The sequence below is a fragment of the Meles meles genome, chromosome 5 (genome assembly GCF_922984935.1).
Source record: "Meles meles chromosome 5, mMelMel3.1 paternal haplotype, whole genome shotgun sequence".
Taxonomy (NCBI): domain Eukaryota; kingdom Metazoa; phylum Chordata; class Mammalia; order Carnivora; family Mustelidae; genus Meles; species Meles meles.
In genome coordinates this window covers 95,251,920-95,324,008 of record NC_060070.1, presented here as the reverse complement: position 1 = coordinate 95,324,008, position 72,089 = coordinate 95,251,920, and the positions used below count along the sequence as shown (strand labels likewise).

General features: G+C 41.4%; 1 protein-coding gene across 1 annotated transcript; it reads left to right on the top strand.

Moving 5' to 3' along the window:
- Positions 1-42,274: 42,274 nt before the first annotated feature.
- Positions 42,275-69,337, top strand: ADGRF1 (adhesion G protein-coupled receptor F1). Its single transcript, XM_046005793.1, has 14 exons — positions 42,275-42,368; positions 43,672-43,729; positions 45,987-46,136; positions 47,364-47,537; positions 49,239-49,339; positions 50,196-50,254; positions 54,582-54,742; positions 55,882-56,045; positions 57,698-57,886; positions 59,612-60,985; positions 62,681-62,722; positions 63,777-63,836; positions 67,429-67,495; positions 69,156-69,337. Exons 1-14 carry the CDS (start codon positions 42,300-42,302, stop codon positions 69,227-69,229), a joined length of 2,742 nt encoding a protein of 913 aa, XP_045861749.1. The 5' UTR covers positions 42,275-42,299; the 3' UTR covers positions 69,230-69,337.
- Positions 69,338-72,089: the final 2,752 nt, after the last annotated feature.

Sequence of the window (72,089 nt, the reverse complement as noted above, 5' to 3'; positions counted from 1 at the left end):
ATGTGCCTTGGTGTGGACTTCTCTGGACTTACCCTGTTTAAGATTTACTCAACTTCTTTTTTTTTTTTTCTTTAAAGATTTTATTTATTTGACAGAGACACAGCAACAGAGGGAACACAAGCAGGGGGAGTGGGTGAGAAAGAAGCAGGCTTCCCACCTAGCAGGGAGCCAGATGTGGGGCTCAGCTCGATCCCTGGACCCTGGGATCATGACTGAGCTGAAGGCAGACATTTAACCGACTAAGCTACCCAGGTGCCCCTCAACTTTTTTAAATTATAAATTTATGCCATTTGTCAAATTTGGAAAGGTTTCTGTCATTAATTATTTTAAGTACTTTCTCAGTCCTGACTGCTTCCTCCTCTCCTTCTGGGACTTCGATGACTGCAGTGAATATTAAATCTTTTGTTATAGTCCCACAGGTCCCTGAGGCTCTGTTCATTGTTTTTCCAGTGAATTTTCTCTCTGCTGTTCAGATTAGGTAATTTCTATTGTTCTATTTTCAAATTCATTGATTCTTTCCTCTGTGCCTTCTATTTTACTGTTGAACTCATACTTGGAGTTTTTTTTACCCCCCGTCTTATTAAGAAATAATGAACATACATCACTCACTGTATAAGTTTAAGGCATATAGCATGATAGTTCAATTTACATGTATTGTGAAATAATAACCTCAAAAAATTCAGCTAGCATCCATTTTCTTATATAGGTACAATAAAAAGAAAAAAGAGAAAAAGGAAAAAATTTTTTTACTCATGATGAGAACTCTTAGGGTTTATTCTCCTAACAACTTTTCCTGCATTTCATACAGTAGTGTTAGCTGTAGTCCTCATGTAGTACATTACATCCTTAGTAATTATTTATCTTATACATTGGGTTTTTATTTTGGTTATTTGACTTTTCCATTCTAAGATTTCCATTTGCTTCTTCTTTGTATCTTCTAGTATTTTGCTGAGATTTTTTTACTTTTTCATTTATTTTAAGCATGTTTATAATTGCTCACGGAAACATTGTTATTAGAGCTGCTTTAAAATATTTCTCAGATAATTCTAACATCTCTGTCATCTCAATGTTGGCATTTTTGATTGTTTTTTTTTAAATTTACTTTGTGATCTTCCCAGTTCCTGGTATGACAAATAATTTACTACTGAAACCTGGACATTTTGAGCATTACATTAAGAGAAAACAGAACTTATGTAAACCTTTTGTTTTAACTGCCCTTTTCTGACACTGTTCTAGCAGGAAAGAAGAGCTCGTCATTATTGCCCTGGAGGAGTAGAAGTCCAGGTTCCTCACTTGGTTTTTGCTGACACTCAAGTAAGGGGTTCCTGTTATTCTGGATCCACATTAAGCTACCACTGAAACCTCCATTGCCTTGTTCCTGCTTCCAATGTGGCCTTTACTGACACAATGGAGGGGGGTGGTCTCATTACAGTGGGGCACTGGTGAAAGTCCTGACTACATTATACTTCCGATATATATTAGACTCCCCATTCTGCCTTTGCTGACATGGATTTGAGGTAAGACCAGAATTTCTGTTGTATTTGCCTGCAACAGAATGATTATTGTTTAGAGGTTTTTTGCCTGCTTGTTTGCCCTTTTCCTGGGGCTTTCCTTGGGGCTTCTTGTGATTGCATCAGTTAGCATTCCTGGATTGTCAGCTTCATTAGCTCCATGTCTTGGATATATGAAACAAAAAGGAATCACAAGAGACTCACCAACATGTCATTTTTGGGTCCGGAGTTCCCTAGTGTGTCTGCCTTCTTCTCTTCACCTGTCAGGGCCTACTTATGTTTGTGTTATGTATATCATCCAGAATTTTTAGCTGTGTAATGCTATAGACTGAATGTTGTATCCCTCCCCATCCATATGTTAAAACCCTAACCCCCAATGAGATGGTATTTGAAGATGGAGCCTTTAGAGGTAATTAGGTCATGAAGGTAGAGCTCTCATGAGCTCCACTCAAAGAGACACTGGAGATGCTTGCTTCCTCTCTCTCTCTACTTGGTGATGATACAGTGGGGAAAAAAGTGTCCATCTGCAAACCACGAAGTGTGTTCTTACCAAGAACCAGATTGGGCAATACCTTGATCTTGGACTTCCCAGATTATAGATCTCTAAGAAATAAACTTCTCTGTTTAAGCCATCAAGTCTATGGTACTTTTTAAATAGAAGCCCAAGCTGACTAAGACACATGACTTTTGAGGCAAAGTCTGAAAAGGCTGTGAATCTTCTGCCTGTCTATCTTAGGATACTTGCTCCATCTACTCTGAGTCCACCATACTGGGAAGCCACAAGTAGACACTCCAGTCAACATCAGAGCCAGGTTCCCAGCCAACAGCCAGTATTAAATGTGAGCCAGGGAAGTCAGCATTTTTGGCTATCCAGTCCAGACAAACCTTCTGATAGACCTTTCAGCCCTAGATAATAATATCTAATTGCAAGTGACTGAGAAATTACTCAGAATTACTCAGCCGCACTATTTCTGAAATACTTGCTCACAAATGCATGAGTAAAATAATTGATTTTTTTAATGCCTTGAAGTTTTTGGGTAATTGGATGAATAGCAAAATAACCAGAATACTATTTTCTAGAAGGAAAAATTGAAGTAATGGAGATTATTTGACTTTCTCAAAGGTCTTTGGCAGTTTTTTCTATTGCTGCTAAAACAAATTATCACAGATCTAATGATTTAACACTCATTTATTATCTCACAATTCTATAGGTTAAAGTCTGATATGGGTCTTACTGGATTAAATACAAGGTGTTGATAGGGCCATATTCCTTAATGGAGGCTTTGGGTAAGAATTTACTTCCAAACTCATTTAGGTTGTTGGCGACTCGAGTTCCTTGTGGTTGTAGGACTGAGGTTTATACTTCCTTGCTGGCTGTCAGCCAGGGGATGATCTTTGTTCCTAATGGCTGCCCAATCCCTTCTCATGCTTTCCACTATCTCCTAGAGGCCCCCTATAGTCCTTGCATTTGAGTCCCCACATCTCAGATTTAGCAGTGTTGTTTCCTCTTGCCCTTCAAATCTCTCCCTCTTGCCATTCTGCTGCATCTGTCTTGCTTTCTCTTCTGTTACATATCTCTTCTGCTTCTAGCTGGAGAAAATTCTCTGCTTTTAAGGGTTTATGTGATTTGATTGGACTCATCTTCATAAATCCAGGATGCTTTCCTTATTTTAAGGTCAACTGCAAAGTTCTGTTTGCAGAGTTTCTTCGGTCACTTAAGGTAGTATATTCACAGATTCTGGGGATTAGGGCATGGATATGTCCAGAGTGAAATGGGGACATTATTCTGCTTACCATAGCACAACGAGAAAGGAAAATAGAACTCAGGTATATTAGCTCTCACCATTTGTGTCTGCCAGTTTCTGTAGGGCAGAGCTAAATAACCTCCTTAAGTTCCTTCTGGTCAACTTTCTTAAATCTAACCTCCTGATATTTTTTGCCATCTCCCAGAACAATCTGTGATTAAGCCCAAGGCTATAAATTAAAAAGAAACAAGGTTGTGTTCTGAATACAAAGACTTTCATTCCTGTGGCTCTGTTTCGGTCATACCTGTCCCCCTCCTTCCAGAGTGCTTCTGAGTATTTAGAAAGGATCTGGTCATTCAGTATGTGACAATAGATTGGTAACAAGGAGGAGGAGAACTGGAGAGAGTAAAAAGGAAGGGATGGGGAAGATGAAAAGGAAAATGACTGGAGAAGATGGAGGGAATGGAGGAAGAAGAAGAGGAGGAAGAAGAAGGGGGAGGAGGAGAAAGAGGAGAAGAAGGAGGAGGAGGAGGAGGAGGAAGAAAAGGAAGAAGAAAAGGAAGGAGGAGGAGGAGGAGAGAGTGGGATAGGGAGGAGGAGAAGGAAGGGGAGAAGAAAGTCATAGTACAGGGAGGTAGGGAGGTGAGAGAACAGCCAGCTGATAAGATGCTATGGATCTTCTATCTGCACATCTACCCAGCCTGGCTGATAAGAGGCACAGACACACTGAGTGGACATAGGACCAAATGCTAGCCTTTACAGAGTCTGTATAACAATCAGAAAAGGCAGCCTGTCTAGGCAGATGTAGCACATGATTTGGCAAGTGAAGACCAGGCTGACTTTCAGTCCTGACTGTGCCAGGTGCCCTTGGGAAGACCAATCTACATAGTTGTATGCAGTGTTCTGATAATGGCCTCCAAGAAAGCTGTCTGCCCACTGTGTGTGTGAGGTACAGCATTAGCATTGGGCTCCTGGCCACTCTCACCAGGGACCTTCTCTTGCAATGTCTAAGGAAGATCTAAAGGCAGACAGGCCTTGCCTGGTTACAGATTGGATCAGAACTCTTCAATCATAAATCACCTCCTTCTCCAGCCAAAAGAAGTCCCCAGTCCCCTCTTCTGTTTGTCATTCTTCCTTGAGATTAGTCACCAGATCAGTATTAAAGAAAGTAGAGAATTAGAGAAGCTGGTTGCCTCTCCAGAGTCCTCCCCATTTATAAGAGGTCGAAATGGCAGGGACTGTCCGGTCCTTGCTGGTTATTTCCTTTGAGACAGCAGCCAGAAGGATGGGTGGCCGTTGAGGCAGGAAGGAAGAATAATGTTGTTGTTTAATACTGCCCAGCTCAGCAGATGAAAGCCTGCAGGCCTTTGGCTGAAGATAGCACAGAAAAGGACAAGCAGAGCCAAACTTCAATCATTTCTCATCAGTGTTTACATCAGTGAGCCCTGGGCACTGCCCTGTTGGCAGCCTGGGTTCTAGTAGCTGTTGGCTCATGACCTGACTGAAGAGAGATTCCAGATTTTGGAGGGAGTGGAGGGAAGTAAGAACAACATGTCCTGTTCACTCGGAGGGTATGGAGGCCTCTAGAGAGGCCAGAGGTACAGGTCACCTGGCTTTGGGTTGATGTACCCTCCCAGATCCAGTGCACATGTGCCAGGACAATCTCAGATCAGAGGTGTAAGAAGCCTTACAATTAGGATATGGTTCAGCTTTCTGATTTCAGCTAGGGGGAATGGGATCCTGTCCATTTTATAGGTAAGCAACCAAACCTGGCCTTACCTTGGGATATATGGCTAACAAGTAGATTGAAGGGAAAGGAGGGTAAGGTAGAAATGCAGTCTTTTGTCCCCACTGCTCCCCTCTTGGGAACGCTCTGGCAACCTGGTCAACCTGAACCATCATGAGCAGCACTCTGGAAATGATGCTTGTCTGTTTGCCCCTTATGCATCCCAACTCCTTTGTGGGAATTGCCAGAATCTAATAAGCCTATTATCCAAGGCTTAAGTGTGTGGTGTTGATTATTTAAGGGAAGTCATTCCCATTAAGAGCCAGAATAACCAGGGAGAAAGTAGCCATGGAAAAGAGATTTAATTCTCTGTAGGATTTGATGAGATGGAGAAGGAGGAAATGGACATTCACTTGAGGAAGCCACATTTTTAAAAAGCATTTATTCTATGCTAGTTGTTAGCAAAGCACTCTACATACATTGTCCCATTTAATCCGCACAGCAGCCCTCAGGGAGGCATGAATTGAGGTAGCTTTGTGATGAGTTTAGGGCGTAAGCCTTATTTAGCATTGTTAGTCAATGAAGTGGAATTGGCTTCAAAACCAGCAGTTGTCCCCCTGAGCCCCTATTCTTAACCCCTGCACTATCTGCTTCTCATGGTGGAATAGGAGAGAGAAGAGAGAGTTCTGGGAAGAAATGAGGAGAGGATTTGATTGGCAGAATGGGTGAAATCTACATATATTTTCTGTGCTCAGACATGGGTTGGGAGCCCAGTACTTCTTTGGGCACCTTCTGATCTGACACTTAGATATTATACTTATGTTATAGAAAACCTGGCTGTAACAACATAAATGAGTTCCCCCAAATTCAGTTTTGTATGATCTAGGGTGAGCTCATTGTGAGGTTAATGAAATGACCTGGATGAGTCTGTTCATCACACATAAGCCCCATTACACCCAAATTCTTATTATGATGGGTGTGGTGGTCACACTATTATTGTTTATTTGTCCATGTCCTTTATTAATTTGTATGTCCCCTGAGGGTAGGAATTGCTAGTATGTAGCTCCATAAAGTTCCTCAGTAATTAAAGAAACTCTCTCCAGTTCCTTCAGTCCTCTCAAAAAGTTCTCAAGTTGAGTTAGTTAAATCAAATTATTTTGTGGTGATCATTTCACAATATACATATATATCAAGTCATCACACTGTACACTTTAATCTCACACAATGATATTTGTCAATAAAGCTGGAGAAAAATACAAAGAAAAAAAACTTCATCCAAAAGCGTTTTTTTTTTTTTTTCATTATTTTTAGTAACATATGATGTATTATTTGCCCCAGGGGTACAGGTCTGTGAATCATCAGGTTTACACACTTCACAGCTCTCACCATATCACATACCCTCTCCAATGTCCATAACCCAACCACACCATCCCTTTCCTCAGAAATCCTGTTTGTTTTGTGAGATTGAGAGTCTCTTATGGTTTGTCTCCCTCCCAGTCCCATCTTGTTTCATTTTTTCCTTCCCTACTTCCCAAACCCCCTGCTCTGCCTCTCAAATTCCTCATATCAGGGAGATCATATGACGATTGTCTTTCTCTAATTGACTTATTTTGTTCAGCATTTGTTCCATCCACATTGTTGCAAATGGCAAGATTTCATTTCTTTTGATGGCTGCATAGTATTCTATTGTGTATATATACACCACATCTTCTTTATCCATTTATCAGTTCATGGACATCTAGGTTCTTTCCATAGTTTGGCTATTGTGGACATTGCTGTTATAAACATTTGGGTGCACGTGCCCCTTCGGATCACTACATTTGTATGTATAGGGTAAATATCCAGTAGTGCGACTGCTGGGTCATAGAGCATAGAGTAGCTCTATCTTCAACTTTTTGAGGGGAAACTCCATGCTGTTTTCCAGAGTGGCTGCACCCAGCTTTTATTCCCACCAGCAGTGTAGGATGGTTCCCCTTTCTCTGCATCATCTCTAACATCTGTCATTTCCTGACTTGTTAATTTTAGGCATTCTGACTGGTGTGAGGCGGTATCTCATTGTGGTTTTGATTTGTATTTCCCTGATGCCGAGTGATGTTGAGTACTTTTTCATGTCTGTTGGCCATCTGGATGTCTTCTTTGTAGAAGCATCTGTTTGTGTCCTCTGCCCGTTTCTTGATTGGCTTATTTGTTCTTTGGGTGTTGAGTTTGATATGTTCTTTATAGATTTTGGATGCTAGCCCTTTATCGGATATGTCATTTGTGAATATCTTCTCCCATTCTGTCAGTTGTCTTTTGGTTTTGTTGACTGTTTCCTTTGCTGTGCAAAAGTTTTGATCTTGGTGAAGTCCCAAGAGTTCATTTTTGCCCTTGTTTCCCTTGCCTTTGGTGATGTTTCTAGGAAGAAGTTGCTGCAGCTGAGGTTGAAGAGGTTGCTGCCCATGTTCTCCTCAAGGATTTTGATGGATTCCTGTCTTACATTGAGGTCTTTAATCCATACATTGAGTCTATTTTTGTGTGTGGTTTAAGGAAATGGTCCAGCTGCATTCTTCTGCATGTGGCTGTCCAATTTTCCCAACACCATGTGTTGAAGAGACCATTCCCCCCCCCACCCCCCACTGGACATTCTTTCCTGCTTTGTCAAAGATTAGTTGACCATAGAGTTGAGGGTCTATTTCTGGGCTCTCGATTCTGTTCCATCAATCTATGTGTCTGTTTCTGTGCCAATACCATAATGTCTTAATGATGACAGCTTTGTAATAGAGCTTGAAGTCCGGAATTGTGATGCCACAACTTTGGCTTTCTTTTTCAACATTCCTCTGGCTATATGGGGTCTTTTCTTGTTCCATATAAATTTTAGGATTATTTGTTCATTTCTTTGAAAAAAAATTGATGATAGTTTGATAGGAATTGCATTAAATGTGTAGATTGCTTTAGATAGCATAGACATTTTCACAATATTTGTTCTTCCAATCCATGAGCATGGAACATTTTTCCATTTCTGTGTGTCTTCCTCAATTTCTTTCATGAGTACTTTATAGTTTTCTGAGTATATATTCTTTGCCCCTTTGGTTAGGTTTATTCCTAGGTATCTTATGGTTTTGGGTGCAATTGTAAATGGGATCGACTCCTTAATTTCTCTTTCTTCTTTCTTGCTGTTGATGTATAGAAATGCAACTGATTTCTGTGCATTGATTTTATATCCTGATACTTTACTGAATTCCTGTACAAGTTCTAGCAGTTTTGGAGTGGAGTCTTTTGCGTTTTCCACATTAAGTATCATATCTTCTGCGAAGAGGGAGAATTCGACTTCTTCTTTGCTGATTTGGATGCCTTTTATTTCTTTTCGTTGTCTGATTGTGCTGAGGCTAGGACTTCTAGTACTATGTTGAATAGCAGTGGTGAATGGACATCCCTGCAGTGTTCCTGATCATAGTAGAAAAGTTCTCAGTTTTTCCTCCATCAAGAATGGTATTCGCTGTGGGTTTTTCATAGATGGCTTTAATGATATTGAGGTATGTACCCTCTATCCCTATACTTTGAAGAGTTTTGATCAGGAAGGGAGGCTGTACTTTGTCAAATGCTTTTTCAGCATCTATTGAGAATATCATCTGGTTCTTGTTCTTTCTTTTACTATTGTATTATATCACATTGATTGATTTGTGGATGTTGAGCCAAACTTGCAGCCCAGGAATAAATCCCACTTTGTCGTGGTGAATAATCCTTTTAATGTACTATTGGATCCTATTGGCTAGTATTTTGGTGAGAATTTTCACATCTGTGTTCATCAAGGATATTGGTCTGTAATTCTCCTTTTTGGTGGGGTCTTTGTCTGGTTTTGGCATCAAGGTAATGCTGGCTTCATCAGCCAAAAGAGTTTGAGTAAAGTTACAGAACATCTAGGCTCAAGGTTCCTACTGTCCCCTCAAGTGGTCAAACTCATTTTAAGAGTTTAAAGTGGTAATTTGAATTCATGTTCTGGGACCCAGAGAAAATCTCTGAAGTGGCATTTCTTTTAACCAGTAGGTCCAGAAACGTTTATGCATTGCAAAGATGGTAAAACTTCATCCTTTGAAATATCCCAAGACTGGTAAAGTTTGCTCTAAACCATATACTTAAAGTCTCATGATTTCTAAATTTGGCCAGAGAAGCATTAAGGCATGATTTAAAGATAAATAAGGAAAAGCTCAGAAACCTAAGGTGGACAGACCTACTTTGCAGGGTCAGCTTTTACACTGATTCTGTGACTTTGAATGAGCTGACTAACCTTTCAAAGTCTTAGTTTCATCATTATAAAATAGAAGAAAAAAGTAGAACACATCACAGGTGGCTGTTGTGAAATTTAATTGAGAAAATACATGCAAAGTATTTCCTGGAACTAATGTATCTCATAAACGTGAAATTAGGAGGTAATATAAGCAGGATTGCTTTGTTGGTTTTTTTTTTTTTTTTTCCCCATTCGAAGGCTATTTGTGTCTCCTAGGAAGAAGTAGGTGGCACAGTGGGTGGGTGGGTGGAGGAAGCACTGTGGTCTGTTTGCTGTGGGACAACCATAGGGAGAAGCTGTTTCAACAGGTTGCATGAGTCAGTGGGGGGAATTGCATAGGTATTACTGTGCCTGAATGAAATTCACTGCTCCCCCTCCCACGCCATTAAGGTGGAGCCTCACATTTTCTCTGATTAGCAGTTTTCCTTGTTTCTTAATATAGAAACCTGTTTTGTGAATCATTATACCACTTTATGAAAGACCTGAAAAAGTCTACTCTCAGGAAAAAAGCTTCTTTTCTTCCCCTTAGATTTTGTTTCTTGTATCTAGTAGGCAAGCCAATACTTTAAAGTGCTTTAATGTAGGGAAAGACTGACATTAATAATTCTCAGTGTATTCCCCCTTCCCAAGTATTCACTCTGAAAAGATGTTGCCCTTGGAGACCTCTTGAAGTATTGGGTCATGGTAAACAGAGGTTTGATGCTTGTTGAATGAACCTGAAGACTCCAGATGTTGTTCTAGCTAGTCAGTTGTTGCGGACATTTGGATTTAATATAGGGCTCTTCATGTATAGTGTATCCAATTACCTGACATTTATCAAGGTCAAAGGAGTTATCTGTGGGATCAGGGTGGCTAAGGTGATCTTGATGAAGTGCCCAAACTTTCCATACCCTTAACAAAGGATGATAGCTCTTGATGTACTGATGGCTTTTGCATAATGCTCAATATCTCTTTGATTTTTATCTATTTGTGGTTGGTTAAGTAGATGAGTCTCAACAAAAAGTTACAATATTATAACTTTCAAAGAATGTGGTGGAAATCATGTAGAGGCCAATAAGAGTAGCATGAGAAATCCAGAACATGGGTTGGACCACCTATGTCTATGGGTAGTTAGCTTGTAGCGAGGATGAGGGTGTTTTGGGATGAGATTAACATTTAAACTGATAGACTGAATAGAGCAAATTGCCTTCCATCATGAGAGTAGCCCTTATCCAATCAGTTGAAGGCCTGACTAAAACAAAAATACTGGCTTCCCTGTGTAGAGAAAGAACGTTGCCACTTGATTGATTGAGTAGGGATATTGGTTTTTCCCAGCCCACAGACTTAGATTCTTCCTGGACCCGAATCTTGAATTTGTTAGCTTTCACACTTGAACCCACACCATTGGCTCTCCTGGTTCTTAGGGCTCTGGTTTTGGACTGAACCTGCACATCAGCTTGCTTGAGTCTCCAACCTGCCCATGGCAGTCCTTGGACTTCTCAGCCTCCATAATTGTGAGCCAATCCCTTACAGTAAATCTCTTTTGATCTATGTAGGTATATACAGATAGCCTATTGGTCCTATTTCTGTGGAGAGCCCTGACTAATAATACACTAGGTAAATTAAACATGATTTTGTTTTTGTTTATTCTGTTCAGGCATTTGATGAGCCATTTAAATTTGCTTTCCCACTTTAAGTAACTGCATCCCAAACTTTGGCCTGCTGCCTAACTGTCAGCTGCTATTACAATAGGGAACTAGGAAAAAGAATATAGGTTTATAAAGATAAATTTAAACTACCCCCTAAAATCCTCTATTTGAGGATTTATATGGATTTTTCTTTAAAAGTTTTTGTTAAAAAGTTTTGTATATGACAAATTATAAATTAGGTCTCCAGCTTGCAAAGCGTGAGTGTGAGAATGTGTTTGATCAAGTTTATGAATAAAGGCTTACAGAGTACGTGAAAGAAGCATTAAATTTGAGAATTCGCCACATAAGAGTCGGCTTTGAGGTCTGAAAATTAGAGTGAAGTCAAGTTAAAAGAAGTCTTTTAAGAGAGATTGTCACTAATCAGTACCAATGCTTGCCTGGGCACCAAACACGTATCTCAAAAGAAAGGTTTGGATTTCTTCTTCATCATCTGTAGTACCCTCCCCCACCATGCCTTGAGAGGCAGAGGAACTGCCAACATGAGGAAGAGATGGAAGGGAGAGGAGCAAAACAGGGGGGTTACAAAGAGAGACTGATAGTTAAGCATGCTTTGACCATGCTTACATTTCATCTCTGTACAGAAAAATAGAAGCTTCCTGCAAATGCACATCACATCCCAAGGGCATAAAGGAGGAGCTGCAACAACCATAAATACCCAGAGCAGCAAAAGGGAGTGTATTTTTTTGGTCACCCTGTCCTCAGCCACCCTTTCTTTATGAAAGAAATTTCGTTCTAAAGGTCTATTTTTTTTTTTTCACCCGTTTCTCCCAGTAGCTCCTCTGTGCAATTTCATAGTAAACTGGCAATGGAACATCATCCTGAGTGAAACTATTTCTCAAACCAGGTTAATTTTGTTTTGTATTTTAATGATACATGTGAGCATATGCACGTACCTCACAAGCTTTGGATGTAGGTAAAAAATGTTCTCTTGTGTTCTTTAGTAAATTTAGAAGGTTTCTTCATATTGATCTTGTATATTTGTTGGAATCATTCCTTACTATTTTATTTAAACAAGTAGAAAATCAAGCAATATTCTTAATTATGGGAGCTCGACATTCAAAAGATATTAATTACACTCAAATTTACCTATACATTTAACATGATCTCAATAAATATATTAATAGATTTTGGGGGCACCTGTGTATCTCAGTCAGTTAAGCGTCTGCCTTTGGCTCAGGTCAGGATCTCAAGGTCCTGGAATAGAGCGCTGCATCAGGCTCCCGCAGAGAGGGGAGTCTGCATCTTCCTCTCCCTCTGCCCCTCCCCCTGCTCATGTTCAATCTCTCTCAAATAAATAAATATGCAAAATCTTTAAAATAAATAGATTTTGAAGGAGGTAGTATCTGTTGAAGGGAGGGACCCACAAGCTGATTTTAAAGCCTAAATGGAAAATGATTCCAAAATTTCTATAAAAATTATTAAACAATAAAAAGAAAAAATTTTGAAAAGGAAGACTGACAAGGGAGAACTATTATATTGGATACAAAAATGTATCATGAAGCTAAGGAAACACAGATGAATGAAAAGGACAACAAAGTCCATAAAAAGACCCGAGACACATAAGGATTTCATATTTAATGAAACTGACATCTCAAAACAATGAGGAAAAGATGGATTTTTCAAAGCAGCGGTGTTGGAACAAGTAGCTAGATAACCGAGAGAAACAGTTATTAGCATGATTTAGCTGCTACTGGCCCGCTTAGACTACATAGTCCAAGAAAACAATGACGGGTTCTCCAGCAGGAGTAAAATGGAGGAAAAAGAAGAACAAAAATTCCAGACAGAAGATGCAACGAATTCCCACCTCTAACTAGTAAAATATACAACTGAGATGGACTTTTAGTGATTAGGACCAATTACAGCTAAACCTCCTGACAAGGAGCAAGTCTGGATATGGCCATCAAACCTGGTTGCTTAAACAACTAATTATGGTTTTAAGTAAGTCCTCTCAGTTACAAAAATTGCTCAGGGAAAAGAGACCAATGAATGGTGTGGCTGTCCCCATGGAGCCCGAGTCCCTCAAGGTATCTGTCTGGAGAAGAAAGCGGGGCATAGCTATTGGCACTAAGAGTTCTGTATCCAGTTCCAATGCGTGTGGTGGGGGATGGGTTCCCTCCACATGTCCAAGCAGTTTTTGGATACCAGCTAGGTGACCTACAGTTTAACTCAATTCTGACCTTATCTATCTGGAGACAGCATCAGATTCCATAGGTTAAGGGCCAGTCCCACAAGACTGCCTCCCACACCCCTCACTTCAGATGCCAGTTGGAGCTCCAGGTTGTTACGTGTACTTATAACAGACTGGTTATAAATCAGAGGTTCCCATCACGACCTTCTTGGGGTTGTGCAATTTGCTAGCTAGAGTGGCTCATAGAACTCAGAGAAACATTTTACCAATTTGTCATAAAAGGATATTACTCAGGAACTGCTAGCTGGAAGCAATGCATCAAGCAAGGTTGGGGAGAGAGCTGGACCCTCTCCTGGTGTGCCACTGTCCCCAAATCGCCACATGTTTGCCAACCTGGAAGCTCTCTGAAACCTGTCTTTCTGGATTCTTATGTAAGTTTCATGACATAGGCATGATTGCTAAAATCATTGCCATTGGCCACTGATTCAACTTCCTGCACCTTATCCCTTCCAAGGAGGGGTGGGGTAAAACCTTCTAATCTTTTAATTACTCAGTTGGTTCTCCTGGCACACAGTGCTCCCATCCTTGGGTGCTAAACAAAAATTATCTCCTTAACCTAAGACAGTTTTACTGCATTCATTACTTAGGAAATTCAAAGGGTTTTAGGAGCTCTGTGCCAGAAACAGGGACAAAGAGCAAATACATGTTTCTTATTAGTCACAGTATCAGAGGCACAGAGACCTAATTGGAATAAAACAGATTAAAAGCCAACTATGTTTTTAAGAGAGCTGTACTGTCAGGAGAGCCTCTGTTATACTAAAAGGGATTCTAGCTTCTTTGCCTAAAGACACTGGTTACCACCTTATCTGCCATCCAACTTCACACAAATGTTTCACTGTATCCCATCTACCACCTCTGTTCTTTTCCAATAAGTTTCCTTGCTTCCCATCTGCCAGACAGGAAGTAAATGCTGCAGACTTTCCGATTTCTCTTCCGATTTGTCTCACTCGGTACCTCTTTCTGTATTAACTTAAGCTAATTTACACTGTAGTAACAACTTCAGGATTTCAATTGCTTAAAACAAAGAAAAAGGTTTATATTTTGGACATATAGCATATTTTAAGCAAATATGATTCACCACATCTATCGATGGACTTTTTTAAAAAGAATTTATTTATTTATTTTATTTATTTGAAAGAGAGAGAGGGGTCACAAGGAGGCAGAGAGGCAGGCAGAGAGAGAGAGGGGGAAGCAGGCTCCCCGCCGAGGAGAGAGCCCGCATGGGGCTCTATCCCAGGGCCCTGAGACCAGGACCTGAGCGGAAGAGAGAGGCTTAACCCACTGAGCCATCCAGGCGCCCCTATTGATGGACTTTTATACAATTTTCACAAATTGCAAATAATTCTTCCCTGGATATATTTGTATAGATATTGTACTTGAAAAATATATTTGTATCACTTGGTACACCAGCAAGCATATTTGTAGGTTATATTTCTAGAAAGACAGGCATATGTTGGAGACACTGACAGTTTGGTTCCTTCCCACCACAGTAAGGTGAATAGAGCAATAAAGCAAGTCAAATGAAATGAAATGAAATTTTTGGTTTCCCAGTGCATGTAAATTTATGTTTACACTACAGTCTACTAAGCATGCAATAACATTGTGTCTAAAAATACAAGGTACATACCTTAAGTAAACGTACTTTATTGCTAAAAATTCCTAATCATCATCTGAGTTTTCAGCCAGTTGTAATCACTGATCACACATCACCATAACAAATACAATGAAAAAGTCTGAAATACTGTGAGAATTACCAAAATGTGACACAGAGACAAGAAATGAGCAAATATTGCTGGAAAAATTGGACCTGATAGATTTCTTTGATTCCTTGATTCAGAGTTGCCCCAAACCTTCAACTTGTAAAACGTGCATGATCTGTGGAGCACAACAAAGGGAAGTGCAATAGAAGGATGGATACCTATAGAATGGCTTGGCCAAAGGTTATGTACATTTTAAAATTTGACACAGAATTACTAGATTATACGGGCACCTGGGTGGCTCAGTGGGTTAAAGCCTCTGCCTTCGGCTCAGATCATGATTCCAGGGTACAGGGATCGAGCCCTGCATGGGGTTCTCTGCTCAGCTGGAAGCCTGCTTCCCTTCCTCTCTCTCTGTCTGCCTCTCTGTTCTCTGCCTACTTGTGATCTCTGCCTGTCAAATAAATAAATAAAATCTTTAAAAAAAATAATTACTAGATTATACACCCACTAGCTGTATAGGAGACTCTCTGTTTCTTCCTACCTACAAAAATATTATCAATTCTTTTGATTGTTTTTCTCACATGAGGGGTAAAAACGAACTTTTCATGATTTTTATATATCTTAGAACTATTCGTACCCTTTTTTGGTTTATTCCTGTTTGTCCATTTGATGCTCTGGTTGCATTCTCTTTCTTACAGATTTATAAGAACTAATTATAATACTCAAGAAAAGAGTCATTTATGATATAAATCAAAAATATTTTTTCCTGTTACTTACTTATATTTGGATACTGTTCATCGTATGTTTTGCCATGAAGAATTTCCCCTCCTTTTTAGGTAGTCAAAAAGCAACCTGTGTGTGATATCTGAGTGATGGTCTTTCTTTACAAAAGGTCTTTTTCATAAATGAACATATTATTTAAAGTATACAGTGGAAACAAGTTTTTTCTTCTAGTATTTGTAGCTTCATATTTTGTTTTAAAATTTGTAATACAGATAAAATTAATTTTGGCATAAGGGGTAAGGGAGGGATACATTCAATCTCTAACTGGTAATAATAGTGAGGGTCTTTGTAGGTGATGATTTGGTGGTGGTGCAGCAAGGCATAGTGGAAACCAATTTTCCAATGAATATATTCTTGTAATTCTGACTTTTGCACCCCGTTTATTTGAAATCTACTAAAATTTCACTAAAATAAGTAAATTCTTTGTTGTTGTGAAAAAAGGAAGAGGGGAGTAAAGAGCCCCTACTCCAGCTTCAACAGCTCCAGTTAAATATCACCCTTGAGGGATATGGAAACAATGTTGTCAGAACTTCTAATTTTTCGAAAGAAGCTGAAATCTGGATTTTCATGTGAAATCCCCTGATGTTTAAATGTTAGCAACCAATTCAGAGTTTTAAAAACACTGCATGGGCCAAGCAAAACACATCTGCAGGCCAGATGGGACCCACAGGGTGCCAGTTTGAGACCTGTGGTTTAGAGATTCTCACCCTGGGGGATACATTTAAGTGGCTTTTCTATGGGCCACTACAACGTAGAGTGGTCGGCTCTTATCACATGTATTTTAACTGATTTTTGCTAGCCTAGTCTTTCTAGTCAGCTACAAGATCCTTGAAGGCACTATATACAGATTTTGAGGTCCCCATGGCCTAGGAGGGCCATGTCTTGTACCTAGTTGATATTTAACACGGGTTGTTTGTTAAATGAATAAATGGAGGAATGTATGAACTCCACTGCACGCGGACTCCCTGCCAAGCATCTAAACAAAGTGGCTCAGGGTCTCAGAGGTTGCCTGATTCAGACCATTCCTTCTTTTTCCTCCCTTCTCACCTAGTTCACCCTCATGGCGACTAAACCTGTTACCCCACAGGGATTTTGTAAACAGGTGGCCTCGTCCATGGATGCGAGTCTTGGCCACTAGGTGTCTCCCTTTGCCTAAAGCACGTTCTGAAGCCCTGGGGTCAATTGGCGGTTTGCTAAACAGAAACACTCACGCAAAAAAGAATGTCTTAATCTCAGGCCACATCTTCGGATGTTTGTCCTCAGGAGGAAGTTGAGCACAGCCACAATGTCAAAGCAAAAATGCCAAGGCATAGGATTAGATTTACTTTGTTCTGGGGGACCTTCTCACGCACAGGAATTCTCCCCTGGAAGACTGAGTGAAAATCGGTTGGGTTTCAGCCTCCAATCCCGCAGACCCTACACTGGTCTTCTGGAGCCTCCTTTGGATTCCTTTTTTCTGCTGTTATCAGCCAACGGAGAAGTGCGTCTTACTGTTAAAGGTCTGGGGTTCTAGAACTTGCATTGTAAAAGCAGGATTCTTCTAAACTGTATCAGATCCAGCGTCACCGAGGCTGCCCTGACGCGCATGCGCATTTTCCCACATCACCTGGCTGCAGGGGCACGTGTTCCCTTGCCTGCAGCGGTGCCTTCCTTGCCGCCCCAGGAAAGTACCCCCAGCTTAGACAGGAGGATGCTTGATGCTGTGTAATTCTCGTTTTAAAGACAGGTAGAGGGAAGGAAAAAAAAAAAAAAAAAAAAAAAGGCAAGATTCATTGCTTTCATAGTCCATAGCTTTCTCGGTGTTAGCTCTGGCATTTAGATACCCTACGCTCTGAACTGATGAAAAGGCAACGCTGGAATTTTGCCTAGTGCTGCTAAATTTGCCAGGCCTTGGATTTTAGTGACACTGGAAGCTTCCTTGTTGGACGAAATGGTGAGGTGGAATCTCTAGGCTTCGGTGGCTCTGCAGTTTACTATGCAAGGTTCAGATAAGAATGCTTGTCTCGTTAGCAACTAAGACATAATGTCACTTTTGCCTTTTCTTTGGTTATTTTGCATGGGTTGGATACTCCTGTTTGCATTTCTCATCTGTATTTGAGAAATAGCAGAGTACAGGTTAATATATCACAGACTTTGAAGGTGGGCTGACTTGATACCCTGGCCCATCATTTGCTTAGCCTCTCTTATACCTCCATTTTCTCACCTGTGAAATGGGATGATTGTTGTAATGCCTCACAGGTTGCTGGGAGTATAAAAGCACATGGACACTGCTCAGAACAGTTCTTGGAACATAGTAAGTGCTTAGTAAATGAGAGCTGTTACTATGGGCTTGATCATTGATCTCTTCTCTGGTTTTCCGTCCAGGCCAGAGTTCATGTCTATAGATTGTTACACTTGTCTCTGATACCAGTTGGAAAAGTTCCCCTACAGTTTTGTGAATTTTCCCTGTTTATTTGAATGTACTTTATTTTAAGGCTAAGTAGCATTACAATTATTATTAAATACCACCTCCCCCAAACAGTTTCTCATAAGTCCCTTCGACTAAGTTTTATCATCAAATAGCTTAATAATTCCATGCCCACCTCTTTTTATTTTAGTCCTAGTTCTGAGTGTTAAAAGACTATATCTTGGGGTGCCTGGGTGGCTCAGTCGTTAAGCGTCTGCCTTCAGCTCAGGTCATGATCCCAGGGTCCTGGGTTCAAGCCCGGCATTGGGCTCCCTTCTCCACAGGGGACCTGCTTCTTCCTCTCCCACTCCTTCTGGTGTGTTTCTTCTCTGGCTATGTCTCTGTCAAATAAATAAATAAAATCTTAAAAAAATAAAAAACCCTAAATCTATTACGATAAAATCTTACCATATTAGTTAAGAAAACTTTCTTGCTATAATTTACATTTTATACTCAGCCCTTCTTCTTTCTACTGTTCCTTTCAGGGTTTAAAAAAATATATACCTGAAATATTTTCCTTCCCTTTCCTTTCTTTTTCTTTCTTTCTCTCTCTTTCTCTCTCTCTCTCTCTCAGAGAGAGAGAGAGCAAGAATGAGTGGGGGAAGGGGCAGAGGGAGAGGGAGTGAGACTCTTATTAAGCAGGCTCTGTACCCAGTGTGGAGACCAATGCAGGACTTGACTTCCCAACACTGAGATCATGACCTGAGCCAAAATCAGGAGCTGGATACTTAACAGACTGAGCCACCTGGGCACCCCATACCTGAAATATATTTTTTAGGATTTTATTTATTTATTTGAGAGTGAGCACCAGAGCGAGCGAGCACAGGTGAAGGGAGGAGCACAGGGAGAGGGAGGAGCAGGCTCTCTGAGGAACAGGAAGCCTAATGCAGGGCTCAATCCCAGGGACCCCTGAGCTAAGACAGATACTTAACCTGTAAGGACCTATTATATTTTTATATTTTAGCCAGGGGCTTTCATTAAAGTTAAACAAAAACCTTGTTTGACTCTTAAACTGTCCCTGCTCCCCTTCCCCTCCAGGGATTTACTTAAACACAAATCCCAGAAACAAGCTCCAGGTAACAAAGCCCAGATACAAGGGTGGGTCAGGCCAGGCGGAGAAATCCTATCAGTGGGGGGGTTGCATACTGTCTCTTTAGCTACCAAGGAGTAGGGACCCCCTCCCTCTGGGAGCCATTTTGGTGCCAATCCAAATCAAGATGTAATAGGCTGGTTCTAATATCTACTAGGGTAAACTGTAACTCAATTGGTCACCTAGCATCACTGTGGAGTTTCCTGTGTGTTACAATCTCATTGGTCACCTGTGCATGGCCAGGCCCAACCGCATGGCCTTTGCCCTTAAAAGCTAGTCTGTAAAACAGGGAAGGGTCGCCCTCTCTTGTAAGAGGTGCGGCCCCGAACATTCGGTTAGATTCTTGATGCTTGGCACGAAATAAAGCTTTGCTTGAACTTCACTTTGTATCGGTCTCGCTCCTTTAATCACAGACCCATTATTTAGTCATAACAAACTGAGCCACTCAGGGGTCCCTAAATTTTTTTTAAAGATTTTTATCTATTTAATTACATATTTGAGACAGAGAGAGTGAATGTGAGCAGGAGCGGGAGGGGGGGAAGAGCAGAAGGAGAGGGACAAGCAGACTTGGCACTGAGCACAGAGCCTGATGTGGGGCTCCATCTCCTGACCCTGAGATCTTGACCTGAGCCGAAATCAAGAATCGGATGCTCAACCAGCTGAGCCACCAAGGCACCCCTCAGATACTTCTTACTGCACTGAATCATTTCATAATATGGAATGAAACCACCTGAAACAGCTCAGGGCCTGTCTCACTCTTTAGTCACCATATCATTCAAGGTGACCAATTGTGTCTGCAGCCCCGGATTAGATTGAGGTGGATAGAGGGATAGAGAGTGCTGGCTCCAGCCCCTTTCAGTCCTTTGCTCCCCTCTTTGCTCCAGCTAAGGCCAAGAAAAGACCAAATAGCTGCTGTCCCATTTGGTTAGGATAAGATAACAAGTCATTGCTCCTGCCGAGACAGAATAAAAAGACCAGAAGCCTGTCCTGTTTGAATAAGAAAAGAAAAAGAAACAGTCCACTGGGGTGATTTAGCATTCTCCTGAGACACCTCCATATAGACTATACCGCCACAGGAAGGGGCCATTTGGCCTGGAGAGACCATGAAAACGCCCAGTTACCATCCCCCATCACCCGTAACTATAAAAACTCACTCCTAACCCTGTTGGGTGCTCAGCCTTTGGGAAGGGATCCCGCTGAGCCCACTGGCAATAATAAAGCTAAGTTTTCCCTGCTTTCCTGGGTGGCACTTGAATTTCCTCGGTCGCTTCAGATTTTCCACAACAAGATCTTCTCTGAGACCAAGGGCAAAGAATGCCCAGCATCTCCGATGGATATACACTGTCGTCCAGAATCCTCTCCAAGTTCACCGGCTGACCTCGTTCAGAGAGCACCTCCACCCAGTGATAAGATGAGATGACATTTAGGAAATGAGTTCTAATACCATGATTCTGTTTGCCAGTTCCTTTCTTCAGGGTCTCGGGTTTGTTGCTGTTTATTACTGTAACTCTTCTCTTTTGCTGGGAAACCAAGCCATTGGACTGTTCAGGAAACCAACAGAAACAAACAGATGACATGGCAGGTCTTAACATGCTCCCGCAGCCACTGGTTTTCCTCCTTGTTCTCTTGGGCATCTATGGGATGCCAGGCCCTGCCTAGTCAAGGAAGCTCTGTGGTCACGATTACCAGGGAAGAGATGTAAAGTAGACCAGATGGACCCAAACACATTTATTTAGCTGCCTTTGTATGCTCAGGTAAGTACCTTGTTCCTACCTCACAGGTGAGCGTGTGTGAGATTTCTTAGCAGAATTACACCAGAGGAGCAAGCCTTCCTCAACTCTCCCTTCACAAAGGTCAGCTCTTCTTGGGCGCAGAGCAATGATATGTCACAGTGCCGCCACAGTGCTCAAAATCCATGCTGCTTTCTTTTGATTTCTGTCTTCTGCAGGGGTGGGAGAGCCCCATAACCTGACCAGGAAGTATTGAGGAATTCAGCATCTCAAATGTTAGTAGATCAGTAGGAGGAAACTAGAAGGGGTAAGTGGCTTACTGGTGAGTCATCAGTAATTCAAAAGCACACCCTATTTGTAAAACAACTTAAACATTGGGCATACACTATGATCTTCTTCCATTAAATAAGGAATCAACAAGTAATTAAATATATTCATTTGTTTGGATTCAGATTTTTCCCCCAAACCAATGTGCTCAAGAAATTATTAATGTCTGTTGGTTGCCTAGTTTTCTATCTGCTAACATGTTTTTTGGTCTAATAAGACACTGTAGGGATCCCTTTGTTTCCTCAGGCCATAGACCAGCCCTTAGGAAGTTACTGGGCTTTAGAATGCAATGAACTGGAGGTCAGTAACAGACCTTCTACATGAGGTTCAAGGTTTCCCCACTTGAAACACAATGGCCACAGTGACTGGCCATTTTGTCTGCCTTACTCCCCACCCCCTTTTTTTTTTGAAGATTTTATTTATTTATTTGACAGAGAGAGATCACAAGTAGGCAGAGAGGCAGGCAGAGTGGGGGGGGGGGGGGAGCAGGTTCCCTGCTAAGCAGAGAGCCCGAGGTGGGGCTTGATCCCAGGACCCTGGGATCATGGCCTGAGCTGAAGGGAGAGGCTTTAACTCACTGAGCCACCCAGGTGCCCCCTTACTCCTTCCCTTTATCCCTGTCCAGTTCCACAGCCACTTTCCTCCCTAAGTCATTGGTAGATTATTAGTCCCATTTTATAAACACATTCCCACTAAGGTATCAGTGACGTCTGTGCTCCTACAGGCACTTACGCTTTAATATAGAGAACAGAAAAAGGCCAGCACCGAACGGAAAAGATAGCGTCTAATCCTAGTGTTGGGTGGGTGGTTGGGGGAATGCAGGAGGAACAATAGAAATGACCATCTTCCAACCCTCTCCCCACCTCCTTCCTTAACCCTAGACTCTCCAGCCAAAAGGGTGTATGCCCAGGTCACATCTCCACAGGTAGCCTGATACCTATGCAGGAAACAGGAGTATCAGGAACCCTCACCCCATACCTTCCGATCACCAAATATAGATGTGAGCCCATGCCCTGCCTTGGCCCGATAGAAGACCCCCGCCACCTCCTTCTCAGTGCGACTTCCTCGACTCCCCCTTTGTGAGTCACGGAACCTCGCCCGAGAGTGCCCACCTCCTCCCGGGGAGACTTTCCTGGCTCCCCTTCTCCAGAGCCCTGAAAACTTCACCAGAGAGTGCCTTTAATAAATCTTGCCTTGTGCCTACCTTGCCTGGTGTGTGTACCTCACCTGCAAAACTTTACACCTAGGACTTGAGACATTGGGTCAACTGAGTGAAGTTCTTCGGGAAGCTCTCCATTCTCTGTGTTTGGTCTCCACTTAACAACTGGTGGATCAGGAAAGAGGCAAAATCCTGCAGAAAGAGCACAGAGGAGAAAGGAATTAACTTGATTAGATTATGCGAATAGCTCCATTCTGCTCAGGTTGGTGGGAGACAAAGGCTGGTTGATGCCTTTGAACAGTTAGGGATGGCCATGTAGGCCTTGTTCTCTTGATAGCTTTTCCCTGGACCAGATTCTGACGTGAGCATGAAAAACTGTGCTAAAAACCAAGTGGCTCAGTTTGTGCTGGAAACAAGAGGGTCACGTTGTGTTTGGGCCCTCTTAGCACAAAAGGTCTTCAACATGAAATTATGGGCTCCAATCTTATTTGGAGTATTGTTCATTCTATGAAAGATTTCTATTTGAATTTAGTGCTCTGAAGATCATTTTCTCCTTCCTAAGAAGATGAATGTTTCCTCTTTTGTGATAAGAACAATATACCTGATTAGCTTCCCCTTTTCTTTGAATGCTAGGAAGCTCTGCCTGAAGGGAAGTTTCACATTTATAAAATAGTGTAGATACCTCTTAGGTTTTTATTTGCGTTCTTTTTCTTAATTGACGCTCTACTTTTATAGACTCCTTTTAATAGTTTGTGTCGTTTATATAGAAATTTTGTAGTTTGTGTTTCCTTATTTCTATTCTTTTTTTCTTTAAGGATTTTATTTATTTATTTGACAGATAGAGAGGAGAGAGCGAGCGAGCAAAGTGGGAGGAGGGACAGAGACAAAGGGAGAAGCAGGCTCTCGAATGAGCAGGGGGTGGGGGGGACTAGATCCCAGTATTCTGGGATCTTGACCTGAGCCCCCCAAGTGCCCTCCCTATTTCTATTCTAATATAGTTTTTTTTTTAGTGCACTGGCATTGCGGACCATCCCAAGTCATTTGTGATGAAGTTCTAGAAGCTTGGTGAAGTTCGGTGGGGTGAGGTCCGGAGCCGATGACCAAGAAAGAATTCTTGAGACATCTTTGGTGCAAAATGGTGGTTTATTAAGGCACGGAGACAGGACCTGTGGGCAGAAAGAGCTGCTGCCCGGGGTTGTGAGGGGTGGCAGGTTATGTACCTTGTGGTTGGGGGAAGGTGAGGGGAAGGGAGGTTTCAACTGAGCTTTCATATGCTAAAGAGGGCCTACTAGGTGCAGGGATACCGGAGGCCTTGCAGCGTGGTCCTGTTGTCTTTTGGCAAGCCATTAGCATGAAGATAGTTGGGAGATTCCTGGTGGGATGTCACAATCCTGCTATCAAGGGTCTTTGTTAGTGAGATTTAGGTTCAAAAGAGATTTAACTGTATTTTATATTTTATATTATATATTTCCTTCTATCTCAGCCTCCTTCAGTTTTGTTTATGAAGGGGAGGGTGACTTTAGGGCTCGAGGCACTGAGTTACTTGCCTCTGGAAATTATCAATAGCACAAGGTAACTTCTTTGTTTGTAGATCTCTAGGACATTTGTAAACCAAGGGAGACTTCGGTCTTGCAGGATTGTGATCTCTGCAAGTTAACTATTTGTTTCTCGTTTATGGCAGTCAGGAGTACCTAAACAATGTCACACGTATTACCAAGGGGAGCTGGTGGAGAGAGGGAGCAAGGTGCCAGCATTTGCTTTGTCTTCAGCCAGCCTCCTGCTCCCTCATCAATTTGCAAAACAGGGAGTGGCTTAAGGCCACTTCAAGTCATTTGTAACACAGTGTTAGTTTTCAGACCAGATGGGTACTTAGGTAGGAAAGAAATATTTATTGAAAAGTTAAAAAGGTTTAGTTCTAAGTTTTCTAAGGACAAAGAATATACAGAAAGCATTCACCTTCAGCATCCACACGGTTACTCTGTTTCGACAGTCCCCATTCCATGTTATCCCACCAGCGGGTCTGAGCTTCCTTTGTCTGGACCAAGAACCAAGTTGGGGTTCTTCAGCTTTGAGTGAGAAAGTCAGAAAAGGAAAAATAATATGGACCTCTCCTTTCACTCACTGGTATTGCCCACCTCCCCTAACTGGAAATGATACACGAAGGTCACATTCCTTCTGCTTTATGCAGGTGGCCGGGGGATGTCCTGAGGCTGGACCCGAAAGCTTGACAGAGCAGCATTTTGCAGCAGACAGATTTAGGACAGAAGTGTTCCGCATTCCCCTAGAGCATTTTTCTCCCATTTTCCTTTTGTGGTTTCTGAAATCTGTTTGTGTCAGCGGCAAGAATCATTGGTCTTGGGCTCAGAGCTCCTTCCTCTTACTTGCCTGGTATTGACTCCACGTGGGAGGGAGAGTCAGCAGAAAGGTATTTCTCTTTTCCTTCTGGAAGGGGGTGTGTCCTAGGCTTGTCTGCCTTCAAGGGCAGCCACAGGAACCGAGAGTGGCTTAGGTGTCAGTGGATCTGCGGAGAGCCCAGGAGCAGCTGTTCAGATGTTAATTAGCGATGTCTTTCCAAACAGCATTAAGAAGTGATTGAACCCCAAGTACAGTGGAGGAAGGGCTTCCAGAAGCTGTGAAGAGAGGAATCACCAGGTAAGCCCTACAGCTGTGATTTGATTCCTTAGAATGTGTATGACTATCACCAGTATTATCTGTTAATTTGAGATAGCCCGCCCCCAACCAGGTAAAACTGATTTCAAGATGCCATTTCCTGAAGAAGGTTAAATAAAGGAATAGGGAACGGTAAAAGCAATGAGAAGAGAGACAAAAGAGTTCATCCTCTTGGTGACTGTATTAACTGAGGTGATTTGCTGGTTCTCAGACTGCAGGTTTTCTGACTCAAAGCACACAGTTTCCTCTATGCATTAGAACCCAGAACCTCCTGTTCCTCAGGCGTGTGGGGTAGATCGACTGGAATAAAGAAGGAACCACCAAGGATACTTGTTAAAAACATCAAAATTTCACGACTTCTGCTGGTCAGTAATACATTAGCTTTAGCAAACTCTTAAAATAAAAATATGCTGGAGCAGATTCAGTTTATTTTCACTTTAGATGGATTCATAAAGCTTTGCCTGAACCAGTATAAATTTGAGAAGTACTTCCCAACTTAGCTCCTACCCTGGACTCAGAAAAATCCCCAAATTAGCCCTTATAATCATTTCTCCGTTCCTTCCCCATAACAAATACAAAGTGATACACTGTATTTTCTGACAGGCCTTGAAAATTGGCAACTTTTCCTTTTCTTTTTCTTTCCTTTTTTGAAGAAAAATCCATTTGTGCAAGCCCAATATCCTAGATGTTGGGAAATTACTGAAGAAAGTACAGAAAGAAGTGGAAGAGATGTGGAGAGATGATGCCTGTGGCTTTTCCACGATGATTTCCATTAAATGAATCCTGATAATAACACACATAGGTGGGAAATTACAGGTAGAAAAGAAATAATAAAAATAGACAAACATATATTTTATAATTTATTCAAATAATAGCACAGCCTTTTATGTTTTTTCCCCCGTAATTGAACCACTACTAATTATCCAATCATAACCAAAATTCAAAACAGTCTTACAAAAATGGCTACAGAAGTAACACTTTATTCAGCTATTAGCAAGTATTACAACTTTGAGCACATTTTTTAGCTTTTTGTGCCCTGCTTACTTCATTTGTAGAATGGTGGCGATAAGCATTGAGATTTAAAGTAAGATCTAAATTAAGATTTGAAATGCGTGTATGCATATTGAGGCTTCTCTGGTTGACTTGCAGACCCTTCTATTTTGTGCACAGCCACGCATTGATGGGAATTGTTGTTGACATGCCTCATAGGTGTGCATGTCCTACTTCTCTAAAAAGAGAGTAAATTTCTTTAATTTCTTTCTCAAGTAGGGATCGGGTTCCCATTATAGGATTTATCTCTTGTTGTGCTGAAAGCAAGGGGAACACCCCACTTGCATCCATACACCCTCTGATGTCATTCATGCCACACAATTAGAGGAATGTAACTGTTCTAGAAAAAAATAAATAAGCGCATTCATTTAAACTAGGGTGTAAGTGACTAATTTTAGTACTTCGGTTGGGAGTGAGGGCAAGCTGGAAGCAGCAAGAGGGTCCAGGTTATTGAAGGGTGTCACCAGTGGTAGGGGTGTGTCACAAGGGTGAAGAGCTCAGAAGATGGACAAGTGGCATCCTTGGGACAGGTTCGCTGAATTCTCAGTTTTGCTGAATGCCACTCCTTATGAAACCATGTTCCACCCAATCTAAACATGTATTTGCAACTTTAACAATATTCTACCTTGTTCTCTTTCTAAAGTTCTTTGGCAGGAAATACCCATAGCTCCAGAAAAGGGGAAACCCTGTTCCCAAACATCACGGAGTTTGAGTTGTGTGTGAGCAGGGAAGTGCTCACAGGATGTCAAGGTCTCCATGTCCAGTCTGAGACAAGCTAGAAACCTGGTCTTAATAGTTGTGAAAATAATCTAGAAACTTGGGAGGATAGTGCAAAAGGTCTATAGCATCATGGACTGACACATCATCTCTCACATGCCCCACTGGTTCCAGCCTTGCTGAAATCTACAACCACAGTGTCCAAACCCATGGGGAAGGGAAGGTTTCCTCCCACACCCCTCCACAGCAAGCCACAGAGAGTCTCAGAGGCTCCTGTTCTGATGGCACATGGAAACCTGGAATTCTGTGATGTTGAGAATGAAAATCCATAAGAATAAGTGGGAAAGTGCCACTATTAATTCCATAAGAATTAATAAGTGGGAAAGTTGTAGTAAGTTCCCCGTGCACAGTTGGTTGGATAAATGGTATGTAAAGAGGAGAACAGTGGTGAGGTATGTAGCCCTCAAACTGTGCACACTGGAATGAAATCTTGTTGATGGGGCTTCTCAGGCCCCTGTGGGGTCTCCAGATCCTCAGTGCTAATGTCCATTTTTGATCTCTGAGGCCCAAAAATCTTGGAAACTCTAGTTTTTCATTTTGTTTTAAATAAAGCCCTTTAAATGAAGACTTTAAAGTCCAAGATAATTTCCTTGGTTGCTTTTTTATCATAAGATAAAATTTAGAAAAGCTGATTGTTGAAGTTCCTTTATTGTTTAGGGATAAGCAGGCATTTACTATAAATTAGCGGTATTAGGTAACTTGTCACAATGGAACAGATCCACACCTGCAAAATTTTGGGTAAAGAGACTTTGTATTAAGCAGATTATATTTTCCATGAAAACCCTGCATACTTGTGTTTGTAGTTTTGCTCAATTTTGCTTGAGACTCCCCTGTGCTTAATGTCTTAGAGAATCAGGCTAATAATTTCTCATAAGAAACTTCATGATATATTTCTTAAGCATATAACACTGTACGATGTTGTTGGCCAAGGTACTGATTAAGTAAATAGGAGAAGAAAAGACACAGCAGTAGAATTTATACATATTGAAGTCAGAACTTTATTATACGGCGAAGGTGGCCTTTAAACCTAATAAAGAATGATCAAGTTGTCTTGTTAAAGAATGGTTTAGTCAAGAAACGTAGTGGGGATAATTGGTTGTTCATTGGGAGGAAAATCAAAGTAAACACTTATTTCATACCAAAACCTAAAGTAACTCCAGGAGGATTAAAAGTTTAAATGTACTTTAAAATTAAAGAAGGTTTAGAAGAAAATATATGTATATTTTTACAGTCCTTTTATAAAAGAGATTTTTGAGCATGATCCCTAGTTTAAATACATAATGGAAAGGGGTGACGGATATGATTTCATGAGCTCTTGTGCAGAACACAGGAAGTTAAAAAAATTTTAACAGAATTTATAATGGAAATGACAAAGAGCTAATATCCATGTTATATAGAAGTTCCAAAGAAGCAGTTCTTAAGAAAAAATAAACATTCCAATAGAAAAACTTAGAACAGTGACTTAAAAAGTCAAGCCAGAAAAAAAAAAATACAAATGACTACTAAACAACTGAAAAAAAAGAAGGCATACTCTTCGGGATAATCAGAGACACGGAAATTAAAACAATTAGACAAAAAGTTTGCCTTTTTGTCGACAAACATTTAAAAAGGTACTGGGGACAGTTTATGACACTGACATTTGTACGCCTCCTGGAGTGCGAAGATGGGTGCAAATGGGGAGGGCATTTTGGCCATGCTGATCAAAATTTAAAAATGTGTAGACCCTTTGAAGCAGCACTTTACTCAAACCTAGAAAAATCCCAGGTTGCCCAGAATTAAGGACCAACAAGAAGCTTAACAGGAGGAACATTTGAGGACAGATTGTAGGAGTCCAAATAACGAATTTGCCACCATAATGTGTGTGCTCCTTATCTGAACATAGTGCGGGGCCTGGGAGGCTTTGGAGGATGGGCTGACATAATATTTGCAGGATAGGTGGAATGCTAGGAAACCGGTTCTTTGTCTAGGTTTGGGAAACTTGCTTTTATTCATTTGGAAGCTATGATGAAAATACTGTTAATAGGCATAGGGAAACAAAGAATGAATATCTTTTAGTATACTTGAAATCATTGAGATTTATCGGTCTAAGCTTTGAATGAAAGTTGGATATAAGTTTTGCTCTTGTTTAGAAAGGTACCCAAGAAGATCCTGTAGCATCTTCAATCTGACAATAAACGTAGAAGATACCACAAACCCTGTTCTCTGGTTCTTTCCAATAGGCCTGATAAAGTGTGTTTTCATCCTTAGACACTGACAACACTCACATTTGCTAGGAGGATAGTTTTGAAATGTATTTTCTTTTTCCTGAACAAAGAAGGTTTGTAAGGAACTCAGATGGACATTAGATGAACAATCAGGACCTTATTAAAATCATATCCCAAGCAACAAAAGGCACTGGCTCAGAGTCCAAGAGAAATATTAGATTCTTTGGGGGAGAGAAATGTAGAGAAATAGTTGATAAATTCTTTTTATTTAGAATTTAAAGTCTACCCTTCTCATTTTGGAAATAATCCCCACTTTATTTACAAGATTGCCAAAAGAACCAAATGGATACATATGCGAACATTTAGTGAATTACAGAGAATTTTTCTTGTTTCTTATTATGTAACCATCACCTCCCTCAAGTGCTGTTCAAGTACTTTTTCAAGGGAACAATCTAAGAGGAAGTTCAAATTCCATGGGTTTTTACCTGTTCTAAGTAAGCAGAGTCATGTGAGGAAGATGGGAAAGAAACCTGACCTGGGGATTCCCGGAAGGCTGGGTCCCCAGTGTTGAGCAGAAGGCTTGGCTGGAAGAAACAACTGGCACCTTCTCTGGAATGCCATTAGTCGTCCTTTAAGAGCTTGGTACTAATGTTGGCTCTACTGAACCATGAATGGCAGGAGAAGATCTTCAGTTACAAGGGGTTGGAAAAGAGCCAACTCCCGAGGCTGGCAGTCAGGCTCTTAAAACGGGACTGAGCTGGACTTGTCTGTGGGAAACGAACTCTACCAGCGCGTGGGAAGAAGTGTTGGGTCATGAGCTAAGAACAGTAGATCATCCTGTATCTTTGCTGAGATATAAAGTACAGAACCTTTGTTAATGGGGAGCACACAGCCATGCCAGGCTGACAGCACCAGCAATACGAGAAAGTTCTGCAGCCAAAGTTCCCCCGAGTGGGAAAGGACACACAGACTTGTAAAAAATGTTTCTCAATTTGGGGATCGAAGGGGATCTGGTGAAGAGGTAGGGTCACACAATGACTCTGAAGAGATATCCATTCAAGGAAATACTGCAGGGTTTAAAAATAGGGAACAGGGGTGCCTGGGTGGCTCAGTGGGTTAAGCCTCTGCCTTCGGCTCAGGTCATGATCTCGGAGTCCTGGGATCGAGCCCCACATCGCATCGGGCTCTCTGCTCAGCGGGGAGCCTGCTTCCTCCTCTCTCTCTGCCTGCCTACTTGTGATCTCTCTCTCACTCTTTATGAAATAAATAAAATCTTTTAAAAATAAAATAGGGAACAAAGAGACCCCAGCCACCCAGCGGTTGTCTTCAGAAGTGGGTCTGGAGAGCAGCTTTTGGAGTTTCCCTTAATGGACGGAGTAGCGTGTGTGAACTGTCGGGCCTGTGAACTCCCCCATGTTTGGCACAGTGCCTGCGAAATTGGAGGCTCTCAATATCCAGTGGTTGAACAAATTAGAGTTTAGCAGATTGGTAAAATTAGAATTTAGCATCCTGGGGAAGGAATGACAAGCTAGGTTATTCCTTTTGTCTCTTCTAGCCTTATGATTCCAAGATTTTTAAAAATCACACCTCTCTTCTCAAGGACTTTATTCTTAGTAGGTGCTCAGCCCATTTCAACAGATATTGCAGAGTTATAATCAGTTTGAGGAGGAAACAGGTAGAAACCCGAGGAAAACATGTTACTCTTTCCCAGCTTAGATTTGATGTCTGACAGACACTAAAGAAAAGAATAATTAAATAAATAATACCGGAAGAGAAACTGGGAAATGGTCATATAACTATAGAATCTGAATGTGAGTGGATCTGAGCTCAGCTTATGCTATTGCTTATTTTATAGAAGAGGAAACTGAGTCCAACATTTTTTTTCCCTTTAACTTTAATAAGTTCTGATAGATGGGAGACAAACCTGGGGTTAGGTTCTAATTCATCTAACTCTTTGCTGTTACGTTGCTACAACAGAAGAACACTAAAAATATGCTAAAACATAAAATACGTGCTTAAAATTATACTATACACACATATTTATATAGATACTCACAGATTTTAGGTAACTAAATTGTAGTTCTTCCAGAAGAAGGGTGTCTAGCTGAAGATTCACCAAACCTCCCAATATTTTTCCAGATGTGAGTTGGTTGTCTTTTCTGTCCCACCTGCCTTTTCACCTGACTTCCACTAGATCTGTCCACTTAAAGGAGCATAAAGAAATTTGTCTCAAAGGCAAAAGGCCCAAGGATTCCTCCACAAAGACAGAACCCAATGAAAGTGTTACCAAAACATTATAAAATAAAAGGTGAAATAAAACCAAGCTTTTACAGATCCTCTGCTGGTAAAAACGATCGGTTCTATTTGAATCATGATGTCCTTCAGATCCTAATTGGAGATCTGCTGTTTCCATTACTATGTACATGCAGACGCCCGCACATGTGTGTGTGTTATGCCCCTGTCAGTCCAAGACAGAGAGGAGGGAGACAACTCTACTGGGAATTCTATTTATAGAGGAAGAAACAGCCCCATAAATATTAGTGCCAGGAAAGCGGCCCAAGTGTGCAACAGGGTCTAAGATTAGATTGTTGTTACAAATGCTGGGAAGTGTAGGTGTGAGCAGTTCTAACTCAGCACCACAGTTGATAAGGTGACAACTGTTGACATGAATAAATAATATTTGGAGCCCATAAATACGTAACTGGAAGAGTGGAGAGACAATGGATAGCCTTCTCTTGAGGCGTAGTAGCAAAGCCTAATGATTGTTCTCTGCAAACTGAAGGACAGGGATTATCAAGAATGAATTCACTTGAATGAATTCAAGGAAGTGAGGGGGGTTCTACTGTGGCCAAGCCTTCCTGCTGCAGCTGGTGCCAACACAGCTGTGGGTCAGGCATCATCGGCCCCCAGCTGCCGCAGGGCAAGTGATATAAACACAGGTACTCTGATGTCAACAACAGCTCCTTGTCTGAGGCAGGGGCACACAGATTCTGAGAAGGTTTTTAATAATCAGGACACTTTGAGCTTGGAAGGAAGTGCTGAAAATACCATGAGGATTGCCTCTAGTAAAGTCAAAGTTAGGTGGGATTTAAGATTACTGTAGACACACACACACACACACACACACACACACACGTATTTCTTGACATCCACACTGTCCAGGACTCTCTTTTGAGTCAGATAATTCAGTTACTGTCACAATGTATTTTTATTACCTTGAAGCTGGGGTCCATCCTTCCATTTATATCGTGCTGGCCATTGACCTGGAAGCACCTTTTATTTGGTGAGTTAATTTGACTCACAACTGAAGTCAAATTCTGCACAATTGAGTAATTATAAATAATGGTGATGAATTTAAAATTTAATAATGCTAGTATGAATCGCTAACCATAATTGAGGCTTACCACCTGCCGGACATTGTTTTAGGTATTTTACATGCAATAATGCATTCAAATCTCAGAATTAATACCATTTCCTCCATAAGACAGATTAGTAAACTGAGGTATGGGAAGCCTGAGAAAATGTCAGGGGACACCCACTTGATCAATGTCAAAGCTGGTACCTGAGTCCTGGGCAATCCAGCCACAGTGCTTGGGTCCTATTCTTCTTGAAATACTGTTTTCCCACTTTTGACTAGTTGTCAAATAGAGGATGCCCGTTTACAAGTTAAATTTGAACTTCAGAAATACAACAAATAATTCTCAACAATGACTTTTGTCTCAAATATTGTGTGGCACATACTGAACACTAAAAAAAATTAGTCATTTATCTGAAATTGAGTCTTCCCACCTTACCCCAGAAGGAGGTGTATGTACCAAGGAAGCAAAGAAAACATTTTGATTAGTTTGAGCTTTGGTTCCAAACGCCAGAGTAGAATCCAAATCACGGGCTTGGCCTCAGAGCTGAACTCCTGTTTCCCATCCCAGGACCAGTCTAGAATAACAATTCTTGAACTTGCCTAGAGGTCAGCATCCCTCGGTCACTTTAATTATGCACATGGCTGGGCCTGGCCTGTCTAAGGTTTAGTAGGGTTTAGGGTGGAATGGGGGCACCTGTATTTTCTAATGAGCTTCCAAATATTTTCTTTTCTCTCCCTCCTCTTTCTTCCCCACACTCTGCCCACCCCACCCCCATCCTCCTCCTCCTCTTTTATAGTCCAGCTATTCATGATTGGCCTATAGAGCAGTGACTGGGAATCACTGGTCTAAAACCCTGACCGTAAGTAACAATTTGTCATTTCTAGCAAGTCCAAGGAGACAGCCCAGAATGCACCCTCCACATGGGAGGCAGAGGGGATAAACAAACCAAGAGTATGAGAGAGAGTTTCCTCACAATGCCCAGGCTGTCATCCAGGCCTCCTTGAGTTGGGTTTACTGTCTCAAGCCTAGACAACATGAGGGAGAAAGAAGATTTTTCAGAGAGAGAGAGAGAGAGATTGAGAGAAATGATTGAGAGAAAGAACCATAAAAGGGCGGCCAGGCCTCCCATTTGGAAGCAGGCCCTGGCATGAGGAGAAGATAGGTCACACCCACATGCATGGGTGGTCTCCAGCACTAAAGACCATGGTCTAAACAGTGCTCAGTGTTAGGAACTGACATTAAAACATTTTCCCTGGAAAAAGAGAAAAAGTGGGCGCCTGGGTGGCTCAGTGGGTTAAGCCGCTGCCTTCAGCTCAGGTCATGATCTCAGGGTCCTGGGATCGAGTCCCGCATCGGGCTCTCTGCTCAGCAGCGAGCCTGCTTCCCTCTCTCTCTCTCTGCCTGCCTCTCTGTCTACTTGTGATCTCTCTCTGTCAAATAAATAAATAAAATCTTTAAAAAAAAAAGAGAAAAAGTGAGAATGATATTTTTAAATTATTTAATTAATTTTAAAAGATTTTATTTAGTTAGTTATTTATTTGACAGAGGGAGAGAGATCACAAGTAGGCAGAGCAGCAGGCAGAGAGAGGAAGGGAAGCAGGCTTCCCAGTGAGCAGAGAGCCTGATGCGGGGCTGGATCCCAGGACCCTGAAATCATGACTCGAGCTGAAGGCAGAGGCTTAACCCACTGAGCCACACAGGCACCCCTAAATTTATTTATTTTTATTATCTGTGTTAGTCACTGTATAGTACATCATTAATTTTTGATGTAGCATTCCATGATTCATTGTTTGCATATAACACCCAGTGCTCCATACAATCTATGCCCTCCTTAATACACATCATCAGGCTAATCCATGCCCCCACTCCTCTCCGTCTAAAACCCTCAGGTTGTTTCTCAGAGTCTGTAATTTCTCATGGTTCCTCTCCCCCTCTGATTATCCCCCCTTCGTTTTTCCCTTCCTTCTCCTAGTGTCTTCCGTGCTATCCTTACACAAATAAGTGAAACCATATGATAATTGATTTTCTCTGCTTGACTTATTTCACTCAGCATAATCTCTCCAGTCCCATCCATGTTGATGCAAAAGCTGGGTATTCATCCTTTCTGATGGCTGAGTAATACTCCATTGTATATATGGGCCATATATTATGCATTCTTCTTATGGATAAGAAGGGAACATTCTTCAATTTCATAAAATCTATTAATAAATTTCATAAAATTCATTTGCTGAAGGGCATCTTGGCTCCTACCACAGTTTGGCTATTGTGGACATTGATGCTATGAACACTGGGGTACATATGACCCTTTTCCTCACTACATCTGTATCTTTGTAGTAAATATCTAGTAGTACAACTGCTGGGTTATAGGGTAGCTCTATTTTTAATTTCTTGAGGCACCCTCACACTGTTTTCTAAAGTGGCTGCACCAACTTGCATTGCCACCAACAGTGCAAGAGGGTTCCCCTTTCTCCACATCCTCTCCAACATTTGTTGTTTCTTGCCTTGTCAATTTTTGCCATTCTAACTGGTGTAAGGTGGTATCTCAATGTGGTTTTGATTTGAATTTCCCTGATGGCTAATGATGATGAACATTTTCTCATGTGTCTGTTAGCCATTTGTATGTCTTCTTTGGAGAAGTGTCTGTTCATGTCTTTTGCCCATTTTTTGACTTGATTATATGTTTTTTGGGTGTTGAGTTTGAGAAGTTCTTTATAGATCTTGAATATCAGCCCTTTGTCTATAGTGTCATTTATAAATATCTTCTCCCATTCCGTGGGTTGCCTCTTTGTTTTGTTGACTGTTTCCTTTGCTGTGCAGAAGCTTTTAAACTTTAAGTTCATTTAAGTTCATTTTAAATAAACTTTAAGTTCATTTTCACTTTTGTTTCCCTTGCCTTTGGAGACATGTCTTGAAAGAAGTTGCTGTGTCCGATGTTGAAGAGGTTATTGCCTCTGTTCTCCTCTAGGTTTTTGATGGATTCCTGTCTCTCGTTGAGGTCTTTCATCCATTTTGAGTTTATCTTTGTGTATGGTCCAGTTTCATTCTTCTGTGTATAGCTGTCCAATTTTCCCAGCACCATTTATTAAAGAGATTATCTTTTTTCCACTGGATATTTTTTCCTGCTTTATCGAAGATTATCTGACCATAGAGTTGAGGGTCCATATCTGGGTTCTATGTTCTTTTCCATTGGTCTGTGTGTCTGCTTTTGTGCCTGTACCATGCTGTCTTGGTGATCACAGCTTTGTAATATAGCTTGAAATCAGGTAAAATGATACCGCCAGCTTTGTTTTCTTTTTCAACATTTCCTTGGTGATTTGGGATCTTTTCTGGTTCCATACAAATTTTAGGATTGTTTATTCCAAAACTTTGAAAAATGCTGATGGTATTTTGATTGGGATGGCATTGAAAGTATAGATTGCTCTGGGCAGCATAGACATTTTAACAATATTTATTCTTCCAGTCCAAGAGCATTGAAGGTTTTTCCATCTTTCTGTGTCTTCTTTGATTTCTTTCATGAGTGTTCTGTAGTTTCTAGAGTTTAGATCCTTTGCCTCTTTGGTTAGGTTTATTTTAAGATATCTTATGGCTTTTGGTGTTATTGTAAGTGGAATCGATTCTCTGATTTTTCTTTCTATAGCTACATTGTTAGTATATAAGAAAGCAACTGATTTCTGTATATTGATTTTGTATCTTGCCACATTACTGAATTGCTGTATGAGTTCTAGTACTTTGGGGGTAGAGGCTTTTGGGTTTTCCACATAAAGGAACATGTCATCTGTGAAGAGAGAGTTTGACTTCTTTGCCAATTTGAATACATTTTATTTCTTTTTGTTGACTGATTGCTGTTGCTGGGACTTCTAGTACTATGTTGAACAATAGTGGTGAGGGTGGGCATCCTTGTCGTGTTCCTGATCTTAAGGGAAAGGCTCTCAGCTTTTCCCCATGGAGAATGATATTTGCTATGGGTTTTCCATGGATGGATTTTATGAAATTGAAGAATGTTCCCTCTATCCCTATACTCTGAAGAGTTTTAAGAAGTAAAAGAGCTGTATTTTGTCAAATGCTTTTTCTGCATCAATTGAGAGAACCATGCGGTGCTTGTCTCTTCTCTTACTTGTGTGTTCTATCACATTGATTGATTTGCAAATGTTGAACCACCATTGTTGCATCCCAGGGATAAATCCCACCTGGTTGTGGTGGATAATCCTTTTAGTGTACTGTTGGATCCTATTAGCTAGGATCTTGTTGGGAATTTTGGCATCCATGTTCATCAGGGATATTGTTCTGAAATTCTCATTTTTGATGGGGTCTTTGCCTAGTTTTGGGATCAAGGTAATGCTAGCTAGCCTCATAGTCTGGAAGTTTTCCTTCTGTTTCCATTTTTTGAAACAGCTTGAGGAGAATAGCTATTATTTCTCTTTTGAATGTTTGGTAGAATTACCCAGGAAATCCATTAGGTCCTGGATTCTGTTTTTGAGAGGTTTTTGATCACTGTTTCTATCTCATTACTGGTTATTGGTCTATTCAGGTTGTCAATGCCTTTGTCTTGGTAGTTTATAGGTTTTCAAGAATGCATCCATTTCTTCTAGGTTGCTTAACTTATTAGCAATAGCTGTTGATAATAATTTCTGGTAATTGGTATTAGTCATGATCTCTCCCTTTTCATTCATAATTTTATTAATTTGGGCCCTTTCTCTTTTCTTTTGGGTAAGTCTTACAATGGTTTATTGATCTTATTAATTCTTTCAAAGAAGCACTTTCTAGTTTTGTTGACTTGTTCTACTGTATGTTTGGTTTCTAATTCATTGATCACTGCTCTAATCTTAATTATTTCCCTGCTTGTGCATGAGTTGGGCTTAATTTGTTGTTGATTCTCTAGTTCTTAAAGGTGTAAAAATAGTTTGTGTATTTGAGATTTTTCTGTTTTTTTGAATGAGGCTTGAATGACCATGTCTTTCTCCCTTAGGACTGTCTTTGTCATATCCAATAGGTTTTGGACTGATGTGTTTTCATTCTCATTGGTTTCCATGAATTAAGTTCTTCTTTGATTTCCTAGTTAACCCAAACATTCTTGAGCAGGATGGTCTTTAGCTTCCAAGTGTTTGAATTTCTTTGAACCTTTCTCTTGTTTCAAAAAACAAAACAAAATAAAACAAAAACAAAAACTCTTCTTGAGTTCCAGTTTCAAAACATTGTGGTCTGAGGATATGTAGGGAATAATCTCAGTATTTTGGTATGGGTTGAGACTGATTTGTGACCCAGATGTGGTCTATTAAGGAGAAAGTCCCATGTGTGTTCAAGAAAAATGAGTATTCTGTTGTTTTAGGGTGGAATGCTCTGTATATATATATATGAGGTCCATCTGGTCCAGTGTGTCATTCAAAGTTCTTGTTTCTTTGTTGATTTTCTGCTTAGATGATCTGTCTATTACTGAGAATAGAGTGTTAAGGTCTCCTACAATCAATGTATTATTATCAATATGTTTCTTTATTTTGGTTAACAGTTGACTTATGTGGTTGGCTGCTCCCATGCTGGGGGCATAGATATTTACAGTTGTTGGATCTAGTTGTTGGATAGACCTTTAAGAATGATATAGTGTCCTTCTGTATCTCTAACTACAGTCTTTAGCTTAAAATCTAATTAATCTGATATGCAAATTGCTACCGCAGCTTTCTTTTGAGGTCCGTTGGCATGAAAGATAGTTCTCCATCCCTTCAATTTCAATCTGGGTGTATCTTTAGGTTCAAAATGAGTCTCTTGTAGACAGAATATGGATGGGTCCTTTCTTTTTATCTGATCTGCAACCCTGTGACGTTTTATGGGAGCACTTAGGCTATTCATGCTGAGAGTGATTATTGAAAGGTATGATTTTATGGTCATCATGGACCTGTGAGGTCCTTGTTTCTATAGATTGTCTCTGTAAATTTCTGTTCTATATCACTCTTGGGGTCTTTCTCCTTTTATAGAACCTCCCTTAATATTTCTTGTGGTGCTGACTTAGTGGTCATATATTCTTTAAGTTTTTGCCAGTCTTGGAAGCTTTTTATCTCTTCATCCATTCTAAATGACAGCCTTGTTGGACAAAGTATTCTTGGCTGCATGTTCTTCTCATTTAATACCCTGAATATGTCTTGCCAGTCCTTTCTGGCTTGCCAGGTCTCTATGGACAAGTCTGACATTATTCTGAGATTCCTCCCTCTGTATGTAGGAATCTCTTCCCCCAACTGCCCTTAAGATGGTTTCCTTGGTTTTAAGATTTGTGGGTTTTACTGTTATATGTTGGGGCTTTGGTTTATTCTCATTGACCTTGGGAGGGGTTCTCTCTGCCTCTAGGACATGAATGCTTGTTTCATTCCCCAGATTAGGGAAGTTTTCAGCTCAGATTTACTCAAATATATCTTCTAGTCCTCTCTCTCTCTCTCTCTTTTTCCACCCCTTCAGGGATCCCAATAATTATGACACTGGAACATTTCATAGCATCATTTATTTCTCTAATTCCATTTTCATGAATTTTAAGCTGTTTGTTGGAGGCTTCCTCCTGTTTCTTTTCTTTCCTTTCCTTTCCTTTCTGTTTGTTTTGTTCCTTCTTTTCTATCAGTTTGTCTTCTATATCACTAATTCATTCTTCTGCTTCATTTACCCCAGCTTTTAGAATACCTAGGTTAGATTGGATCTCATTGATAGCATTTTTAAAAAAGATTTTTTATTTATTTACTTGACAGAGATCACAAGTAGGCAGAGAGGCAGGCAGAGAGAGAGGGAGAAGTAGGCTTCCCGCTGAGCAGAGAGCCTTGTGGGGCTCGATCCCAGGACCCTGGGATCATGACCTGAGCTGAAGGCAGAGGCTTTAACCCACTGAGCCACCCAGGTGCCCCTCATTGATAGCATTTTTAAGTTCTGCCAGTTAAGCTCTCATTTCTGCCATTAGAGAATCTATTTTGCCATTAGTGGTTTTCTCCAACCTAGCCATTATCTGCATAACTGTTACCCCGAAGTCTATTTCCACCATCTTGCTTATATCCATATCCATTAGTTCTGTGATAGAAGTCAGAGTCTCTGAATTTTTCCTGTGTTGAGGGTTCCTCTTCTTAGTCATTCTGTTGAGGGGTGGTTGAGGGAATGTATAGAGTCCAAATTATTGGCCACAAACCAAGCAAGATGTACCTGTTTTAAAGGGACCTGAGGGTTGTTCTTCTTGTTCTTCTAGCTTGTCTTCTGGGAGAGGGGCCTGCCACACTATTACTCAGGCAATGCTATTTGGGCAGAGTTGACCTGCCCCATTTTGGGGTGAGGGGATGGCTCAGTGAAAACTGGTTTGCGGGGCTTTTGTTCTCTGGTGGCTTTCTTTGGTGGCTTTCTGACTGTCTTCCAAGAGTCAGAGCAGAAGTTACTGAGAGATCACAGCCTGTTCTTCAGTAAGCACCGTAGGCCACACTGACTTCATTTTTGTCTGTACTGCTAAAAACCACAGCATCCTGGGTTGTGTGGCCTACAGCCACACTCCCAGCCTTCATTTCCAGGTTCAGGCACGTCTCTGCCCTTTGTGCTTCTAAAACTGCCAGCCACCCCCAGTTCACATGTGTGCCCCCACAGCTCTAGGTTTCAGTCTGGGGGGCTGCCCTAAAATCAAGCAGTCCCCAGTGTGAGAAGATTTTGCGCTCTGGTGCTAGATCCCAGAGGATCCCTCCCCCTTCCATTCATCTTCCGATATCTGCCCACAGAATCATCCCTCAGTAGGATGATTTTCAAGGTAACAGTTATGCAGACAATGGCTAGGTTGGAGAAAACCACTAATGGCAAAATAGATTCTCTAAGGGCAGAAAAGAGAACTTATCTGGCAGAACTTAAAAATACTATCAGTGAGATCCAATCCAATCTAGATACTCTAACAGCTAGGGTAAACGAAGCAGAAGAATGAATTAGTGATCTAGAAGTTACTGTACCCAAACCTCTGTCTCAGAACAGAGAGCAGTGTTTACCTAAGGGGAGATGGGAAACACAAAAGTTGTGTGTGTTTCATTGCTTACTTTTCATGCTTCCCTAGAAAGCCCTGGAAAGGGTCACTGCTGACATGTATGCCTTGTCTGTGGTACTCTTTATCCTGTCTCTATCTGTCTTTTTTTTTTTTTCTTGTTGATCAGAGAGTAAAGTGTGGGACAGTGCTGTCAGGCATGGCAGGGTTTTATGAGGGTTAAGGTATATCTGAGAAACAAGGGAAAGGCTGGAATGGAGGGTCCACCTTTGCATTTTCTGTGCTGCTAATCAAGGACACTTATTCTAGTGGTGGGTTAGTGAGTTTGGGAATTAGAGGTTTTCATTGTTTCCCATGGAGATGTAAAAGAACGTGGAGAGGCCATAAGGATGCATCCCTTCATTTCTGTCAGCTTGTCCAGTACAACTTTTCAAAAATGGTATTAAAATGCCACATAACACAAATGTACCATCTTAACCATTTTTAAGTGTGCAGTGTCAGTAGTGTGAAGTATATTCATGTTGGGCATCATATCTCTGGAACTTTTTCACCTGATAACATTAAATAACAAGTCCCTGTTTTCCCCTCCTCCAAGCCCTTGGCAACAACCATTCTACTTTCTATTTCTATGAGCTTGACTTCTTTAGATACTTCATAGAAGTGGAATCATACAGGATTTGTCTTTTTCCGATTGGTTTCTTTTTAAAATCTAATGCCCTTGAGGTTTACCCATGTTGTATCATGTGACAGGATTTCCTTCTATTTTAAGGCTAAATACTGTTCCATGACTAATACAACTTTTGGCAATACTGGAAGTGTTCTGGGGTGCCTGGGTGGTTCAGTCAGCTGACCTCTTGATTTCAGCTCAAGTCATGATCTCAGGGTCGTGGGATCAATCTCTGTGTCCAGGTCTCCACTCAGTATGGAGTCTGTTTAAGATTCTCTCCTCTCCCTCTGCCCCTCCCCCTGTGCATATCTTTCTGTCTAAATAGTCTCTAAATAATCAATCAGTCTTAAAAATAATAAAAATATAAAATATTTAAAAATTTGAAAATAAAAACATCTTAAAAAAATAGTGGAAGTGTTGTGTCTACACTGCCTGACATCGGTAGCCACTAGCTACATGTGGCTATTGAGCATTTGAAATGTGGACAGTGTGACTGAGAAATTTCATTTCATTTTGTTGTAATTAAAATTAAAATTTAGATTGCCATATGTAACTATAGGCTAGCATATTAGACAGAACAGTTCTAACTTACCATGATTTTTATTTTTTGTTGACACCAAATAACTTGGGTATATGCAGCTAATTTTGTGACCATAACTATGTGTTGAATTTTGTCCAAATTATTCTGATAGAAGCATAAACAAGGATAATTTGTTGATAATTACAGCAACTATAAAGAAAAATTTTCTGGATTTGTTCATTATTATTTTTATGCTCAAGCACTCTGATTTTATCCTTATATTCATGGTTCTAAGGATCTTCGGTTATTTTAATGCTTGTTTTTCCTGGGATGAAAAGAAAACCTTGAAATATAAAAAGGCTGGATGTCAAATGCATTTGGTTGCAAAGTTAAGCAAGTCATGATTTTAAAATAGCTTGTGTTTAGTCAAATGTGATCTTCAAGAAGAGAGCTCTTGAGTAATTTTCTAGGCAATTTGTAAAGATGGAAATTTACTACTGGAGTGGAAGTAATGGTCTCTCAGGCTATATACTTGAAGTAGAAAATCATCAACCACTCAGGGCTTCTGATACACTCAGGCCCTACCACTGTACGTTTTTAAATTTTGGCTTGAATTACTTGTTTTTGTGCCTCAGCCTTGCATGGTACATCCATTGACTAGCCACAGACTGTGGCCCCAGTTGTTCATGTTGAGTCCAGGAGAAGGAGGGAGGCCAACTGAAGATGCAAGTCCACGCGCTCTGGTTCATCTCTTTCTTCACCCTCTTTGAAGGCCAAGGTGGCTTCCTGGGGGTGAGTTGTCATATGCCCTGTTTTCCCTCTCTACCACCTCTCTTCTTCCCCTCTGTACTTTGAAAACCCAACACACTCTAGGCCACTGGAACTACATAATTTAAAAGACTTGGCATCAGAAGTCTGGGTTCTTGTCTCAACATGATCCACATTAGCTGTGTGTAACCTTGGATAAGCAGTTTCATCTCTCAGAATTTGGAGGACCTAACTGCAAAATAAGGCACTCAGACTGAGCCATCTTGGAGAGCTCTACTAGCTCAGCACATTTCTTCCTATCGTTTATTTGACTGAGAAAAGACATACAGATTGGCACAGCCAATCCTTGGACTCTCTTTCCTAACTACACTCACTTTCTTGACACTTTCATCTAGGATCATGGTTTTAATGTTCTCTATACCCTGATGGCTCCCAAATTTACATCTGCATCTCGGCCTTCTCCCCTGAACTCTACACCCATGTATCTACTATCTCTGTGGTGTCTCTAATTGGGTGTCCAATAGGCCCCTTAACTGAAGATGTCCAAAATTAAATTCTTGATTTTTTTTTCTCTCCATGAAACCTGCTTCTCCTTTCCCATCTCAGCAAGTGGTATCATTGTCCTTCTGGATGGTTGGGCAAAAAACCCGATTTTCATGTTTGACTCTTTCCATAATCCATATCTAAACCATTGGCTCTTGTTTGGTTTTGCTTTGCTTTATCTTTAAAATACACCCATAATTCAAACAATTCTCACTCCCTCTATGGCTACCACCTGGATCCACACTTTCAGTATCTCTCACCTGTGTTTTTCAATAACTCCTGAGATGCTCTCATTGCTTCTGTGCTTGTCTGTTCTTAACATGGCTTCAGGATTGAGCCTTTTAAACAGTAAAGTAGAGCACTCTCACCTGTGTTCAGAACTTTCTGGTGGGTTTCTGTCTCATTCAAATAAAAGCTAAACTATTGCCCTATAAAGATCTACCTAGCCTACCTCTTTGGAGATACTCTCTGACCTCACTTCCTGCCCCTTTCCAATTATCCACTCCACTGAGCTACACTGACCTCCTCACTCAGTCTTCACATGCCAGGCATATTCTTACCCCAGGGCCATTGCTGTTGCCTCTTCCAGTAAAGTTCATTTTCTAGGGATCCTCAGTTCCCTACCTCCTTGAGCATTGTGCTCAAAAGTTGCCTTGGGGAGGCCTTTTCTAGTCACCTCTTCATCATCCCTACCTTGGATTTTAGATCTATAATTTCAATTCATCCGGGAGATCCAACAAGGCCTTAGGAAGCCCTACCATAATTACTCTTTTCTTTTAAACAGAGGAATGAAGGCATCAACACAAGAAGAGGACTCATGGTTAATAAGAAAAAGCATCCAGGTGAGCCTCCCTTAGAGAGTGTGGTACAGTAGACCCTGGTGCCAAGGGACCAGGGTTTCAACCTCAGTGGTGTTTCTGACTGGTTGTATGATTTTTTAAAAAATTTTATTTAATTATTTGACAGAAGGAGAGAGAGATCACAAGTAGGCAGAGAGGCAGACAGAGAGAGGGGGGGAAGCAGGCTCCCTGCTGAGCAGAGAGCCCAGTGTGGGGCTCAATCCCAGGACCCTGAGATAATGACCTGAGCCGAAAGCAGAGGCTTAACCAACTAAGCCACCCAGGTGCCCTGGTCGTATGATCTTTAACACACTATGAAACACCTCAAATCTGGGAAAGGAGAATAACAGCAATCCCTACTAGCAAAATATTTGTGAAGATTAAATAATACATAAAGGCATGGTATCCTGCTCCATACCTGGCAAGTGGCTATTCCATACCCTTCCTTTCCTTCCTTAACTTAATCCTAACCATGTAATTAGTGGGTACAACCCTCAGTGTACTAATAGGTTGTGTTCCTAATTTAATTTGTTGTTCTGATGTTTCAAGCACTGAATGTAAGTCTTCATGGAAAGAATGATGCAGACAGATGGTTGTTAGATTCCTGGGTCAGTCCACAAAAGCCTTTCTCCAGGGCAGGGATCTGTCATACAACAGTGTGCTAATAGTGTCATTGAACTTACCACCACACAAGGCTGCAGTTTTCCAGAAAATGAAATAAAAATTCAACTTGGAAAATGAAAACATTTTCCCTGACAGTAAAAATATATTTGGCATTTAGTGAGCTCTTCCTAGGTGCCAGGCACTATTTTAAGTGCATTAGGTGGATTAAGTCCTTACAATGACCCTCTGATTTAGGCACAATGGTCATGTTTATTTTACAGATGGTGAAATTAAGACACAGAGCTAGGGAATTGGAGGAATGATTCAATTCTAGTCAGTCTGGCTCCCAGGACCAGGGCCATGTGTCTCTGACACTGACCGTTCCCCCACCTCTTATCTGCTTGGGCAGTGGGAGCAGGAGTCCCATTAGCTTTCTCTACTTGGTGTGGCTCCCAAGATCTGGGACAGGTTCCAGCCTACAAGGAGAGAGGAGAGTAAGAGGGGGGCTGAGACTCCATAAAGTGAGATGGTGGAAGTTGTGGCAGACAGGAAGCTCTTGTCCATGTTATGAGACATGTCAGATTCAACCAACTTCCTGAGGCCTTCTTGACTGCCTTCTAAGAAGTCTAGGGATTGATTTACTGATTTCCTTCTCTATAAATTTCCCTTCTGCCTGGTTCCCTGGGTCCCTAAGAAAAGGCATGGTCTCTGAGAAGCTCCCCATCTCATTTGTCCCTGCAGAAAGCTTGGATGTCTTGAGAAGTCTGAGACTTCTAAGAGATTTCACCACCAGTGACAGTCAAAGGAGACCCAGGATAAAAGGATGTTTGTTCACCTTTTCCCTCTTTTTCTCTGAAGTCAGCACATTCCTAATCTGGAATGCATAGATGTGTTTGGGATGATCTGGAAATGCCATGAAATCTCACATTGTGTTTCATGCAAATATGCCTAAATGAGTTCTGGGAGGGAGAATACTACTAGAATTCATAGTCTCCTGAGCCTAGAACACATAACAGCCTCTCCTTAGGGAAATAAAAGGTGCTGTTCAGGAGTGATAAGACTGAGATGAGGGTGCATAAAGTCTCAAGTAAGGTTTGGTTTGGTTTTGCTTTTGCATTTCATGAAAGGTACTCAAAGTTGGCTAATTACAGAAACTTCTTTACAGTAGAAAAAAGTGGCTCTTTGGAGAGGAAATTGTGAGACTGGAGGTGTTTTTTTGTTTGTTTGTTTGTTTGTTTGTTTTTAACATCCTTCAAGGAGGCTGGAGCTGGGAGAGCAAGAGGGAAGAGTGACTAGGATTTTCTCACCTCTTCTCCCTTGGGTCTTGATGCCTGAATCTTGACCTTCGATACATCCTGAGGAGCTGTGTAAGGACAGGAGGGTGATTGTTGCCAGGATGGGTCAGGGAAAGTGGGAGCCCCCGGCCTGGCAAATTGGGAGAATAAACATAGATCAGACACATATGGGACTATCTGCAAGTGTTCATCCGGATGCTCATTTTTACTTAAAGAGTGGAGGAGCAGAAGTCAGTAACAAGCACCATGGCAAAGCCCATGACCCCCAGATGACATGTGATGAACACTTACTGGTGGCTTCCTTGGCAATATTTCTCTTCCACACTGAAAAAGGAGGCTCCTGACTATCTTCCTGTCTTTAGGCCCTGTCCAGGAGTATGAGCTGCTGCTTCAGGTGGTCTATAGAGATTCCAAGGAGAAGAGAGACATCAAGAATTTTCTGAAGCTTCTGAAGCCTCCATCATTGTGGTTACAGAAACCAATGAAGATTATTAGAGCAAAGGCCACTACATGTAAATCTGCCCTCTGGGGACTGGGAGTGGAACGGGGAGGGTGGGTAGTAGTCAGGATAGGTTAGGTTATGCTACCGAGACAAACATCCCCAGAATATCTGTGATTTGAAAGAACACATGTTTTATTTCTTCTTCACGCTATATCTCTATTAAACTTTGGCAGTGGGGTTGTGTTGGTGTGGTCACTTGGGAATTCAGGCTAATGAATCACACGCTATCTCAAATATACCCAGTTGGATCCAAGAAGGAATAGCACACTCAAGGGTTTCACACTAGCAGTTGAATTCTCTAACTCAGAAGTGACACGTGTTAATTCTGCTCACAACTTATTGACCCATGTTGGTTTCATGGCCCCCTTCAACATCAGGGGGCTAGGATTTGTAATCCTACTGTGTGCCCAGAAAAGAGCAAGAAGTAATTGACAAACAGCACTAATAATCAGAACGCTGGGTTTCAGAGACGTTAAAAGATTTGTCTAAAGCAGTAGTTCTCAATGTGTGGTACCCCGATTAACAGCAGCAGTATCAGGAATCTTAATGGAAATGTAAATCCTTAGCCCCATCCCAGACTTACTGAATTAGAAACTTTGGGATGAGATCCTCCAGGTGATTCTAACACATGACAAAGCTTGAGAATCATTCACTATATATCATAATGCATATTTTTGCAAAGATGTCTGATGGCTTTGTCCCAATGTTTTTGTCTGTTATAAAAGAATGCCTTTTGATGGGTGTTTTAGGTCATTCAGTAGAGAATGAGCATACAGATTTGACTGATGGAATTTTTCATCATCTCCTCAGTTTTGCCATTTTGCTTATGGGATCTACCTGAGATGGTGATAGGTGGGTAGGAGGAGCCTCCAATAAAATAGTGGAAAAATATTTTCTAGAACTCTCTTAAATAACTTTCAGGTTAGCACACCCTCTTTTGCTTCTCTTTCCCATTCCAAGGACTATCTACTGGTCATCCATCCTTCTTTTGGACACTAGACCCAGCCACTTGATTTTACGTTTGCTAGGTGTCTGGTATCAGGCTCAGAATCTATTGGGTTGGACATATCCTTACCTTACACATACTGCCATCCTGGTTTTATCCTTCTAGCTCTTGGTGAGACACACTTGGTTCAGATTCTAAGTCAGAGCCAAGGATGAGAACTCAGTGTGGGTCAGTTTATAAACAAGATCCTGTGAGACCAAGCTCCGTTTTTGTGTGTGTGTGTGTGTGCAGACTGTGGCAACCAGAATGGAGTTTTGCAGTGTGCCTGTGAGGATGGCTACACCTGGTTTCCTCCCTCATGCCTTGATCCCTGGAAATGCTACCTTCACACGGCTGGAGGGCTCCAGAGCTGTCACTGCCATCTCAACAACCTCACCCACAGCATCAATTTCTGTGAGAGAACAAGTAAGGATGGAAGGGTTCCAGGAGGAGAGCTCTGGTGTGTGGGAGGGTTGGAGGGGGGGCGTTCTGGAGCCCAACATGCCACAGGGAGGGAACTCTAGCTTCTCACCAATGTGTTAACTCTTTGTCTCCCTGAGCAGAGCTAGTGTTTGCAGGGTCATCAAAGGGCAATAACAATATACCCCACTAGGCTTAGCTGAACACAGCAAGAAGTTCACAAGTATAGAAAATTCAGAAATGCAAATTGACGTTTGGGCATCACTTCAACCTTCATCCAGCTCAGCTCTGCAGTTCTATGATTTTATTGAGATGGAGGGGGATTCACAGAAATCTCAAGTAGGGGAACTGCTCGAATAAATACAGTTTTTTTCCCTGCCTTCCTTCCATTGCTTTTGCCAATATCGATTTCTAGAAAAGAGAAGTCTAGAGGTTTGAGAGCAGAGAGGAGCACATAGTTAATATACTGAAATATATGTTCTAGATGACCAAAAACTATGTGTACTGAATGCATTACCAAAACAAAGCAGAAGGTAAAGGTCTCGCGTAGGAAACCAGAGGAAGCTGAGGGAGCTAAGTCTCCTTCGGTTTATGTTCAGTGGATGAAGAAGTGAGCCAAATGACATGGGCTCCAGGGCTTGAAGGACTTCAGGAAGTTTCCTCAAAGACTACATCAGTTCTCTTGAAGCTCTGAATTTTGGTAGAGCTGTGCAAAGAGAGGGAGAATGTGAAATAACTCAGCTTTCCTGGGCATTCCTAGTTCCCCTTCCCAGGACCATGCCAATTCATGAAGGCCACACATATTTATTAAACACCATTTTTACACCCAGATCTGAGGCAAATTATGGGAGGACCCAATGAAGCATTTATCTCTCTCTCTCTCTGAATTAGCAGCCCAGTTGGGGAGGATAGGCTATAATACAAGAAAAAATACAGTGTAATTTCTTCAATAAATTTGAATGAAAGCCTACCCTTTGAAAGGTGATCTGTGTCTGATGCACCTTGAACAGATAAAAAGATGGATCAGACAGGGATTACACTCACAAGTGTCTCCCCAAAGTGGGATGGGTTCTTATAAAGATGAGAAATGCTCATAAATAGATATGTTGGTACAAGGGGTTGTAAAGAGGATATGGAAAGAGTACTGTAGCAATTTAGAGGTGGGAAAGAATCTTTGCATTTGGGGAGCTGGAGAAGTCTTGCCGAGGAGATCCATTTGCCTAGATCCTGAATGCAGGATAAACAGGGTTTGTCCATATGAAAATGAGCTATAATCTGTCCCAGCACAGAAAAACACCAGCAATGGGAAAGCAAGGGGTATATTAGAGTTAGCAAGTAGTGTTTTATTGTTTTTTTCTTTTATTTTTAAATTTTTCACAGGGACAGTGTGTGAGCTCAATGCCTAGATTGGCTCACATTTCAGTGTTAAGTAACTGCCTTTCTTAACCACATGTGGTTAGCCACACATTTACCTACTTAAAAGGTTGCCTCAATCACCAGCATCTTCTTATTATATTCCAAATCCACAACTTAAAAGTCTAGTTTTGTGTATACTTCCTATACTATTTTAGGTGAACATTTGTTATAAGAAGCAATTGAAATACTGCTGTTGAATAGATGGGCTTCAAATGTACTTCTGTAATTTTTTGCTGTAATAAAGTCAAGTGACTAATTTTTATATCTGTAAACCTTTTATATTTCCCGTAGAGGTTTGGGGCACTTTCAAAATTAATGAAAGATTTGCCAAAGACCTTTTGAATTCATCTTCTCCTTCATACTCCAAATATGCCACTGGAATTGAAATTCAAGTAAGCGCTTTCTCCTTTCTACATAGGCAATTGTTGACTAAACACGAGTTGAGATGTTTTCAACTCAGCATGTTTATTTAATACATATTCTTAATTATTCACGTTCAGTGAGTTATTACAGAGCAGTTAATCACATTGCCCACAACTGACGTATGTTGAACATTTTCCTTCTGGGAGAGTTTTAGCTGTTGACTTCTTTCCATTTCTCTTGTGTTCACTTTTGCTCATTTATGTGAGTCATATTCTAGCAAGACTTCTTGGTTATTTTCTGTTTTTTATTTTTCAAAAGGAAATTTTTCATGCTCTAGGCTCAATTGTCAGCCTTTTGGATTTGTTCCATAAAGCAGCCTCGCTTGTTAGGGGCTAAAGAGAGTTATTGAGCAAAATTCTGGACTACGTAATGAAGTGACAGAAAAACTAAATTAGTGTCCGTCTGTCTAGAATGCTGACTCAGGTGTCATTTTCACTGAACATATACGCAAATACTTTCCAGATATTCAGTTTAAATTCATATGGAAATGTAGGGCTTATTTTTTTGAAGGAGAAAACAGATTTTGGATAAATTTATATTACCTGGCACCCAATCCCTTATTCTGAGCAATTGGTTCTTCCCTCTTTATTAGCCAACTCAAAAATAAATGACGTGTGTGTGTGTGTGTGTGTGTGTGTATGTATACAATTGTACACTGTCATTTGAACTGTATTTGTATAATATGCCTTCACCTCCTGTGGTATCTCTTTCCTTTCTTCAATGGTTCTGTTGGTTTATTTATTGTCTGCATCAATTTTTTTTGCTAAAATGTCTTCCTTGTATGGGGACAAAAATCAACATATTGCCCCTTTTTCTCTTTATAAGCTTAAAGAAACATTCAAAAGAATTCAAGATTTTGAGTCAGTTCGTGTCACCCAATTTCGGTAAGTAACACAAGGGCCTTAGAAGGACATCCCCAGGGGTGCCTGGGTGGCTCAGTGGGTTAAAGGCTCTGCCTTTGGCTCAGTCATGATCCCAGGGTTCTGGGATCGAGCCCCACATTGGGCTCTCTGCTCAGCGGCAAGCCTGCTTCCCTCTCTCTCTGCCTGCCTCCCTGCCTACTTACGATCTCTGTCTGTCAAATAAATAAATAAAATCTTAAAAAAAAAAAAAAAAAAGAAGGACATCCCCAGAGGGGTGCCCAAGTGGCTTAGTCGGTTGAACACCTGCTTCTTGATTTCAGCTCAGGTCATGATCTCAGGGTCCTGAAATGGAGCCCTGTGTTAGGCTCTGCGCTCACCAGGGAGTCGGCTTGATATTCTCTCTCCCTCTCCTTCTGCCCTTCTCCTTGTGCACTCTCTCTGTCTCTCAAATAAACAAACGAATCTTAAAAAAAGAGAAAGGCATCTCCAGAATTGAGCAGCCACCCTACAGAGTGCCAGTGCTGTTCCCAAATGACCCTGACAAACAAAAAACAAAAAACCAAAAAAACAGGGAAGAACAGGTCTTTCTAGTAGGATTCTTACTAAAATTGGACAAAGTCTGTGATGCTTCTTAAAGTCAGAAGAGGAAATTTAAATACTGAATGGCATTCTCCAAAGTATATATCAGAGACTGGAACTGCAGCCCTATAGTTGCAGAACTTGGGATGAAGCAGATCATGGTATGCATATATAGGAATGGATGAGGGCTGGAGGTGAGGGCTGTGGGTGCAGAGGGGTGGTTCTTCTCTGTCCACAAGCACAGAGGGGTATGATACAAAGATACAGAGTTTTATAATTGGGAGCCATGAGGGAAGCCGGGGGTAAACTATCAAATTTTTGTATAGATATCGTGTATGCACCATAACATAAAACCCAGTAGGCATTGTCTACAGCAAATAAAGAGATATTTAGTAAATTATCCTTTTGTTTATGCTTTCATTCCAAAAGTTATTTGGTTAGTTAGCCATGTGTGCATTGAGTGCTATGAATAGTCTGCTTGATAGAGGAAGTGGCTTAGAGGTCAGAGAACTTGACTTCTTGTCTATATATATTTTTTCACAGTTAACTTACGGAACAGCTATAGGAAATTTTCAGCAGCATTGCTATAAATATACTGTCCTGGATATTATCCGTCCAGTTATCTCATGTTCTTATATAAAGGCCCATGTGTATAATTTTCTTTACATTTCAATGCTAGGAAAGACACTGCTGCTTTTTTCTTATACCAAGTTCTATATCATGAATTATATTTTCCTTTCTGACCTTGCAGTCACTGAATGCATAGACAAACTTGAAACTCAGTCACAGTAATTTTTTATTCAATATTCATATTTTTCTTTACATTGGCCCTGGCTTTCTACTTATATTTCTAACACATATTTCATTCCCTATATCTTATGAGCTGGCTCCAATATTTGTAAATAAAATTTACAAAGTAGGCATAAGTCTATGAAATGCAATTATTTAGGTTTTACTCTTTATGTTTATGATTTAAAGTAAATCTTAGTCTCTTCTCTTCTAGTTTGCTTCTCTGACCCAAATATTTCCACCGGATTTTATCTAACATCTAACATCTTCACCGGATTTTCTAGTAGGCATGCTAACATAATGTATCCAAAACAGAGGTCATCCCACTTTTCTCCTCAAAACCTATTTTTTCCCCCCTTAAAACCATCAAGCTACTTCTCCCACTTCTTTGTCCATCCTAGTTACAGCGACACGAGTCTTCCAGTTGCACACACCAAACCTGGAGTCATCCTCTGTAATCATTTTGTATTGAGGTATAATTGACATACGGTGATAGCTCAGGCCTTATGCATACAGTTTCATAAGCTTTGACAAATGCTTTTACTAGCCACCTTTTAAGGATACAGAACATTTTCATCACCCCCAAAGTTCTCTTGTGCTCCTCTCCAGCCAATTCTATGCCCACACCTACCTCCCACCAGAAATCATCACTGCTCTTATTTGTATCATCATAGGTTAGTTTTGTCTATCTAGAACTTCATATAAATGGAATCGCCCAGTGTGTAGTTTTTGTGTGTGTCTGGTTTCTTTCCCTCAGCATGTCTCTGCGAGTCATCCTTGTTTTTCTGAGTGTCAGGGGTTCTTTCCTTTTGCTATGGTTGTTTTTTAAGATTTATTTATTTTAGAGAGGAAGAGGGAGAGAGAGAGAGGAAGGGAGAGGGAGAGAGAGCAGGGGGCAAGGGGAGAAGGGTGCAGGAGAGGGAGAGAGAGTCTTAAGCAGACTGCACAGTGAATGGGGAGCTCATCTTGGGACTCAATCTCATAATCCTGAGATCATGACCTGAGCTGAAACCAAGAGTCAACACTCAACCACCTGAGCCACCCAAGGTGCCCCTGAGGAGGGGGCAGATGTTCCTTCCTTTTTATTGCCCAGTGCTATTCCTTGTATGAATTCCTTTGTATGAATGCAGTTTGTTTTTTCTATCCCTTACAGTCTTTTCTTGACTGGTTCCTTTCTCCATTCCCAGCATTCTTCACAATTCCTGTGGCTCAGTCTTCAAGTACAACTTGACTACTTCTCCCCAAGGGCACTACCCCCAAATTCAAGCCACCATCACCTCTTTCCTGATGGGTCCTCCTACTTCCCTGCTTGGTCCCTTCAGCCCATTCTTTTTTTTTTTTTTTTTTTTTTAATTTTCTTTTTTTTTTTTATAATTTTCTTTTTTTTTTTAAATTTCTTTTCAGCATAACAGTATTCATTGTTTTTGCACCACACCCAGTGCTCCATGCAATACATTTCCTTCCTATTACCCACCACCTGGTTCCCCCAACCTCTCACACCCCACCCCTTCAAAACCCTCAGGTTGTTTTTCAGAGTCCGTAGTCTCTCATGGTTCATCTCCCCTTCCAATTTCCCTCAACTCCCTTCTCCTCTGCATCTCCCCATGTCCTCCATGTTCTTTGTTATGCTCCACAAATAAGTGAAATCATATGATAATTGACTCTCTCTGCTTGACTTATTTCACTCAGCATAATCTCTTCCAGTCCCGTCCATGTTGCTACAAAAGTTGGGTATTCATCCTTTCTGATGGAGGCATAATACTCCATCGTGTATATGGACCACATCTTCCTTATCCATTCTCCCGTTGAGGGGCATCTTGGTTCTTTCCACAGTTTGGCGACCATGGCCATTGCTGCTATGAACATTGGGGTACAGATGGCCCTTCTTTTCACTACATCTGTATCTTTGGGGTAAATGCCCAGTAGTGCAATTGCAGGGTCATAGGGAAGCTCTGTTTTTAATTTCTTGAGGAATCTCCACACTGTTCTCCAAAGTGGCTTCTATGCAGCAGCCAGAGTGACACTCTTAAGCAGTAAACATGAGTGTGCCACTGACTTTTACTAAAGAAAGAAACCTTTTAATAAAAATAAAATTCAAACTCTAAGGCCTTACCTGATCTACCTCCTGGCCACTTACCTAATATCATCTCCTACCATTTCTCTCCTGCTCACTGAAACTTAGTTATGCTAAAATTAATTAATCAATTTTTGTCTTATAACTAAAACTGATTTTATTCAACTCAATTCATTCCCCCTAGAAAAATTCAAACCCACACTGAAGCCTTTCTGCACTGAGAAACTCTGGTTCTTGACCTGGCAGCTAGTCTTTAAATTTGTCTAACTCATAGGTATTTCCTGCCTCAGGACCTTCACACATGCTGGCGTGCTACACTGATGTTCTTTGTAACTGTAGCCTTTTCTTCACATTGTTTAGGCCTCAGCTTTCACCTTCTGACCAGCTTTATTTAGAGCAGGCCTCATCGGGACACCGGGTTTCTCAGTTGGTTACACATCAGACTTGCTATCGGCTCAGGACATGAGCTCATGCATCTTGAGATGGCGCCTGCCTCAGTTTCTGCACTCAGCTGGGAGTCTGCCAGAGATTCTCTCCCACGGTCCCCCTCCCACTCATGCATGTGCATGCTCTGTCTTTCTCTCTCTCTCTCCAATAAATAAATAAATAAATCTTCAAAAAACAAAGTGGGCCCCATCTCCACCTGCTATTCTATTCTTATCACCACATCTGTCTCTCGTAATACTTAACTAAACATATACATATATATATTATATACAATTATATAATTATTTACATATGATAGTTACTGGTTTCTTCTTTGCCTTGTCTTCTCCGCTAGAATGTAAGTTCTATGAAGGCACAGACAGTACCAGTTTGATGTCTTCCTATGGCCCCAGTGACAGGCATACACACAGCGGGCCGCGAGTGACTGACTGAATGAATCTCATTTTTCTTTTCACACAGTCATTCCAGTGATGGAAGCATCATTGCTGGGTTTGAAGTCGTGGGTTCCAGCAGCACGTCTGAGCTGCTGTCAGCCATTGAACAGGTGGCCGAGAAGGTGAAGGCAGGCCTTCACAAGCTGTTCCTGCTTGAAGATGGCTCTTTCAGAGTATTTGGAAAAGGTAATTCTGAGTTCCCATCCTCCGGTTAGGTTACGGAGTCCTCTACTTAGTAGCCCATTGGTGTCTTCAGGAAGTAGATTGGAAATGTTTGTGATACAGAGTTGTTCTAAGACTGACTTTTGGGAGACACAGGCAGCGATTTTCTCCCCGAACCATGATGAAACTCCATTTCGGTTGCTGATTTCAGATCCTTGTTGACCAGTGATATGGTCTCCAGCTCCCGGGGTAGCACTGTGGAGCACTGAGCTCTCTGCAGGCCCTGATGGAAATCACTCAGCAATAGTCTACTGTGGCACATGCTCCAAGAGCCCTGGGGCTGACATATTCCTAAATCATAATCCAAGGAACCAAAGAAAGAATGCATTTGTCTAGATCTTGAACACACATACACACTCCACAGACACACACAGACACATGGCACTCTACTACTTTTCTTCAGATTTTTCTCTCTTTCTTTTTTACATTCAATCTTAAGCCTCTTCCACCTGGATATGAGCCACTTTCAATAACATTTATTCAACAGTATTTACGAACTGTCTAGGCACTTAGGACGCAGTACTGGGAAAAACAAGCAAACCTCAGAACCCTGGAGGATCTTCCCTGCACGGTTTCCTTCTCCTGGTCCCGGTCACAGTCAGAATATATCACTGAGGGCCAGCTGCGAGCATAACTAGTGGCTGGTCACAGCATGAAAAGCTTTAACAAAAGGCAAAAAGTTGGGTATGTCACTCTAAAATGGCAACTGTCCAATTTATAACCATATCATTATTGCTTTGTTCCATAGCTTCTTGCAGATTTTCTGATTTTCTGACATTTCCTTACAGAATGAAACTCTTTCCCAAGAGTGATCATATCCTGTCTTTTTTTCACCTGGTGCTTATTAGTTTATGGCTCACTAAAAGCAAGACTGTTGGCACAGTTCAGACAACTGGAGGGCAAGGGGCCGGCCTTGAGGAGGGCATCAAAAAGGAGAAGGGTGCTAAGAGGGATGAAGCTGAGCATCAAGGACCAATTTCTACTCCTGAATTTTGCATGGGTTTTGTCTCTGGAAACATGAATTCTACAGCACTGCCATATGCTTTGTACAAAGTGCCAGGATATTGACACATTTTTCCTTTTTGTTCCATTTTTCCTTCCAGCCCAGTGTAACAGCATTGTCTTTGGATTTGGGTCCATGAATGATGAGTATATTCTTCCCTGTAGCAGCGGCTACACTGGGAACATTACAGCCAGGTGCCAGCCTTCTGGGTGGCGGATCCTCAGGGAGACGTGTGTGCATTCTCAGCTGGAGGAACTGAAGAAGGTAAAGCATCTGTGTCTTGTGTTTTGAGTTTCACCGTGGGCATCTCCCAGTGAGCATGGCTAGATGGAGAATAATATATCAGTTTGTCTCATTGGTCAGTGCATAGAAGTCAAGGCTGTTATCAGACCTGGTAAACATAGGCACTGTTGGCATGAGTAGCAGGGTCTAGGTAGAAGCCAAGAGAGACAGAAAAAGTCAGAGTTGATGGTCCCATTGGGGAGGGAGCTACAGAGGAGTGAATCAGTGCCGAAGACGTCTATGATACATGGTAAGACAACAACTAAGCTGGTTTTAGAAGTCCAGAAAGCCTGGAAAACAAAGATCCAAGTAGAGGTGTGAGTCAGCTCAGTACGATCGAGGTTGTACATATGTCAGAAATCTGGGTGGGGAGTGGCTCAGGCAGAGGTGCACCAAATACAATGACGGAACTACAATGGATTTTAAGGGTCATCTGGCTTATCAACCTGTTTTTATAGATCAGGAAATGAAAGACTAAGAGGCTGATGGTCCCTCTGGTAGCAATATTGTTGAACTAGAAACATGGTCACTTGATTTCCAGTCCAGAACTATGACCTCCACGTGACGTTTTTCTTAGGAAGGTTCAAGTTCTTAAGGCAAGGCAGATAAAAGGAAGGAAGGAAATGGTGAGGAATTCGAACTCGAGTCATGGAAAAAAGGGACTCTGAGACTGTTTTGCAAATAGATGTCCATATTGAGCAGAATCCTCTCCCAGACAGGGATCCTACTATTGGAGATGAAACTCAGAATAGTATTTCCCAAGGGACTATAAAACGTTTACTGCTTCATTCCGAGGTTTTTCCTCTGTAAACTGGGTGGGGGAGATTGGACCAGATGGCTTCTGGAGTCTATCCTTGTTCTTGCTTTCTTTGCCGCAGTTCCGGACATGGACCATAGCTGGGACTGGTCCAACCCAGGGTGTGAAGGCAGGCAAGTCCCAGCTCAAAGCAGAGAACACTACTGTCAGCTGAGAAGAGCAAAAAGAAATACAGATGAGGGTTGCCTGTTTGGCTCAGTTGGTTAAGTGTTCAATTCTTGATTTTGGTTCAGGTCATGATCTCAGGGGCATGAGTCTGAGCTCCTGTCAGGCTCTGCACTGAGCCTGGAGCCTGCTTTAGACCCTCTCTCTCCCTCTCTCTCTGCTCCTCCCTGTCCCACTCATGCTCATACTCTCTCCCTCAAAAACAAACAAATAAACACACAAAACCCCCCAAAAACAAAAAACCAGATGGGATCTGGTTCCTGGGTTGACTTTTTTGAATGGAAAAGATTGTCCCTTTTTTGGCTGCCTTCTAGGATAACTCAGTGTAGTGGAAACATAGAGGAACCTCAGGGAAGAAGCAAAACTCCAAGCCAATGACAAAGTGTAGTCAGATTTCCATGCAGGTCTCTCTATCTTCTCATCCTACAAGGATTTCTCAGCATAGCATAGTTGATAAAACAGAATTTAGTACCAGTACTAACTTTAATTTAACTAACTTTAATTTAGTACTAATTTTCCACTTCCTAGCTGGGTACTGTTTGGAAAGTCACTGAATCTCACTGAATATATATTTCTGTATAATTAGGATAATAATTTATATGAAACACAAACATTCCATTGTTCTCTAGAACTTAACCATTTTTGTTCCTAGAATTTCAGTGTGATTGCAGGCAATGCTACCGAGACAGCCGTGTCATCATTGGTGAGAAATCTTTCTGTTGTGATTCGGCGAAACCCATCAACCACAGCTGGCAATCTGGCTTCAGTGGTGGCAATTCTGTACGACGTCTTGTCTCTGTCACTGGCGAGCCATTTCAAAGTGTCCAGTTCAACAATGGAGGTATGGTCTGTCTCCCTGTGTTTATAGGACTTGCTGTAGAGGCTCAGTCAGCTGAAATCCCACTAATGGAAAAGAAGCAAGGGGTCATGGGTCAGTTGTTGTATGAGCCTTATTGTGTCCTCCACAGTGTACCAAAAACTCTTGGGATCAATTATGTGAGTTCAAAGCAAGAGGGGGCTACCTCTAGGCAGACTTAGAGGAAGGGGTGAGCATCTGTACCATATGCACTGTGTGATACCGTATGACACCATATGACAATGTATGACACATGCCCACTGTTCAATGTCTTTGCAGTTGTCTTTCTTGTGGCTAAGAGCTCTGACTTCAGTAGTGTGTATTTTAAGAACTCCCTCTTTTTGACTAGGGTATTCATGAGTTAGTCTGGTATTTAAAAATTAGCTTAAATTTTATGCAAATAAAACTTGCTTACTAAGAAATGCAAATAGAAAAAAAAGAAAGGGGATATGTAATCTGGTCACCCTAGAATAGCCACTGCTTGCATTTTAAGTATCACCTCCAGTGCCTAGAAAATAAAAAGTGGTACATAGCAGGTACTCAATAATATTGTTAAATGAATGTCCTTCCAAACATTTTGGATGTGTGCATTTTATATGTTAAAGTATATTATATTTTTGAAAAATTTTATTATAGAATTGTACGGTTACATATCACACGATTATACTTTAGCTATATAAGATTATATATTTAAGATTATATTTAAGATTTATATAAGATTATATATTTAGCTATATAAGGTGACATTATGTCAGAGAAGACATTAAATATAAGTAAGTTAAAACTCTGTGAACCAAAGAGAAGATGATCAAGTTTTTTTTTTAAGCCTGACTTTGTGTTGTTTACGAGAAACCAACTAAAACAAAATGACACAGAAAGTCTAAAAATAAAATGAAGGGCATGAACTGAGCAGGCAAACAGAAACCAAAAGAAGGCAAAGGTTAGAGGGCAGTAAAAGAAGCATGCTATGGGACTTGGGGCCAGAAGCCGCAGAGGACTCATTTAGGGTAAGACTCTGTCAGAGTGATGATGACTCTGAGGAAGAATGCCTGGGAACCAGGGCCATAAGCCAGAGACGGTTCCTGCTGGGGAAAGCGGCAGCTTTCAAGGACTTGTTTGGAAAAGGAATCTCTTCAGCGGAGACGGACCCTTAAAACCCACTAGAGTTCGATGCTACTCAGTCACTCGTCCAGTGTTTGAGGATTTTTGCTTTATATTCTCTTTTGCTTTATATTCTCTTCTATTATTTCATAAATTCATGTGAATTACAATTTGGATGTTCATGACATGAACTTAGAACTTCTGATGTTAGCAAAACAAACATAATGTTGGAAAGGAGTTCAATTTAATGTCTCACTCTCTGAGCCTCAGCCTGAGCAGTAAGGCAGCCATGTTTGCCCCAGGAAGTGGGCCTGATAAAGCACACACCACAGGATTCTGTCTCAGCCTTGCTGGAACCCCAGTGTGCATACAAATGTCCTGGGGAGATCACTCTGGAACTTATATGATTCTGCTGACCCAAGTTTCTTAACCCAAAACTTTCACTGCATAGAGTGACTAAACTGATTTTCACTGATACATTTGCTGTGGTCTTCAACTGGGCCAACATCTCTGGGCAATTGTGCTATCCTTAATACTAATGACTATCCCCTCCTAGTCCTCTGAGCTGCTTTTTCAAAACACAAACTGACTTTCATCCTTGTATTTCAGGATGTCATCAGTATAGCTGACCACATCCTGAATTCATCATCAGTAACCAACTGGACGGTGTTACTACAGGAAGAACAGCATGCCAGCTCACGGTTACTGAAGACACTGGAAAACATCAGTAGCCTTGTACCTCCAACAGCTCTGCCTCTGAATTTTTCTCGGGAATTCATTAACTGGAAAGGGATTCCAGTGTCCCAAAGCCAACTCAAGATGGGTTACAACTATCAGACTGAAATGTTCCCTCCAAATGCCTCCATTCCCATCAGAGGCCATGTGTTAATTGAGTCAGACCAATTCCAGCGGTCCCTTCCAGAAACCATCATCAGCATGGCCTCGCTGACCCTGGGGACTATCCTATCTGTTACCAAAAATGGAAATGCTCAGGTCAATGGCCCTGTGATATCCACGATTATTCAAAACTATTCCATAAATGAGGTTTTCCTGATTTTTTCCAAGATAGAGTCGAATCTGAGCCAGCCTCATTGTGTGTTTTGGGATTTCAGTCTTTTGCAATGGAACAATGCGGGCTGCCACCTGGTGAACGAAACTCCAGACATGGTGATGTGCCGATGTACTCACCTGACCTCCTTCTCAGTACTGATGTCCCCCTTTGTTCCCCCTGCCATCATCCCCGTGGTGAAATGGATCACCTTTGTGGGACTGGGCATCTCCATCGGAAGTCTCACCTTATGCCTGATCATTGAAGCTCTGTTTTGGAAGCAGGTCAAGAAAAACCAGACCTCCTACACACGTCATGTTTGCATGGTGAACATAGCCCTGTGCCTCCTGATTGCTGATGTTTGGTTCCTTGTTGCTGCCACTGGAGACTCCCCCACAAACCCTTCCAGAGTCTGTATAGCTGCCGTGTTCTTCATGCACTTTTTCTACCTCTCCTTGTTCTTTTGGATGCTCACACTTGGCATCCTGCTGGCCTATCGGATCCTCCTTGTGTTCCATCACATGGCCATGCCTTCGATGATAGCCATCGGCTTCTGCCTGGGCTATGGGTGCCCTCTCATCATATGTGCCATCACGATCGCTGTCACGCAGCCAAGCAATGGCTACACAAGGAAAGATGTGTGTTGGCTTAACTGGTCTGAGAGGAGCAAACCCCTCTTGGCCTTTGCTGTTCCTGCACTGACCATTGTGGCTGTGAATTTGGTGGTGGTGCTATTGGTTCTCAGGAAGCTCTGGAGGCCCACTGTTGGAGAAAGACCCAGTCAGGAGAACAAGACCACTATTGTCCGCATGGGGAAGAGCCTTCTCATCCTGACCCCTCTGCTGGGGCTCACCTGGGGCTTTGGCATAGGAACAATAGTAGACAACCGGAATCTGGCTTGGCATGTTGTTTTTGCATTACTCAATGCATTCCAGGTGAGAACAATAAGAATAACTTCAACTTCTTCTTTTTTTTTTTTCCTCCTCCTCCTCCTCCTCCTCCTAACTTCTTACATCATCAGGTGACTGGGGGTAATTATAGAGAACTGAGGTTGGTAACACCACTCTGGATGCTAACTCATCTCCCACTGCCTGCAGCAGGTCTGTGAGCAACACTGCCAGGCAGCGGTGAATACAAAAGAAACAAACAAATAATAGAATCTGTATTTTCCAGCAGGTATTACTGAAGCAGAGTTTTAGACTTATTCAGGAATCCATCCCGGGATTTTAGATGTTCGAGTTTATAGACCTAATGTTAACCCCTTTTGCTGCCAGCTCAGCCCTCTTTCTCCTGGGCAGACCTCTGCAAAAGCACACAGGGAAAGGGAAAGGACTTGAAAGCACTTGTTGACTCTGAATGGTGCACAGGATGTCTCCAGAGCACAACAGAGCCGGAGCTGGCAAACTGTAACCAGCGCTGGTTTTGGCAATAACGTTTTATTGGAGCACCACCATGCCCATTTGTGTAGATAGGGTCTGCAGCTGCTTTCTTTACCTTGGCAAAGTTGAACAGTTGCAACTATACCTCCTGTGAAGCCTAAAACACGTCCTATCTGGCTCTTTGCAGAAGTTTGCCTACACCTGCTGAAGAGCATGGGTTTACATTTCACAGTTGAAGAGTGTTCAGAGAGTAGGCAGAAAAAGTAATCTTTTGGTTTCTGTGAGTCTGGAAGAGAGCCTTTGATCTTGGTTCAATGAATGTTTGCTGGTCACCTCTGCACGATGTTTCAGGGAAGGGGTGGTTAAAGATTTGAGCTATGGAGTTAAATAGGTCTGGGCTCAAATATGGCACGTTATCAACTGTGACCTCTAAGAAATATTTAATCTCTCTTTCAGTTCTCTCGTCTGTTAGAGAGGGATAATATTATTACCTATATCATAAAGTAAATTATATGACATAATTTAGCTCTCAGCACTGTGCCTGGCACGTAGGAAGTGCTAATCCGTCTTCTAAAAGCAACTGGTTCTCCACCTACTTTAGCACACCAGTGAATGTTTCATTGGTAAGTGCAAATGGCGAACCTTGAGAGCATATGCCTAATGGTGGCAGGTGTAGGGAGCTTCTTCCGAGAGCAGCTCCACGGTGAGATACTGTGGGAACAAGCACCCACTGGGGGTGCTCTGACTGGGAGAAGGATTTCAGTCCAAGAAAGCCTCGGCCAAGGGTTTCACAAGGACTGGACTTGATAGCAGGGGTGCAGATAGAACAACCCTCTGCTTAGGGTTGGGCCTCAGTGCCTGCTGTTGTCACAGATTCACGTGCACTCCATCAATGTTGATTTAATGCCCACTCTAAAGGAAGACTAAGCTATAGAATATATTTGTTTGGTGTTTAGGATGACACAAAAGGGAAAAGAATGTTCCATATACATTTAAAACCTTATTCATTCATTTATTTGTTTGTACCTTCAAGAAAAACATTTTTTTTTTTTTTTTGAGTGCTTTGTGTTATACCAGGCATGGTGGAATCAGCCAGTGTCCTTGCCTTTGAGGAGTCCACAGAATAGGAGAGAGACTGGCAAGAAAACAATGTTGGGTGATAGAATAGAATTACATAGCCATGTTTTCTTCTCTGGCGGAGAAAAGACCACACAGGTGATTTCTTTCTTTCTTTCTTTTTTTTTTTTAAAGGGTTTTTTCATCTTATGTTTTGGAATGCTCTTGGACAGTAAGGTAGGTGTATTCATTTCTCTCTTCATCTCTTTATTCTAATCCAGGCATCCAGGCCTTCCCCTTCAGTTCTAGGCTCTTATTCACATGTAAGAGGTGAGACCATGAGCACTCTAGTCATCAAATTCTATAATTTTATAAAAGTCAGACTCAGTGAAAACACTCACTGTTGATAAGAAAACTATACAGAACTAATCACCAGATATAGAATGTGCTGATAAGAAAACAATATAGAACCAATCACAACGTATAATGTGAACATTATAGAAAAAAAGGGAAATTGTTCTTAACTTTTCACTTTGCTACTTTAATCTATGGTTTGGCAATCATCAAAGAGCAAAAAGTACATCCTGGAGGGGTGATTCCCTTTTCCTCCTTTATTAAATGTAGCATTTACATAAAATATGCTGAAGGATGTATCTACTTCTACATTCCTAGAGTTTAATATGGTAAATATAAATAACTTTTAACATTAAATAAAATCACTAATGAAGGATGGCCAATGTAGGGAAAAAATGATGGAAAAAAAAGTCTATATAAATTTGTTTCATTATTTTTCCCAAGGGTTGAGCAACTCTATTGAGAGAGGCAAAGAGAGAAAGTAAGCTAAGCGACAGAGACTTTGTTTTTAATAAGAAGATAAGATTTTATAATTAGCACAATTGTAGTACATACACAAAATCCCTGTTTACAAAGAAGCAATTTGCTATTCTTGGTTGGACTAAATAATTCTCTCAGTGGCCCCATTCACAGGGTTAGGAAACTCTTTACTTCAGAGATAAATTTTAATTTAGCAATTATTGCCAATTACTATGGTCTAGAATCTGAATTATTATGGCTTTTGGTACTGTTGTTCTTTGTTTAATCCTAGGTCTGTTTATAGGTAAAGCAAACAAATAAAAGAAATCTTTTCATCAGATAGCCATGCTGATGGTCTATTAAGGGCTTCCAGGAAATACCTCTATTAAGTAACAGTTCCAGTCTACAGTTTTGTTCTGTATTTGTCTATTATGATTGTGTATGTGCCTCTTCTCAATATTTCTTTGTTGCCTTCTAGCTGCGACAATTGCTCTTCAGCAAATTGTCTCCTTTAAGCTCTTGGAAGCAAGCATCCAAGGTAATTATCTCCTGCCGCCACAGGTCCAACGTCTGAAGTTCCGGTTTCACACTTTTCTCTGTGTGCAGTCGCACGGCGAGCCCACTTTTGTGTCATCCCCCAGAGCCTCTGTCGCCATTTTATTTCTGCTCCCTGGCATGGTGCCCAGCACAGGGTCACTACTCGTAACGTTGAATGAGTGAGAAAATGAACAAGAGAATGAGTGAACGAGAAGCCATGGAAATGTACAAAGATGCTCAGGCACTGAGGTCTGTGGGTGCTGTGGTGGGCAGATACCTTTGGACGGTGTCATCTTAGTCTTAGTCTTAGTCAGACTTGCCTTTCGACATCTAGAGTCAGTGAGACCCTTTTCTCTGGCTGACTTTTGGGACCTCCTGTAGATCATTTTGCCTTTGTAAAAGGAAAGTGTGAAATCTTGGTCAACTTTTTTTTTCTTAAGATTTTATTTATTTATTTGAGAGAGAGAGAATAAGAGAGAGTGAGCATGAGAGGGGGAAGGTCAGAGGGAGAAGCAGACCCCCTGCTGAGTGGGAACCCATTCACCCCCACCCCCCAATGTCGGACTCAATCCTGGGACTCCAGGATCATGACCTGAGCCGAAGGCAGCCACTCAAGCAACTGAGCCACCCGAGTGCCTGGAATCCTGATCAACTTCTAATCTGTGAGATGTTCTCTGAGTTTTCCCTCTTCAGCGGGCATAACTGACTCAGACCCTTGCTACTTGAGCACTTAAATCTACCAACCGAGACATTTAGATGGAGGCAGAGGATTCCTGGTTTGTTCTTTGCCTGAAAGCGCAGTCCATAGAAGGAGAGTAGAGTTAACAACAGAAGCCCTCATGTTCAGATTTTGTATTTTTGAAGTTGATTTAGACTTCTGCCCTTCGGCAAAACACTGAAGGCCTTTCAGAAGGAGCTCTAAGGCAGAGATTTCTGTGTCTGATAAAAAATCAGCTGACTTAAGTGCCTGAAAAGCTACGTGAGTGTTTAGAGATTTTTACAAGGGGCACTATAATCTTTTGAAATAGTAATTTTTAAAAAGTGAGGAGATTAACCTTTGACCTTAACAATTTTTCCAGGGTCTGTGTTTCCTCATATGGGGCTGTGCTGTGAACTAGGGAGCAGGGACCCCTCGCCAGCAGACCTGCCCTGTTATTTCTGACTCAGTCACTGATTGGCTGAGTGATCTTAGGGAAGTCACATGGTACCGTTCGGTTTTGGGTTTTTTCCCAACTGTGGACATTAACTGTTGAACTCGTTAACTCAAAGCAGAGGTTCTGACTTTCTGTGATTTTGGATTTATGTCTTGAAGAACTAAAATCTCTTGAACAGAGAATATGAAACTAATAAATCAGTCACTGTGCTTAAGAAAAGAAGGGAGCTACAGCCTATGTGTCTGCAGTATAGAAAAACCTGTCTTTGATGGTGAGACAGGACACCCCCTGCCCTGCCAGGAAGTGAGCATTTTTCTCCTTTGAAAACCAAAGAAAGAAAAACACCCCAAAGTAAATTAAAATGAGAACAAAAGTAAGGATGCCCAGCAGTGTTTTTTCACCCTGTTTCGAATGTCAAGTGTTGACACATTCCTTTGCATCTTCTGGATTTGTACTCCCTTCCCCATGTCATTTTTAAATCAGATGATAAAAGTGGGACTTTGTTTTCAGGTTAGGTGGCTCATTTGGGTTAAAATAAAAGCATATTTGGCAGAAGAGAAGATGGGTGTTTGTAATTTTCTGAGGGAGTTTGAGTGTAAAACGGGAACCCAGATTATAGCAATTGAGGAGAGAGAAGGCGAAGAAAAGATACCTCAGTAGGAATGTTCCTGTCAAGAGACTCGTGAGAGAAAAGAGAATGAGGGTGGAAACCAGACACAGACTCGGGACCAGCAGCAACGGGTAGAGCTGAGTCACGAGGATGTGCGAAAGTCCATATGGTGGGAGGGATGAGCCAGCAAAGAGAGTCTTAGAGAGTCTGAAGACAACTGGGGGTGGGCGTGGCTGAAGGAAGAGGATTCCTGGAAAGGCAGATGAAGTGAGTGGACTGAAGATGGAGGATCAGCCTTTTCCCGGGACACAGGAAGCTTCAGTCTGATGCAGATGGAGCAACATGGGCAGATTGGGTCACGGTGTGAGAGAATTCAGACCTGCACACCTTTTTGTTTTGTTCTGTTTTGTTTTTAAAGTAGAGGAGAAAAGGCTATGCACTAAGAGATGGGAAATGGATGATAAAACAGGAGTCTTAAAAGGAGTGAAAATTTGAGTTGTTGGCTGAAAGGAATGAAAGAAGCCAACAATGTTCTCCATAAGGACCATCCCTCAAGCACGATGACACTGTGTGGACCCACAGTGTGGTTTCTCTCAAAATCCTCTCCCTGTTGGGGGCACTGGGCCCCTTCCTAGCCCTTCCATTGTCCCTGGCTAAGTTCTCTGTGACTCTTCACCGAAAGACAGACACTGGTGATCCCTACAGATTCTCTCTCCAGAGAGAAGAAGTTTATTTATTAATGGTTCCAATGACTCAGGTCCTGTTATTTGACCAACAGCTTAGCCCCATGTCTGAAGAGGCTGCTTTTCCCTAGGCTGTGTAGAGTCCCTGGGTGTGTTGTAATCTAAGATTCTTCTCTCCAAATGGGATGAGATTCAGTTTTAAATGCAATGATGATAACCATAGAATTTGTCTTTAGGACTATAGTATTATATGTTTACTGAGTCCAGATATCTAGAAAATCAATTATTTTGCTTTGGAATTTTTAGACAATTCTCTTTCCTGTCTCTGATAATTCCCCTCACCACCCCTAGGGCTCAATGTGGGGTAGCCATTTATATATTTCAGTGAAAATCAGGAGCTATCATCAGGCTGTCCACTGCATATAACAAGAACTTATTTCTCCCATCTTGATTTAGCTTCCTTATGACATGGACTGTGGCAGAAAATGGAAGCTCATTGTTTCCAATATTCCTAGTGTTTAGCACCTGGTGGTACTCAATAGGAGACATTAAGTTAATGAATAAATCAATTATTGAATAGGCAAAGACACAATGTATCTTAAATTTCTACCTTTCCCCAAAAGTACGTTTTTTATTTAAATATTTTATTTCCATTAGAAAATTCAGTTTTCAAAATTTTGAACTCCGTTTAGCCTCTGCTCCAGTTACTAAAAGATTATTCACAAAGGTATTTGAATGCTAAGATGAGTGAGAATAAGGCAAAGTTTTATTTGAGACCATTTTTATAGAACTATTGTTTTTTCTCCATGGATTCCTCTTCTAGAGATAAATGTGTGAAGCAAAGAAATTTAAGCATGGACGGGCAAAAAGATAATGCCTTCCTTAAAACTATTTCCTAGTTTGTTGTTAAAAGTTGTGAGAATGAACAGGAACAAAAGATTCACTTAGAAATATGTTCTTAGGCATTTTAAATAGATTAAAGCCAAAGAAAGGGTAAGAAAGGAGTACTGTAATTTCTTGAAAAGAGAACAGGGCACCACCTAAGTGAAGTAAAGAATTGCTAATGACAGTAAGATGTCAGGAAATGCAGAGCGTGACTCAAAGAATACTATTAATGTACAAATGACTTGTTTTTCTTTGATGCAGCAAGACTCATCAGATGTGTCTGCCAAACCCAAATTCCCAAAAACTTTCAACCCATTGCAGCAAAAAGGTGAGTTAACAGTAAGCCAAAGGTTAACAAAAAATAGAGGAGTGTGAATATATCATAGGAGGAAAACTGAAGAGCTACTTTAAAACTTATTTTTATTTATTTTTTATTATTTGTGAGAGTGTGTGAGAGAGAGAGCAACGGGGCGAGGTAGGGGCAGAAGGAGAGGGAGAAGCAGACTCCTCACTGAGCAGGGAGCCCAATATGGGGCTCAACCCCAGGATTCTGGGATCATAACCTGAGCTGAAGGCAGACCCTTAACCAACTGAGCCACCCAGGCACCCCTGCAGGGCTACTTTGAACAACTTCATGTGAGGGGCGCCTGGGTGGCTCAGTGGGTTAAGCCTCTGCCTTCGGCTCGGGTCATGATCTCAGGGTCCTGGGATCGAGCCCCACATCGGATTCTCCACTCAGCGGGGAGCCTGCTTCCCTGCCTCTCTCTCTGCTTGCCTCTCTGCCTGCTTGTGATTTCTCTCTGTCAAATAAATAAATAAAATCTTTAAAAAAAAAAAAAAAAAAAAAAACACCTCATGTGAGAAGTGCAGGAGTATCTGTTGGCCACGTTTCCGGGGCTCATCTGGTTGGTGCTCACGGCTGACAGAACATGGTGGGGAAGTTGACGCTCATGGAGACCACTATTGTCCCTTTTAATTTCATCACAAATGACAGCCATTTCCTCACTTAGACATTCTGTAAATCGGTGACATTGATCGTCGAGTTCATGGGAGGCAGGAGTGTGGTCAAATACCAATTGTGTCACTGGAGAGTGACCCTCCTTGTGCCACCTGCTGAGCAGTGGGCATGGGCTATGTGTTTGTGCTCCATCAGATGTACTCTCCTCCCTAAAATGTCCCCACCAAGGTGAAGCCATCACCTGCTATGGGTGAGAAAGCACTGTCCCCTCCACCTGGGACACGCATTGCTTTTATGCTCACATATTGGATATTGCTAAAGTCAATGATACTCAGCTCCTGGAAGACTGTTATGTATGTAAGCATTGCAGATTGTTGCCCTATGCCTGGAGGAGAAGAGTGGAGCATGGGGTGAGAACAAGGCATTGCATGACAAGTCAAGCTGAAGTCATCTTTTAGTGCCTGAGTTCCATTTCCTGTTAAATTATGTTAATATCTTTATTAAAGCAGGGAAATGGGCCATTCATTTTAGATTGCAAGCAAAATCATTTGACTTCCAAAATAAAGTTCAAGGTTCTGAACTTGAAACGACACTTCCCTCCCAAAATGTTCAGCATGCTCACCCGGAAGCCTTGGGTCCCATTATCACTGTCACCAACCAGTCTGAGTGCTTTTTACAAATCTCTTAACCTTTTGGATGTTTGTCCCTCATCAGTAAAATGAAAAACAAAGAGATCATGAAGTTTCCTTCTAGCAATAACATTTTATGATCTCACATCTACTTTATCTCATTTTCCACAGCATCTGAAAGATGTGATGCTTCTCTTCTCAAATGAGAGATGTCTGACAAATGCAGGTCTCTTTGGCATTAATGAAATACTGCCTGTCAACCAATTGTCTTCTGTAGCTTTCCCTGCCATCTTCCCGGAACTGGCCAGAGTTGCAAGGAATGCATAGGCTTATTTTCATTTTGGTCTCGTGCTTGATTCCGACATAGAAACATAATTCTTATCCTCTTTTTCCTCTCGTAGGCATTTATGCACTTTCTCATGCTGGAGAATCCTCAAACGACATCATGCTAACTCAGTTTTTATCAACTGAATAAGGCTGCGAACCATAAACTCAAGAAAAATTTTTTGGTGCAACTTGACATTTAGAGCTAAATGTCAGTGAAAAAATTAGCTCAATCTTAAATGGAATATTTTGGTTTAGGAGTCTGGAATAAAATAAGAAGCTTTCAGCAGCTTCATCACTGCTCTTTGTATCTTCAGTTAAATGGAACGATTTATTTCCATGTGGTTTGATTCAAAGGAATTGCATCATAAATGTAGAAAAGTAGGCTTTATTGGAAATCACGTCAGTGGTACCAACTTTTCACTGCTACAAACTATGATTTCCTTTCTTATAAAATAGTATTATTCAAGTGACCTTTCCAGTTATCTGAATTGGAGTAAGAAAACTTCATGAAATCACCTTGGATAAACTGATGGACCATGTGCACTTTCTATCAAAAAGTCATTGATGCAAATTTCCTAGAGAAAAGGCATTTACCCCCCCCCCCAATTTTTCAGTTGAATTAAATGCTTATTTTTGCCTTTTAGGTTTAGTTACTTAATTTTGAAATTTAATCAGAAATCGAATGAAAAATTCCATTTCAGACAGCTTTGTAGGCGTTAGTTGGGAAGTACAGTAATATGATTTCATAGGTAATACAACCTTTTTCAGTCTACAAGGTGCTATCATCTGGTCCCCAGTCCAGTGAAGTGAGGTGTCCAGGCTGATCTAGACAGCCTGTTCAGACAGGCAGAGTGATGTGTGAAGATTGGGAAGCCAGTAAAGGGGTCCTGGGACTTTTAAGACCTGGGGTTCCTAGTCCAGTTCTATAACCCACAACAGCTTTTGGAAATCACTTGCAAACTAACAAAATTTATAAGGTCAGATATTAGATTCATTACTGCCATAATTCTCTCTGTGTAAGAGGAAAACTGAAGGAGATTTTGGTTGTCTATGGAGCTACCCTAACACATCCTGGTTTTCATTATATTTTTGGGATTCCTTGAATCTATAGCCAGTGCCACTGTTGGATGAAATATAGAACAGCAGGTAGATAGACACTACATGAAACAACATTTCCTTTCCACACTTTGACCCCTTGGGCTCACATGAGTTTTAACCCTGATTGCTGGACCCAGAAGAATGGAGCCTTTTAATTCAATCTTGTTTCTAGAAATCTGCACAGGTAGTGTTTCAAGCAAGTGTCCACTGTTCTAAGTGCCTTGCCTATAGTAATTCATTTAATCTTTATAATAAGTTTGTGAATAGGAAACATGAGCGTCCCTGTTTGACAGCTACAGAAAAAGAAGCCACGAAGAGGTTAAAGACTGTGAGCAGGGCAACATGGATGGTGAACGGGCAGTGCCAACACGGTAGCTGCGGATGTTGAATTATAATGGGAAGCAGGTTTTATAAGTCAGACTCGAAGGAAATGGCATTGTTTATGTACTTGTAATTAGGATCCTACACTCATGGGTCTGTAGAATCCTCTAGTGGTCTTGCATCATCTAGTTACTATTTTATGTGTAACCCTGATGGCCTGAGTCTCAGCAGCCCGTGATTACAAGATGAAGTCATGTCCACTTTTAATGGCTCTCTACAGTAGTATATTAACTCAGACTGCCATAACAAAATACCACCAACTGGGTGGTTTAATCAACAGAAATTCTTTTTCTCATAGTTCTGGAGGTTAGGACATCCAAGATCAAACTCTCCTTAGGGTTATTTTCTGATGAGACCACTCTTCCTCATAGACTGCCTCCTTCTTGGTGGGTCCTCACGTGGTCTCTGTCCTCCTGTAAATAGAGGTTTCTGGTATCTCTTCTTCTTATAAGAGCACCAACCCTATCAGATGAGGACCCCACCCTGATCACCCCAGTTGAACCTTGAATGCTCCTAAATGGCCTTATCTCCAAATACAGGCACATTGGAGATTAGGGCTTCAACTTAGGAACTTTGTGGAAACACAGTTTGGTCCATAACAATATCTAGAGTTCTTATTTGTCTGTTTAATTGAAATTAGGATTTTTCAACATGTCCTCCTAGTCATTTCTTGAAGTCTCCAAGGGAACCATGAAGGACAGCCTCACAGTTTCACCACACATGGCTTCACAGGCTGTGTAGTGAAGAGGGTGCCCCTCTCCTGCCTGCACTATTAATGGTGCTACCGAAAGTGGTCTAGGCCATAATCTGCACAGTCATTTGTGGTAACCCTGACTAGGTCCACCCACCTTTGCCTCCCTTTCTTGTTCTGCCTCTCATACATTCACAGTTGCCGCCTGCAGAATCTCTTTGGTGAAACCTCAGCCCCACATCTCTCTCTCATGGACATGCTAATGTCCCTGCCAAGAGTTCTGATCCTAGATGTCTCTAAGGCTCCTGATGCTCATGGTGTCAGAGTGACTCAGGGTGGCTTCCTTCCCATCTCCACCTCAGTTTGCCCGGGTATACCCACAGGCAGCAGTTCTGTCTTTCAGGCTAGAGAGGTCAGATGTGAGTGCAGCACTTGGTCAAGAGCAAACCCATAAAGGTGAGACTCCAGGCTGGACAGTCCTGCCCCACATTCTTTCACTCTTCTCCTCCTGACAAGAGAGGAGATGTGGATGCATTTTCATGGTGCCCATTTGGAGTCACTGTTGGAGGATGGCAACAGAGTATGTGAATTTGTGCCAACCATTTGGTACTCAGGCCAGGCTCTTTATCAAAACATGTCCTACTCAGGGCAGTGCATCTGAATTCAGTCCCATGGACACATTGAACATTCAGTAGGCACGTTCAAGTGGGGCAGAGAACAGATTTCTGAATGGGTCATTTTAAGAGTTATAATATGTCTGAAGTATCTGTTAGTCTCCCGACATGAGTAGCCTTCATAATATTCAAATAGAGAGCAAGGGGGGGATTTCTAGTTAACG

Coding starts and splice junctions, on each gene's coding strand:
- ADGRF1 (XM_046005793.1), top strand. CDS start 42,300: ATGCAAGTCCACGCGCTCTGGTTCATCTCTTTCTTCACCCTCTTTGAA. Junction 49,340..50,195: donor CCACTGGAATTGAAATTCAA/GTAAGCGCTTTC, acceptor TCTCTTTATAAG/CTTAAAGAAACATTCAAAAG. Junction 57,887..59,611: donor TGTCCAGTTCAACAATGGAG/GTATGGTCTGTC, acceptor CTTGTATTTCAG/GATGTCATCAGTATAGCTGA.